The sequence below is a fragment of the Diadema setosum genome, chromosome 13 (assembly GCF_964275005.1).
Source record: "Diadema setosum chromosome 13, eeDiaSeto1, whole genome shotgun sequence".
Taxonomy (NCBI): Eukaryota; Metazoa; Echinodermata; class Echinoidea; order Diadematoida; family Diadematidae; genus Diadema; species Diadema setosum.
Window position 1 is genome coordinate 2,657,371 of NC_092697.1, and position 68,718 is coordinate 2,726,088.

Genomic DNA, 68,718 nt, shown 5'->3' on the forward strand with positions numbered 1-68,718 from the left:
TCCCCCATAGTAGATCGAAGATATGTCTTTACTCTTCTGAGTGCCGAAAAAGAACGTTCAGCCTCGCAGCTGGTGACTGGAGACGTGCAGCCCAGAATGATCAGCATCCTGATGTTAGGAGAAAAGTCCTCATCGGCATGTCTCAGGCAGTCAACCAAGTTCTCAGGAAGCTGAGCTTTGTCCATGTTTTGAAAAAATCTTGTCCAGCTCCCGATCTGTGCCTGAAACATAAATATATTAAATATCACAGTGCTGTCTTTTGGTGTCAAACAATTATTTATATTGAGTAAATTCAAGTGCCAACATAAGTAGACAACTGTTTTCTGCATGGGTGTCGATGATCCCGGGAGGATGGGGGATATATCCCCCCCCCCCCTTCATGACCCGTAAAATCATCCCCCACCCAATATTGAAGGTCATAAGAATAAGAAAACTGGGAGAAAATGGTACCTTTAGGTTTTCTGGTGAAGGAAGATCTGCTTCCCAGAACATCAGCTCCTGCATCTGTTCGTCAAGAGCCTCTGCGTTAGTCAGGAGTACGCTCGGAAGAAGTCCCATAATGGACCTCATGCATCGGTTTTCTGGGGAGAATTTTACTGTCAGACCTTGGCTGAAGCTATTCAGAAAGGGCACAGCTATCGCTCTCTTGAAATATGTGCTATAACCAAAGATAACAAATAACAATATATTGTCATCATTGGAATATACTATCTTTAAAGAACATATAATTGCATTTGAAACTGTACTGGAGATTGTTGAAGATAACTTTAATACTAAAGAAATACTAATTCCGTGTTACTCAAAAACTGGTAGAAACTATCCCTGCCCAAGGAGAATGGTAAGAATTCCGCATACTGAGGAAGGGGTAGATCCACCATTTCTTTAGTGACTGACATGGAGCTACTTGTTATATATCCTTTATTAACTAGAAAGTAATGACAAGCTGTACAAATAATAGAATTATAGAAAACAAAGATGGTTATTTTTAGCAAAAGATGATCCCTCCGAAAATTAGCCTCCCATCTTATTGGCTAGATTACTGATAATGAGTCATTAAAGTCAGTAGGGATTGTTCCTTAGTATTGCACATTGTCGTCAAGAATGCACAGAATTAAGAATGACAGAAAATATCAATGACATACTGGTATAGTATTCACCTTGGTGTATCAGCAGGAACATTAGCTCGATTTCTCTGCACCTTGGTCGTTCTTGGAGTTTCGATGCTACTCCCAACGTCCTCTGCAATTGCACAAGACTCAATGAACCATTCATCCCACACTTCATCGATGTTCACGCGCATGCTTTGGACTTCCTTGGTGACAAAGTCAATGTGACCATACGCCTTGAATATGTCACTGTCTCTCTTCTGAAGTTTGACACTTAGTGCCTTTACCGGTTGCAGTCCATTTTTGAGAACCACCAGTGCGCTGATATGAGTTCCACTGGTAAGGGAACATCTCAGGCCCTCTTCTTTTACCAGGGTTTCTCTGTCCCAGTCCCAGTCTTCATAGTTCCCATCTTCTCCACTTTCTTCAGGTGCAGTTGTCAGCAGTGGATAAAGACCTGGTGTCACCATGGAGTGCAAGCAGGTGACAATGTATTTGTACAGAAGCACCAGGGTTTCCAGGCAGTCATGGCGCTCCACACATCTCGTCTTACAAAGGCCCTTCAGCTTCTTTACCTTTTGTTCAGGTGCATAAACCTGGAGCACAAACTCCAAGTACCGTTGCCTCTTTGGGGAGAGTTGAAAGAAGAGGTACAGCTCGTTAATGACCCCAATCACATTGTGCAATGCCTGAACTTTGCAGGAGCCAGCTACGGCCAGATTCAAGACATGTGACTTGCAGTGGGTATAAAGAGCAAGTGGATTCTGGGCCTTGATCTGTGCCTGGGTACCAACATTGCTGCTAGACATTGCACTTGCCTTGCCCCATCATAAGCCTGACCTCTAATGTTTTTCACATCTAAACCATTCCTGCGGACATGATAGCCTTCCCCACCTTCTCTCCAGTGGCGTGTCTGAGGTGAATGAAGTCAATGAAGACTTCCTTGATCTGTGGGTGATCAGCTGTTGACAGATCAAGGAATATGACACAGACAGAAAGCACCTCTTGGTTGGCATGGGGATCAGTGACTTCGTCAGCTATGACGCTATGGAAAGTTGTTTTCTTGAGAGTGTGCAGGAGCTCCTCCTTCAGATATTCTGCTGCTGTTAGGATGATATCATTTTGAATAGTCTTAGAGATGTATTTCTGGTTCTTCTTGCCTCTTCGCAGATGTTCATCCAGCACTGGATCCCTGGCAGCTGTGTGTTCCAGTAAAACCAGAAAGTTCCCTCTGTTAATTAGGGGGTTGGCTGTGCTGTCATCTCTATGTCCTCTCAAGGACAAACCCTGTTTTGCCAGTAGTAGAATTGTTTCCACGATCTCGACCAGGATGTGACGATTGGTTTCAGATAGTCGCTGAGCCTCACAACTGAGTTTGATGTCAATTCTAGACTCAGGTTTCTGGTAAGTGCTGATGAAAGCCTTTGCTGTGTCAGTAGCCTGCTTGTGGTACATGTTGGCAGCATGGTTGGTGAGGATGCCATCTTTGCCCTTGGCACGAGCAAACTTGGTGAATGGGACTTTCACTAGAACTCCAAAAGTACTCTTGTTGCTCTCTGCATACAAGGTACATTATTTGCAGAAACCACCCTTTTGTGATTGTGAATATACCAGCCATGGGTACTCTTCAAGCCAGGAAATCTGGAAGCTAACTTTCCAATTGTTGCCGCCCTTTCTAATTTCTTGGAATGCCCGCATGCTGCTCTTGTCAGGCTTGAAATGGTTTGTCAGGAGCTGAAACTTTTTTGTGTCCGAGAGTTTTGATTTCTCATCTGGAGCAAGCAAATCGACATCAATGACATCAACATCCATGGCAGACTCCTCAAACTCTACATTGGCATCAGGACTATTACTACAGACTCCACCTGAAGTAGACCCATCCCCACCACCAGCCGAACTAGGACTTTCATCACTGCAAAGGACACTGTGTCACGTGAGTGACTTTTTTTTCCTCTGCTACTCTGACACCGAAAGAACGGAAATTCAAACTGTTTGCATGCAGTTATGTTCGAGTTTAATCTTCCAGATCTTTGTAGCTTTCTCGTTCACAGCATATAACAATACATTGGGCATAAAAGATAGTCGGAAACAAATCACAAATACATAACTGGATTATCTTGGGTGACTTGAACCGGTGATCCCCTCAGCTCGGCTCAGTCGTCATCGATGCCCGATGCCCTCGTCGTCGACCTCGGCACAGTCGCTTGGCTTGTCTCTTGGAAGCACCCCATTGACTTGGCCACTCAGCTAGACGCTACCCTATCGGCGGTCCTCTCAGCTCCTCGGCCTTCTCTAGTCCCTGCTACCACGCAGACTCCTGCCTTGACCCGCGTTGCCCGAACTTAAGCGACGGCGAGCATCAAATGGAGATTGAGCTCCATTCCAAAATTCGGATAATAACTGTCAACGTTCAGTTTATATCGGCACCTGGAGCTCGCATCTCACCGACGTGAAAAACCCCCAGAAAAACGACTGCTGCCTAAGCGGAGATCTATGCTGGATGTCTGATTAAAGTGTTTCTCCTCGATCCTCCACATTACCCAGCTTTTTAATAACTCCCCTAGCCATAGAGATTTACACTAAAGTCCCTTACACTCCCGTACACTTGCTTTTTCATGCCTTTCCTACACTACAGAAATCATCCAATCAGCATGCTTAAACACAACCCTGTTGAAACTCTACGCAATACGTCTAGCCATCGTCTAGACTGCTGTTACATAACATCTCTACTCATGAACTTGTGGACAATAATACTACAACCAGCACCCTAGTGACACTGACATAGCCGAGTCTCGACTGAGCTCGAGAACATTCCTAGCCACCACCTGGATGGGAGCTATTACATAACACCTCTATTCACTCAATTTCTATGGTCTGAATTAATATATAGTATCACAAACCGGGCATGCTGTTGCCATGCTATTTCTTTAACTTTTGCTTTGTCTCATTTCATGTGACTGCCCTGTCTGAATTTGACTGATCTAGACATGCTGTTGCTATGCCAGTTTATTCTTTTACTTTTACTTTGTCTCATTTAATGTGAATTTCCAGACAGTCACTTTCTCGCAGTTTGACCTAGTGGCTTTCTAGGACAGCTTTAAAACTCTAAATCTTTGCAAACTCAAACAAATTCGATTTTACTTCACTGGCAAAATCAAAGATAAATTTCTCTCCTGACACACTGTCACGACTGGTATTTGTATCACCCTGATCAGAAGCCACTTTGTGATCATCATTCTCAGACCTGTATAAAGGATGTGAAAACAGTAACTTCAATAGCTACTATTTACTAAACCTGTTCATTATCATGACCAATCCTGTAAATGATGAACTAATCCTGCAAACTACAATATTTGTTAGATGTTGTGTTTTTTTTAATGAGAAAATATAGTTTTTAATCATTGTTACAGCAAATAAGATTACTTAATTTTTGTGGCCCAAAAGGGCAACTGCCAAAAAAGTTCGTATGGAGCTCTGGGAAATGCAAACATAATTGATATTCTATTCTACTGGCCGAACGGACCATTAAAATTTTCCTACTCACATTCTAAAAAAAAAAAAAATGTTAATGGCAGTTTGATCACTTTCCTAAATATGCCCAAGTATAACTGATTCAATTTTAACTTAAACTAGTCAAAATTAATACAGTAGGTATCATACCCGGCAGGGGGGGGGGGGGGGGGCAGGAATACCTGGCCCAAAAAAGTGATAGGTAAGTGCCGCTGGCAAAAAAAAAAAAAGATAGGGGGCATCGCCATCGGCAAGGGGATACTATGAAAAATTAATAGGGGGCATTGGAACGACCGGAATGGCAGATTGGAAGGAAAACACAATGCTTTGGAACAGTTTTTCTTTTCTCTTTTTCATTGACAAGGAAAAACAGCATGCTTTGGAACGTTGGTTTTTTTTTTCGTATTTTTTCCTCTACAAGACAAAAAAGTGTGATGTACTGGAACGGCTTCGAGCGAAAAAAGGCGATGCAACTCAGCGGCACATACCCACTACCCGTTTTCTAAATGGCATTATACATTTTTTGTACTTACTACCCCCCCCCCCCTCCCCCGGGTTATCATTTAAACATGGGTATTATGAAGTATAGTTACTCGGATATGCTATCTACAGAAGATAAGAGACTACTCTGTTATACAGTTATAGAAGAAAAAATCAAAGCATAAGTATTAGAGTTGTATACTTTGTTATTTTGCCATTGGCTTAGCCTTAGATTACTCAGCGATTCATCAATCCTAAAACACGCCTGCGCTCTGGCAGAGAATTTGCACACACACACCGTACAATACACAGCAACTCAAATTGTAAGCTGACCAGTCGGGCGACTGAGCACCCTTTCCCCGCGAAGCGTGGGCGCGCAGCGCCCCGGGCCTGCGGGCCGGATGTGTTTTATTTACTCAAATTGTAGTATTACAACACGTCCGTAACACCCCCATGTATGGTAATTTACCCTGTATGCCAACTGTTTTGCATGATTCAAACATACCTTCCAGTAAAGAAAGATGCGAGACTGGATTGCCGCAACCTCTTTGCCCTATTTGCAGGTTCCATAATGCTTGTCACTCAGACTGATAAAAAAGTGAGCAACTTGAACAAGTAATCCAGGAAATGAGCAGCCCAGCTCAGCATTGCCGGGTCAAATCTACACAAAATTTCCACCCAAACGACACTTCAAAAATCCCTAAAGTTGCCAAATTTTGACAGAAAATCCCCAAATTCGTTTTACATAAAACTCAATATTATTTTCATTCCCAAATATTTATTTTTCATCCCCAAAGACTTCAAAACTCCCCATTTTTTTTTTTTATTTGGGGATTTCGGGGATGAGAATCCCCACATGGCAACGCTGGCTTCGTAATAGCTTGTCGCTTCGGCGGTGGCCCGTGTCCTCAAAAAAGCTGATGGGGGGGGGGGGGGCAAGGGACTCCATGACATTTGTTCGCCCACCCCCTCCTCCCTTCCCCCCCCCCCCCCCAAAAAAAAAAAAATAATAATAACAAATAAAATAAATACATAAATAGAAAAAAATAAAATTACAAGTTAAAAAAAAAAGATAAGATAAATATTTTTTTGGGGGGGGGGGGGTTGCCCCCTCTAGATCCGCTTCTGCTAACTACTGCAGAAACCAACAAATGCATCTACAATCAACGCTATTTTGATTAAGATTTATTTTTCCTTTGGAGGACAGAATAATGTCAAAACTCCCATTTCCTTATGTTTCTTCTTCTTCCTCCAGTATCACTTTCTGCACAGTTACAGCAAGTGGGTAAAACAAACAAACAAACAAGCTTGTCAGTGTGGAGTTTTCCACGCTTGCGTCAACATAATATCTTTATGGGCTGTGAAAGGGAAATTGAAAAAATGATAATAAAAACACACATGGACCTTCCTTTCTAAATATTTTTTCACTTTTCATTGTAATTTTGTTAAGTTTGTTTGTTTTAATACATGAGGTTTGGAGTGTACAGCATGAGATTCATGAACCCATCCTATCAGGGTATCCCTGCATTGGTTCCTGACCAGATTTGGCGGTCTTACGATGATTTCTGTGGCACGGAGGTGCTGCTAGCACAGCACACGAACCCCCCATTCTTACAATTGTTCTGCATTAGGTAACCCTTCTACAATTTGATTAAGTTTCACGAAAATGACATGGATTTAAATTTATCGCATGACATTCATGAACCCCACCTAATCAAGGCACCTAGGATAGGTTAATATAACCAGATTTTAGGATCCTAAGATCCCCGTCTACGGGGTCTTAGACCCCGTTTACAGTGCACAGCCGGGTCGAGCCGCGGCCGAGCCGTGGCCGAGCCCGGCCTCAATTGCGATACTCGGCCCCGCAATTTTGTCCGTTTACAGTGCCGGGCTCGACCAGGGCTTTTAATTCAAGTTTTCAATATTTTGTTGTAGTGGCGCTCTGCTTGTAAACAAACGACTATTATTGGCCCAGTTTGCGTTTACAGTGAAATAAAGGCCGAGACTACCTCCAGAGCTTGGCCAAATGCTCGGCCGATTTTGGTACCGCATTTGGCCTTTTGCGCGTCTACAGTGAAATGAAGGCCGGGCCCTGCCGCCCGGCCTTTTCACTCACTGTAAACGGGGTCTTAATCAATTAGTGTACTGCATGTTCTCTGCTTTGAATGTTTTGAACATTGTGCAAAATGCAACCTTTGGAAATGAATGATCATAGATTCCTAAGGTGAATTCAGACGTCATATGTCACTATTCGGTATTGTTTCTTCGTCTGTCCGTGAACAACTTTGAGTTAACTATCATTTAACTGAGTACGATATCGAGATTTTTTTTAAAAAGGAAATACTTCACATCTATTCTCTCACTCTGAATTATTTACTCTCTTTAACAGAAACCATGGAAACAAGGAATGCTTTAATAACTATTAACATCATGGATATTGAATCCAAGGGATGATGGGAAAAAGAGAGATATTGTGTGTTTGTGTGTGTGTGTGTGTGTGTGTGTGTGTGTGTGTGCAAGTGCGTGTGCGTGTTCATGTGTGTGTGCGTGTATGTGTCCAGCTGTTTGTGTGTGTAGGCCAATAATAGGCCTATAAATTCTTAGATTTGCCGGTTTGATCGGAAGTGCACCAAAAATTTTCCATTTATTCTGTGCAGCATTTTTTCCATCCTAATTGTTTTATTCAGTCATAAATTACGTTTATGCTAAATTCTTTATATTCATACAAAGAAAGTTGTTTTTGTCAATTCTATTGCCATTGATATTCGTATTATTCTTGTATTTATTTGATGTCTTTTGCTTTGATTTATTCACCGGATTCGCCGTTCCTAATTCAATCGAAACTTTGTCACTTGAAGTTTTTTTTTTTTTTTTTTTTTTTTTTTTTATATACTCGCGTTAAATGGTCAGCCTTATGTTAAGGCCAATCTGTATTAAACTGTGATTATTTTACCTGACCTTACCCAATCCTTCGTATATTAGGGCTTGTTATTCACGAAAGGTCGGGTAACGCGGTCACCCGATGGAACGAAGCCTCTTTAGTCCTGTGTGTTCTGTGTGATGTGGATGTGCGGATGTGTGGATGTGTGGATGTGTGTGTGTGTGTGTGTGTGTGTGTGTGTGTGTGTGTGTGTGTGTATGTTTTGCTATGGTCTTCATTTTCCATGACGAAGACCTTTTTCAGATAATGGTTTGTTCTGATTTACACGTGCCATGTTGATGTTTGGTGTGTGAACTTGCGTGGCAGTTCGCTCTGCAGTCGGTGGTCTCAGCGACTGATCCAATACATTGATTAATGCTATGACATATAGTGATCTTCTTGTCACTTGACATAATTGACTGTTGCCCATTGATGTGCCCCACTGAGTCCCAACTTACTTGTACATTGAATTGGGCCGCACTCACAATCTTTGCTTCTCTTATGAGGAGCCCGAAAACCATTCACGTTAAACTCCTGTACATTTTTGTATATTTGTTAATTCTTGTGATCTTGTTATTGTGTTATGTTTGATTTTGAATAAACTGAACGTGGAACATAAAACTTAAACCTTAACTCCATGCTATGCTCCGTAAAGCAAGCTCCTCTTAGCATGAAGTTTAGATTCAGAGGGACAAAGTGTCAACAATACCCTAAATAACTGCAGTCAAAATCAGTTTGGGGCAATAGTAGCAATAATTTCCCCGAAAAGCAGTCAATATCTGCATAATTATAACTAACACATGCTTCAAGACTGTGTTAAAAGCAGGGCGTGGGGCATATTTCTTCAGATGTTAAATACTAATCCTTAATCGAAAATGATTTCCTTCCAGGAAATAAGCTACTTATCGCCGATAACACTGCCAACGTTCTCAGGTCCTGCATTCTTAATGGCACAAGTCTTCACTGTGACGAGATCCTAGCCTCAGACGATACACACCAACTGCGTTCTGTGTCCTGGTACAAGGGACTACCTGTGTGGACAGACACAGTAGGAAATTGCTTCGGATATCTGGACGAACGAAGAGGTCTCTCAACAGCAATCACAGGGAGAAATTTGTTCAGCAATCCAAGAAGTTTACACATATACCCTGGTAAGATTAACAGCCTTATACATTTATATGTGCGTATAAGTGGCATATGTGTGCGTAAGTGCTAATGTTTGCAATAACTTTTCAATGTCCATGATAATTGTCATAAGTATCATCTTTCTGTAGTATAGTAAATGTGTATTACATATACTTGATGAATTAGTATCCCTTGCAGCTATACAACATGCTATACTGAAATGAACTATTGAGTCTTTTGGAGGTGTCTTGATAATGATCTCCTATCTACAATAAAAGAAAAAGAATAGAGAAAATATGGATACATCTTCCTCAAAAGAATGTTTTTAATATCCAATACAATTTATGAAAATTTATTGTCATCACTACTGCCGTTATTAAAAGGGCTGCAAGCGCATCAGGCCCTGTTATATGCCGTAGCCCTTTTCAGTGCATGGTGAATGCATGTTGCTCATATGCAATCCTGTTTCAGGCCACCGTGGAAAATAAAGGATTGACGTTAGACAACGCGAGGGAACGTGATGGGTAAACGTGACAGGCCATGATTGCCGTGGATGCCGTGTCAGATCATTAAACTGTCAAAAAATATGCCACGGCAGTCAAGGTGCTGTCGCGAAATCCAGTAAGCCGTAATAAAACGGGGTGACCGCGGCAAACCGTGACAGCTCGTAATACGCCCGTTACAAAACTTGGAGGCGCGGTCCATAGCGGTACGCCGACGAGGAAAAAAAAGAGTAATAGATTAGTTTGGCCAGACACCGTGAGAATGGTCCTGATTGCTAAAATGTTCACTGCAGCGAGGACTGGAATGAATAAGATTAGATTAAAGAGGGAGGGGAGGAGAATACCTCTCCTACCCACGGCGCACAACGTTTCGGGCAAACGGAGATGCGCTGGAACATGGCATAAACGTAGCATTATAAAAGACATCGGAATTTCCGTATTAGCATCGGCTCCATCCGGGATTGCAATTCCATGCATTTTGCCGTTACAGAGAGTAGTTGAGGGCGAATTGCCGTGCCCGTGGAGGATACAGATATGAGCATTATTTTGAAGCGAGGATTTTATGGAATATTCACTTTCATAATCTCCCTAAAATTACACACAACTTCCCACATCAAAATATCATTTGTTGCTCATTGTTGTTATTTGCAGAGGATCTGTATTGCAATTGATTACACGCACCCATACACAAAATGTATATGGAAATCAGTTTAAGATGATGAAGTGAAAACAATGTTCATCAAACTGTTTCTTTGTTTGTTTGTTTGTTTGTGTGTGTGTGTGTGTGCGCGTGCGTGCGTGTGATGCAGGTAAAGCATACAATCGTTCTACAGGAGAAGCATGTTTAGGGGACGAGTATCCGTGTCATAGCCATATCTGTCTCCCGTTGTCATGGAAATGTGATGGTGTTCAAGACTGTCCCTCAGGGGAAGACGAGGATGACTGTGACCTTGATAGGCCAGGTATAGTAAGAATGACAGCATACAATGTAGTCAACGGTAATGAATCTGCTATATATCACTTCATTGCCTGAAGTATTGCATCAGAGCATGGACCTAATATAACATGGACTATTCACGGCAGTCTTTCTTTGATGTAATGATCGTCACCGACACCTGATTATGTGCATCTTAATGAGTACATTCAGGTGTCTTGACAATAACGATTGTGTAATCATGTATCGTCACTAACAAAAGAATCGTTTCCCTCATTTCAGTCTTGTTTCGCTGAGGTGCCTTTTTTTCAGACGTAAATGTCTTTGAATAAACACATAAGGGAGCAGCAAACCTGAGATCATTACAAATTTTGTGTCAAAAGATGGGTAATTGCTGATTCGCACATTTTCGCACACGCACAAGACCTTGCCTAATGGCAAGATATATCTGTTCTCTACAATTACCGTCCCTTTTTGCTCTGGAATAAGCTGGAGAAAAGTGAAATATTGAGATCACAAATGACAATCATTCTGCCAAAATGTTAGCTTTCTTTGAAAAACTGCCTGCTTCTCCCAAGCGAAATTGTTTGAGGTATGATTTCCTAACATACACCACAACTGCACATTCACTTTACTTGATTTTGTGAGTTATTTTCTTCTGCGCATATAGTTTTAGATTTCTCGAATCTCCGTCTTGTTCTTCTCCCGGCTTGCTGGCGGTGACGATCATTGGATCAAAGCAGTGAAGCATGCTAAAAATGTCTTTGTGGCGCTTTTGAGATGTACGGGTGCATGAATTAATTAACGATACGATGAATGTCCATGTGTATTACGTCCATGATCAGAGATACATTGAATCAAAGCCTGTCTCGATCAGCACATACATCATAAATCATGATATCATGCATTACTAATGTGAACATAAGGCCGCGTTCGAGCACTCAAAAGCGATCCGCATCGAACCAAGGAGGTTTAAGAGATGGAGTTCCAACTGGCTGTAATTATTCAAACAGCTGAAATTTTTCTATTGATGCACAAAAGAATCCCACAGGTGCACTTGTGCCTTTGATGATCAGGGTTCAATGCCGGTGTCTTTTTGAGCAATCTGAAGATTCATTTTAACTCTAACATTATATCGTCTATATTCTGCTTGTTTATTTGTCAAATAGAATGAATGTTCTCTTAATGATAAAGCACATGAAACAAAAGTAAATCCCGTCCAAGATTATGTGCAAAAATGTAAACCTGAGCTGTATGTCGTGAAAATATTTGAAACTGTGCTCTCACCACAAAGCCGATTTTATCATCTTTCCGATCGCTTAGGACAAATGAAGCTGATATGGTATAATTTTCGAGTATAGTTCTTTATTCATTTATATGTTAGATTAGTGTAAAGTCAAGTAACAACGAGTAATTTTGATTTTCATTTCATCAATTTTTGTACAATTTTTATTCGCACATCCCCGTGCCTGTACTATTAATGTGCCGCTTGTTTTCTAAGAAGGGACGGCGAAAAGCAATTACCATCATAAAGACATATCTTCCTTTGAGAGTGACGAGTTATGATGCAATGCCACATGAATCAATATTGTCTTCCTATCTGTGAAGCAGCTCCAGTTTAGCACATACTTCAAATATTTCTGAGTGGCGGCATGAAACCTGGGATCAAAGGGAATGAGAAAGTTGTTACTCCATTTCTCAAACCTCCTTGATCGAACGAAACCATACCGTGCCAGACTGGGAGCGTTCGAGCACTCTGTGAAGCCCTAGAAAGCGTACCTCACCGAGTCAGAGGGATCACAAGTTTTGTGGCAATGTTCATGGCCATGTACCCGGCGCGCTTGTCTAAAGAGAATCAACTCTTTGCACTACGATGTAGTGGGTAGTATACACATTCCTCTATTCCAACTTGTGGTATAATGGTACGCATGTGGAACACAATCATGTGGAAGTGGTACGCTTTTGGCTCTGCATATGGTACGTATGATACAACAGATGATACGTTACACTAGGGGGATGTGCGAGCATTCCTCTGGCACGGGTATACAGTTAAATACTTTTTAGGGGAGCGCTCAAACGCACTCATAGAGATAAGTAGACCACGGTTCAATGTCCATAGTTCAAGATTTTATCGCTTTCATCAATTCGGACCACATATCTGAGATATGTGGTCAACGAACGCACCCCATGATATTGACATACACGAATACACAGTGGTAGACAATAACTTTTTATCTGTATTGAAGATTTTTGCATTTTGCATTTCGATGGACTAAAAAAAGAAATGTTGTGGCCTGACATAAAGGCAAATGTTAACATAAAATGAATTTCAGCTCACTGATCGGGCCACCGAAATACAAAGCTCGGTAAAGGTTTGATGGCCCGACATTATCCTAAGCGACCCCAAGCCAGAGATCCATGACTAATGTCCACCCTGCTTATACATACCCGGTACATGCATATAACACGTGTATAAGTGTATGTGTATTAGTTCACATATATATGAATAATGTACTTATTATGTATTTGCATAATGCATGCAAATTCATATCGTGCATTTCATCGACGAGCATGCACATAATTATGAATCGTAAATGACTTATAGTTTCTCTTGTTATCATTAACAGCCACCCAATCCCTCCCCTCCAAACAAAACAGCAAAATAACAATGTATATCAGAATAATGATATGACCCATTTTAGATTCGTTACTGCTCATTGCTGACCATGCTGCTGGTGCCTTATACATGGCAAACTTTGCCAACTTGACGTTCACGGAGCTACCTTTCGCTGGCGTGCAAAGTCCCCTAGCCGTTGGTTTCGATCCGGTGGAAGGTTTAGTCTACTGGTCCGACGTTCAGGCAGGTACTATCAGCGCAGGGTCAATAAACGGGACCAATCAACGCGTCATTGTGGATAATTTGGAAAGTAAGCATATAACACCACTATACGTTACCACTGTTTTCAAAAGAACGATCTTATATACTTAATATGATGATAACCTAAACTAGGAATATCAGACTTTCGCAGAAATCAGATACATGCTCCGTGTAAATTTCATTTACATAATGTTAAAACGCTGATGGCTCTGAAATCTATCAGACACTCCGAACCAGATATTTGGAACTCTCTCCCTTCTGAAATTCGAACTTTAAATTATATACTTACTCTTTTACGAGAGCTATGAAAAAAATGTTACTCTCTGGATATCAGTGATCTTATTATGACATTTTAATTGTATTAAATATGAAATTCCTTCGTGAAAATATCGCCGTAACCTGTCTTAAATTATTACGCAATATTATGTTATCGACCATGACCTGTAACTGTTCACCCGTCCTGCACTTCGTCGAGAAAATACTTCGCCATGCTTTATTGATCAGTGATCCAGGTGATCCAACTCTTCCTTTCCCATTCTATCCTATCTCTCTGCAAGTCATCCCTCCCTCCTATTTTTCTTACATGCTATGTATTATGTACGAGGGCTGCATGCAATTCAAGCTACGCTTAAGCTGTAGCCCTACTTTATTAGGTGATCCGAGTATCCTCTCGGATCACCTTCTATATCTGTACTGATTCTTTGTTCTTCTTTCTTTATTTCTCCTCAAAAGTTGTGCAGAGGTTAGCTCAGAAAGTCCTCCGCCTATCAATTTCAAAATTATACCATAAATGTATCATGTCCCAAAGACGACAGATCTAATAAAATCATAGTGATCAATCGACCGTGACGTCACTATGACGTCATTATAGGAAAACACATTTTCATTCATATCTCATTAATGGAATGAAATTTTTCAATGAAATTTACGTCACATATATTTCAAGTCAAGGGCATTTTACTCATATTCTCAAAATTCATCTTTACCCTTAAAACGAGCGCGTACGCACGCGTTGAAATATTTACATGCTCCAATCGAGCTCAAATTTTTTTCACACACGTTTCAGACCATTTGGAGCATTTTTTGAAAAATTGAAAAAATTGGACGGACGCGTACGCGCGCGCACATATACGCACGCACAGCTCATATGCAATAGAGATTTCCCGTTTTTTTACTTGCATCTTATGTCTGAAATGTCAGGGAATATTTCTACCAAGTTTCAAGTCAATTCAACTCAATATGACGTCATACGGCCCCGTCAAAGTTGAATTTTCGCGCGCGCGTCAATTGCGATATACAGTGCAACTATGCCAAAAAAAAAACAAAAAAAAAAAACGCCAATTTTAAATCCGATTTTACTCGCCAGGATGGATGGTGACCCCTCATTTTCTTTACGTATTCTGAAAGCTGATGAGTAGTACATATCATTTCATGGGTTGGCACTGCGGGAAAAATGATTAAAAGATATCGAATTGCTTAATAAAATAAAACAAGTAAATTTTCAAAATGACGTCATCAAATTTCAAGTTCATTCGAGCGTATCTCACTTATCCTTTGCCGATTTTCACCCAGATTTCAGTATGTTGTAGCTTATTAAATGCTCTTTCATTATTCTACAACAAAATTTTAGTTGGATGACGGCATCACCTCGTTAAAATGGATTGAAAGTAATCTTGTCAAATTTGACCAGTTTGCGTTTAATCTCTATGGGAGTGCATTTTTTCTGGAAATGAAAATTGACATGACTATCTTTATCGAGCACTAGCTCACTTATGCTTCGATGAATTTCTCCCAGATTTTAATATGTTGTAGCTGAGACTTGGGCTATCGTAAAATACCCTTGGTTCATGTCACGTATATTATTTCATAAAATAACAACTACTTGATCGGACACCATCTTGGGTATGTAAATGACCGTCAAAGGTCATAAATGTTTCATCCTGTATCTTGGTGAATACATGTCTTATCTTTCCCATATTTTGCACACGCAAAGACCATGTTACAAGAATCATTTCACAAAATAACCACTTTTTGCTCAGATGCCATCTTGTCTGTGCAAAATGGGGTCAAAGGTCAAATATACTTCATTCTGTATCTTCGTTAGTGTATACGGAATTCGGTACCAAAGATGGCAGGTCTGACTCCCTTTTCTAAATGAGACTCCAAACATCACATGGCCAATGTCCCCTCAACACAGATGAAACCTGTATGGTCATGCCTATTGGGATCAGGACTCAAGTCACTGATTTCCCAATAGATTGGATTACCTAATTTGTCAGTGTTGACAAATTCCGAGTCTAGTTTTTCATTGTATCGCTGATATGATATACTGTACATTGTAAAGGCAATGAAGAAAATTACATTGTTAACAACTAATGTTTATGTAAATATATGGCACCAACAACTATACATGTGTATGTATCTGCATGTGCAATGAAAATTCATGAACCAATAAATCAAATCAAATCAAATCAAATGCTCAGTATCAAAATTATATTACTTTCATTGGCGTCAACAGAGTTTGGGAAGCAAGCATATACATAATTTCGATAAGTTATTATTGTTTTCAAACGTACAATTCAATATAGTTAATAAATTATGATGATAACCTAAACTAAGGATGTCAAAAATTAGCGGAAATAAGATACATGCTCCTACATATGAGCGTCAAAATTCTATTACTGTTACTCTATTACAGGTAAATTATTACTTTCCAATGTATTCCGTAGCGCCAGATGGCTTGTTTGTCGACAGGGAATCTTTTACGTTATTCTGGACGGATAAAAATAGTGATGGGATTGGGGCCGTACATCTAAATGGGAGCAACAGAAGGATCATTGTGAACACGGCCTTGGATAAACCACGGACCATTATAGTTCTACCGCGAAGAAGGTAAAGATATAAATAATAGTGATGATTATTACAAGCAAAATCGTAGTCACAAGTAGATTTGATAGTAATTTGTACACATTGACCCACGGTTGCTCCTTCAGTGTAAGCACTGTTCTTACAGAGGGTCTTTGGAGTTCCACCTTGCGCATGAGCAGGAAAAGGTCATTGTACCAACAGGGCAAGTTGGTTTTGATATTCACCGCGATGAGCATCTATGACGTAATTATTCAAGTATCCTTCTACATGGTGCCATCACATCCACCTGACAGCAAAAGAGGTATTTGGCAATATCAATACCAAAAGATTGTTAATTCCTTCAATTTCTCTTTGAAAACAAGTGAAGTGCCTAACCAACTGAGAAAAAGGAAAGGTCATTCGTACTCATGTGCATATGAGGTAACTCCGAAGTGGCTTATTGACCAAGTACAAAGATGGGTTCTTTATCTACACTTTGGCCCACAGAAGGACCCCCCCCCCCCAACCCATATCTACTACAACTTGGTCAAGAAGGACCAAGTGGATAAAAATTCTGTCACAGAATATGTGCTGCTTAAAGGGGCATTCCGGACGATTTTCATAATTTCACATCATGAAGTACATAAATCAACAGCTCCATGTATAGATTCGTGGAATTTATTGTGGTCCTTGAGCAGAGAAACCAATAAATTGAAAATCTTAAACAAATTACACTGAACAGTGTTGATGACATATCAGAGCCTCATATATTTCATGAATGTAGCAGTGTAATTCCATTACAATACCACTTGCTCAACAAGTTCACCTTTGAAAAATCTATGCATGCCTTCTTCTTTTGTTCTGCTTCCTTGAGCCCCAACTCATGCATTCTTATCATGCTTATGGTGAGGCTGGCATGTCATCATCCTTGTTCATTGCAATTTGTTATAAATTTTGAAAACATTCTCATTCCTTATCCCAATCACTATAAATTCTGAAACTCTGTACTCAGTTTAACTGATTTATAGCTGTTCAAATGTAAAAGTCTGAAAATCATCCGGAGGTCCCCTTTAAAGGATTAAAATTTGGGACTTTGTGTAAGGCCGACGTAGGTCCAAATCCTTGACCCCTTTGCCACTGCGCACCCACCATCCGGATACAACAAAATATGAATTATGTGGTTGTTTTGTTCTGTATGCTTCTACCTCCGTCGCGAAATGTTGCCGGAGGCATAATGATTTCGAGTTGTCCGTCCTACCATCATTTCGTCAATCGACGACGTAACTTACGAGATTCTGAAATCCCCATAGATTTTGCACAGGGTCTACCAGGTTCCCGTACAGAACGGGTTAAGAACCGTTTGAAGTATCCAAACGAAACTTAGCATTGTATGTATGAATGGACGGAGCTGTGCCTGTAAACCTTTGCCAGTTTCATGGTTTTGTCATTCAATTTCATATTAGAAGCATTCATTTTCGTCAAATTTTCTCAGGCATCAAAATACAGTCAGTCAAAATCTTTTTTGTTTCGTTCAAATTGACAAATTTCACAACCGATTTCGCAATTGCGCATTCTAATTCATTTTCGACAATGGTTATTCAACTTCATCTCAACCTGTCGCCAGCTCTTTCCGAGTATGCAAGTTCGGATATGGGCAAAAAATTCATAAAAGGAGCATTCAAATTAAATTTGTACAATATCCATTAAAAAGTGTATTACTTGCACTGCATTTTAAATTGAATGTTGAAAATGTCTACAGCTGGATCACACATGACTATGCAAATAAGTATATAAGAAGAAGATCAGAAAGCTGTGTGCTGATCATAATTAAGATAAAGATGTCAAATGAAGATTGTAAACAATGGTTTGATAATCTCAGTGAAAATAGAAATGTAAATTAGAGATAAAGACAGCCATGAGATGACGAGATAAGGATTTTATATTGAAGTTTACATGTAACATGTTATAAGCAAAAGAAATCTGGATGTTCAAATAAACAAATGCTGATCATCATGATGAAATGTAAGATAAAAACCAAAGGCACATTCACTGACTAGCTGGACATAATCACTCTTGCTTATCTATACTTAAACGTGATTACAAAATTGAATGGCTAATTATGAATTTCGCTTGCTTAAATACGAAATTGAAAGTGCTTTTCAGTGTTTATCGAGCCAATCACACGAATTTGAATGAACAAACTTGGAATTCCATGGCCAGACACTAAATTGAATGCTCACATCCGAATTTGAATTAGTTACCACTAATCTTGGCGCCTAAAAACGCATTTGAAGGCATTAGACGTGAAATCCTTTGACCAAATTAAGTCACTGCACCGCTTCAAAAATACAAATTTGAATGCACGTAGAATGAAAATAAATGACATTTTTACGAAATTGACCTGGAAAGCCTATAATGAATAATAGGGATATAAGAATAGAATGTCGTATACTCACTGCACAAATATACACATTTATACCATTTTTTTAAATCTTGATCGAATTAATGCGAGTTAAAATAGCACTAAAGTATTAAGGAATATTGAGTACGCTGGAAAAAAAAAGCAAAGTTCCCTGTGTAAAAATGACAAGAAGGGAAAATGTTTGGATACGTGCGTAAATCTAAGGAAACGAAAGGGCACTCCGTTTCAGAAGAGATAAGAGGAACACGCATACACACACACAAACACAAACACCTACAGAAACATCCATGTAAAATAAGAAAAAAAAAACCTATGCAGGACATTATTTCATAATTTTTTTCTCAAGTTTTTGCAACACGATACCTTTCATATCTAAAGAGTTGGTTGAAGATAAGTTTTGAAAAATGTCATCGAAAGATGTAAAGGGCATGATGATTATGTATTCGTGGTTGTTTTGCATAGTGCTTAACGCATGCATGTATTGTTCTATGTACTTTCGTAAAATAAAGTTTTATGACTAATATGAAAGTCAAGTTCTAGTGAGATATTTTGATTTAATGGTTTGTATGAAATTAAAAGGTCATCAAATCCAAGTCATGGATTACATATGCATAACGACGACACGGAAATAGTCACAAAGAATGATTTGGGAATTCAGGTAATAGTCGGGTGTGAAAACATTTGATGTTTCAGATGATATCCCTTGTATGAAGAACATTGCATTGCAGTCTGTAACATCAATAAATCACTAAATTAAGAATCCTCTATAATACTTGTCTAAAAAAAAAAATGCATGAAATAGTAGAAAATCGAAATACGATTAGAATGGCATGTAATCTTTTTAAGATACTGCCAACCGGAAGGAGAATTGCAATGTAAAAAATATGGACTCCTCTCGTAGATGGCTGTATTGGACGGACTGGGGAGCGACGGCCAGAATCGAAATGTCAGATCTCTCGGGCAATGGTCGACAGACGATTGTAGAAACGGACCTCTTTTCGCCATCTGGTCTAACCAGCGACACAGACGGTAAGTATTGTCGCAATGTCACATCGGGTTGCTCTTACCTAGTCTTCAATTCCGACTATATGTACACACAGTAAATCATGACATGATCCATGTTATCGACGCGTTGAGGCAGGTTTAAGGTAGTACTATCTTCGTATAATAAATTCTGATAATGCAATATTATTGTATTTCACTGCTATCAAGCTATCACTCTACTGTCAAAGAGAGAGGGAAAAGAAATACATTTCTACTTACTTTTAGCTTAATGGAATCAAACGCTGAATGAATATTGAACATTATCTTAACCAAATTGGGTTTCTCTTGACGGTTTTCAGTGGCATCTGGCCCAAGATGACTGTCTTGTGTGTCCTTGCATCTAATCCGGAGCGAAGTTGTGTGTTGTGAGATAGATCTCACACCTAGATTTTACACTGCATCTGCAATATATACTATTCTAGCGCACTTCAAGATTTAATTACTATCTAGTCTAAAAGTCCTTTTATGTATTTTGCTATCTCTGCATTGTCGAATCGTAGGACACCGATTGTACTGGTGTGACGGCAGTCTCGGCAAAATCGAAAGTTCTGATCCATTTGGACTCGATCGCAGAACCCTTTTGGATAGCAGCCACTCCAGCATACATCCCTACGGACTCATATGGCATAGAGGCACTCTCATGTGGACCGACAGGGCACTTGGCGGCTTTGCATCCTTACAACTAGACGGGCAAGACTGGCCAAATGAATTTACCGTGATAAAAACGTTTGAAACACCTACTGGCTTCTACGTATTTGACGGTAAATGAGCATTTCAGGGCGTCTGTATTCTATGTATTCTCTCTTTTAAACGGAATATTGGAAAATTAGACATTGTTAGATATGTCATTCAACCCATATCATTTGCATTAGATTTGCATTCACAGTCACATTCACATCCACACTTTACTACTCAATTACATTTCACGTAAAATTTGGCACAAATGGTCAGATGTAAGTTCGGAAAGTAATGCTAAGTGAGTAATTCATGGATAGAAATTTGAAAAAAAAAATTATTTGAAGTAAAGTGTATACCACTGCAGCTGGCCTTAATTCATAGTCTCCCGAAGATATTCAATTCAATTCAATTCAAAGTTTATTTAATTTTTCGACAAAACATATGTTTCACTTCCTTTGATAACAGAGAATAAGGTAAATAGAACATAGTGAAATGAAAAGACTGTGCAACAAATGAGGACCTATAGTAATCATACATTGTATAGTGAAAAAGAAACAGAAGTGATCAAAGTGAAGTACATGTATACCGTTGCTTAAAGTGCGAAAAATGGAGGGAACCACGAAAAAGACAGAGCTTGTAGTATGTGGGCCCCTCTGGGGTCCCTTCGGAACTTTCCGAGCAAATCTGAAAACTTAATAGTCTCCGCCCACAACCATTTTGAATTGCTTTTGTATCATTTGGTAAGTTGAATTTCAGGCATGCTCTCACTAAGGTTTGTTAGTGCAGGACGTCCTTCTTCGTTGTGTGAGAAATCTCAGCTAAGGCCAAAAAAAAAATTGTTTGTTTGCCCTTAATTGTCAAAACCCAAGAGGGTCGGTAGGTCGTTTTTTTGTTTTTTTTTTTGTTTTCTTTTTTCTTTTTTTCAAATACAGGGTACCCTTTTTTCCATGTCAATGCACTCAAAACTCCAAGACATTCATTCAAATTTACGTCTTGCCAGGGCCCGGTACGCGAGGCAGAAACACTCACTGACAAACACTGACTTATAACGTTCATCTTTGTTAAATTTTGCAAACAGCTCCAAAAAAGTATCTTCCAGTGAGATGCTGGCAACTGAACTCCAAACAGTTTTGGTGCCATGGCAGCTGGTAACGGATGCTGCAAAAGTAGCCATCTTGTGAAGGGCTGCACACTAACCCATTTTTTCTGTCGGTCCGACCTGTCTCTGTCGGACCGGTAAATGACCCGTTTTACCATTTTTTACAGGTCCGAACAGAAAATTTACCGGTCAACAACGACAACATAAAAAACATTAAATGACTTGCAAACTTATTTTCTTGTTTTTTATGGATGTACCCCCCCCCCCCCCTCATGTACATTTTACAGATTAATGTTGTTGTTTTTTTTTTTACTTGCATTATTTATTGCACAAGAAATTTAAAAATAAAGACAGGAAAAAATTAGAATGTTTGTGAATTAGTGTAAAATGATAATGAACAAAATCAGATTGTATCAAATGCGTTTGTGACTTTTGCTAAACATCAGCGCACGAACTTGCTGCGTAACCTGCTCTTGGGGGTCAGTTGGATTGCGATGATTTAATGAATTATTTTAGCTGTGATATTTTCTGATGCACGCGATACAAGGGGTTCTTTATTTTTCTCCCGATAATCTCTTCGCATTTGTGCATGCGTTCTTGAAAGGTACACGACATGCAGGGCCGAATTCGCAATCCTTTTTGCGCCCATTTCCACCTCAAATATTAGCGGGATTGTGACGATTTCATAAATTACTTCGGCTGTAATATTTTACGATGCACGCGCCAAAAGGGGTTGAAAATGCGTCCTTTATTTTTTTCCCGATAAACTCTTCGAATTTCGTAAGTGCGTTCTTAAAAGATGTACCACACCGCCGAATTCATGATACTTTTTTGCGCCTATTTCTACCTCAACTGTCAGCGGGATTGTGACGATTTCATAAATTACTTCGGATGTAATCTTTTGTGATGCACGCACCAGCTAGAATGGTTGAAAATGCGTTCTTTATTTTTCTCCCCATAATCTCTTCGCATTCCGTAAATGCGTTCTTAAAAGATATACGACACGGCCAAAAATCATGATTCTTTTTGCGCCTATTGTTTCCTCAAACTTCAACGGGATTGCGATGATTTTATGAATTATTATTCGCCTGTAATCTTTATGATGCACGGGCCAAAAGGGGTTGAAAGTGTGTCCTGTATTTTTCTCCCTATAATCTCTTCGCATTTCGTGTACATGTGTATACGACACGGCCGAATTTACGATCCTCTTAGCGCCTATTTCTACATCAAATATCAGCGGGATTGCGATATTTCGTTAATTATTTCGGCTGTAATCTTTTGTGATACATGCACCAGAAGGGTTGAAAATGCGTTCTTTATTTTTCTCCCGATAATCTCTTCGCATTTGTGCATGCGTTTTCAAAACTATACACTGCATGCAGGGCCGGATTCGAGATTCTTTTTGCGCCTATTATTGTTTACTCAAATTTCAACGGGATTGCGAAATTTTCATGAATTACTACTCGGCTGTAATCTATATGATGCAAGCGCCAAAAGGGGATGAAAATGTGTCCTTTATTTTTCTCCCGCTAATCTCTTCCCATTTCGTACATGCGTTCTTAAAAGGTATACGACACGGCCGAATTCACGTTCCTTTTTGCGCCTATTTCTACCTCAAATATCAGCGGGTTTGTGGCGATTTCATTAATTACTTCGGATGTAATCTTTTGTAATGCGCGCACGAGAAGGGTATACCTTTTTTATAAAAATGTGTTTTTTATTTTTCTCCCGATAATCTCGTCGCATTTGTGCATGCGTTTTGATAACCAACACGGCATGCAGGACTGAATTCAAGATCTTTTTTGCGCCTATCATTTCCTCAAATTTCAACGGGATTGCGTTGATTTCATGAATTTTTATTCGGCTGTAATCTTTTATGATGCACGTACCAAATGTGTCCTTTATTTTTTTTTCTCTCCTCTATAATCTCTTCGCATTTCGTACATAAGCTTTTGAAAGGTGGACGCGGCCGGCCGAATTCATGATCCTTTTTGGGACGATTTCTACCTCAAAATAAGCGCGACTGCGATGATTTCATGATTTTTTTTTCTCCGTAGTATTATCTCTTCACATTTTGTGCATGCGTTCTTAAAAAGTTTTTTGCGCCTATCATTTCCTCAAATTTCAACGGGATTGCGTTGATTTCATGAATTTTTATTCGGCTGTAATCTTTTATGATGCACGTACCAAATGTGTCCTTTTTTTTTTTCTCCTCTATAATCTATTCGCATTTCGTACATGAGCTTTTGAAAGGTGGACGCGGCCGGCCGAATTCATGATCCTTTTTGGGACGATTTCTACCTCAAATATGTAAGCGGGACTGCGATGATTTCATGATATTTTTTTTCTCCCTAGTATTATCTCTTCACATTTTGTGCATGCGTTCTTAAAAAGTACACGGAAGGGCCGATTTCGTGATCCTTTTTGCGCCTATCTTCATTGTGAGATCATTCTGAACGAATGAAAATAGTCATTTGTGAAATGACTGTGTAAAATGAAACTGAACGCAATCCGATCCATTTACTGTATCGCTGAATATCGAATATGTTTTTACTTTTCTAAAAATCGACACAAGTAAATTAGTTCTAACATGTCAACTGCCACGCTGCTGCGAAGCCGGGATCGGATCGTGAGTAAAATGACCCAGAAATGCGTGCTCTGGCATGACCGCCGATCGCAAGCAAACGAAAAGCAGTTACACTGTACATGCTTTGCATGTATTGCATGGCATGGCAGTGCGTGAGCAGCGCCAATGCGCAAGCTAGCGCGAATAACTGGTCGCCAGTGTGCAGCCCTGTACTAAGTGCATATATACATGCATTGATTGGATTTCGTGCGCGTGCACGCATGTGAGCCAAAAAGGTAGCTACATTGTGCGTATATTGTAGCATGCAATGCATGCTATAAAACGTAGCCTGTGGACCCGCGCGGCCCGAACACAATTACGACGGGTCGATGAGATGAAAAAAAAATATATATATATATTTGTTAGACTTTGTTTTCTAGCTTAAAATGGCGTATTAGTCATAGGGTGACAGTAAAGATTAGGGTTAGGGTTAGGGTTAGATTAGACTTCAGGTTAGGATCAGGGGAAGGGTGTGTGGTTGTTGTCAAGGGGGTAATTTTCCTAAAACCGTTCTCGAAAATGTTACTTTATTTGTTAATTTACCAACTCTTGACTCCTGTTTTGCAACCGTTACCAACCGTTTTATTCGCTTTATCGCCATACCACTAATTTTGTAATTTAGCCAACAATGATTAGCTTTCGAATCAGAACGGGAGTAATCATCCGTTTCACATCTGCCTGTGTTTGTCCGCATGACCTTACAGCAGAAAGACTCTTACTGACCATAAGCAATTCACTCAAAAAGTAGGAAAATGACGTCATGAATTAACCTCACTCACAGTCACTTTCAGTTTTTCTATTCTAGCTGTTAATTTCAGCGAGTAGTAGCAGTGAACTTAAGAAAACCCCAACTTTACATATTTGAGTTTTGGGTTTTACAGCAAGATCACATCTTTGTAACAACAACGGGTTCCGACTTGGAGAACAATGCTTCTGTAACCCAGGATTCTTCGGCGACACATGCGAAATAGGTAAGCTATGTATTGTAAGCCATATCGTCAGCATTACGATCTCACTGTTTACTGATGGCCAGTGGTCGTTACACGAAACTTCATCATGAATTATCGGGTCGATATTCCGAATGTTTGTTAATCTGAAAATGAAATAAGGTTTGTTATTTCTGACGTTTCGTCATTCCAAAGTATTCAAATTGCATATTCTTGAACATTAGTAGATGTCCATTAATCCTAAATTAAACAGGGTTCCTTAATCCGAACAATTTTGTGGCAAGAATTCCGAAGGTTCACCATTCCGATGGTTTGTTATTCCAAATATTATGAAATAAGGCTCGCTATTCCGAAGGTTCGTTTATCCAAAAATGAAATCATGTTCGTTTCTCAAATAATGGAAAAAAAAATGTGCGTTGCTAACGGACCTTCGGAATTTTCCTCTAGATTGTAAACTCTTGCTGAAATCATCTTTACATTTTCTGTCTTTGTCCTATTGTACACATCGTAGAGCCGTGCAATCCTAATCCTTGTCTGAACAACGGGACGTGTACGAGAAATAGACAAACTAACTACGACTGTGTTTGCACCGACGAATGGGACGGCAAGAATTGTTCGTTTCGTAAGGACTTTTCGATCTTATTCTAATACATTTTTTTTTTATAAATCAGTATAACACCCTCGCTCGGATACAAAAGTATCCATTCACAATGTAAATTATATGATGCAGCGCTGAAATTAAGAATATTTAGGATTATAGAATATCATTAATTTTGTAAAAACTGGGTGGAAAATGTTAACACATAATAAACTCATAATCATTCTCTGGTGAAATCCATCTTGTGTTTATCAATTGTGCATCTTTGCATGACCTACATGCCACAAGATTATTCTTTTTACATTTTATATAAAATAATCATTTATTGTTATTAGAATTGCGTGTAGGGAACGGAAACCCGCACAAAGAATGAGATCCAGTGAACCCAGTTTTTGTGCCTTGTGTGTAAATGAACAAGCGCGTTGTGTTTTCAATTTTGTCATCTCACATTTCTAGAGCACCACAAAGTTTAATCTACAGATATATTGGTTTGTCGTGAAGTTAAAAGACAGCGAAATTAAAAAAGTAACGACATGATACCAAACTGGAAAATTAAATGACAAAATTCCTTTCACAGCTATATCTCGTCTAGTAAAGCCGAATCATTAGTTTTTGGATATTATCAAAAAAACAAACATTTCAAGATTAAAAGAAAAAGCATATAATCAATCACGAAGAAATCTTTTGGCACCACCTTGTGTGTGTGTATATATGTGTGAAATCTTACAGCATACGACCCATGCAGTTATCCAAACAACTGTCCCAAGATCAGTACGTGTGTTTCAATCTCGCATGACCAATACTCATGCGAGTGTCCTTCGGGGACTACACTGCAAGACGACGCATGCTCAAACATCAACGAATGCGAGGACGCTGCGCTGAATTCTTGTCATCGAAATGCCTGGTGTCGAGACACCTTCGGATCTTATTTCTGCGTGTGTGACGACGGTTACTCTGGTAACGGTACCCATTGTGAAGGTAGGGGAATATTGTGTTATTTTTACTTACAATGAATGCAGCATCTATTGAGTATACGGTCTACTCCTTTTGTCCTAGCATTCTGGAGTTAAATGTTACCAGAGCCTTGTTAACATGTTTTCAAGGGTTCTGATTAAATCATCGTTAGGCCTATGCTAGTGCAGCAAAACATAATAACATAATACATACCCTGATACAAAATTTCAACGAAAGTATGTATGATTTAATACCATATTTGACAGCACAGCGGAGTGTATTTTAGAGCAAATTCAGATACTTACGTTAGATCTATCCGTCTATCTGAATATGCATTAATATATTTACATAAGATATGAATTCATAATGTCATATTATCATACGATGTTTGTCAACTATACACTCAAATGATACATATCAATTCATTTCTAAACAGCTTTTCATGTATCCAATGGTTGTGAGAACAAAAATGGATGTTGCTTAGTGCAGTATACTAGGAATGCTAGAATAGAATAAATCCATTATTGACTTGACCTATTCCAATAAGCTAACCACAAATGTTGCGCACTCTGGTTTTCGGCTTATTACATTTTACAGTTTTTGTATGTTTGTTTTTTGTTTTCTTTATTAAGCGCTACCAAGCCCCTGCTCATCGCGCCCCTGTCTTAATGGAGGAACGTGTCTTGAATCCACTGGCTTAACATACATTTGTCAATGCCAGCCTCCTTACGAAGGCATAGACTGCAGTGACGTTAACCTACGTATGTATGCTGATTGATATTTGCTCGCATCAATCAACATTCATCGCAACAAAATGAATCATGTTTTATGGTATTATTGAGAAAAAAAAAATCCCGAATTTCAGTGAATCAAATTAGGCCAACATATCGTAGGACAATCTGCTTGGATCAACGCATAACGATCTTGCTTTTAAGAAAGATTAGATTGAAATTTTCATAAATTGACAACCATGCCCTACGTCATTTCCATTGTACAGTCAAACTGGATATTACATAATGTATCTTGAAATATGAAAATGAATTGAATTTGAAATGGAAATAGGTATATGACTTTTATGTGATGCTTTCATCGATTCCTATTATTGGGATATAACAGAGATAATCATTTTGTGTGCTTTTCTGATCGTTTTAAACTCAAAGTCCCTGTACAGGTCCGTCTGAGTCCCTTGAGCCAGGAAGTCAGTCAGTTCGAGAGAGTCGAATTGAAGTGTTCCTTTAACCATGTTTTAAGCTTTGACTGGCAGAAAGATAACGTCACAGTCGAGATGACGACAAACCGACAATCGTATATCATCCCCACCATGACGCCACAAGATATTGGTTATTACCGATGCGTTGGGCAAGGAAGAGAGGGACCAAGCGTGGCTACCACTCAAGCAGCCGTCACCATTGCAAGTGAATAAAAACGAGATTACTTTGAATTAAAGCAGACGTAGCGCAGTACGTTTTCTTGTGCAATCGCCTGTGATTTCTGATTAAAAAAAAATGTTTACCTCGTCATCTCTTCATCTACTTTGTCAGCAGATAGTTTTTTGTCCCCATTTCACGGGAATGGCATTATTAAAAGCTTCCTCGGGATCAGTAAAAGCCATCATGCCTTGAGTTTTCCTGAAATTTCCCCATTTCATCTTAGTATCATTAATTATTGTTGAGTACCATGTACATATTGGCTTCAGTAAAGAAATTGAAATCGCAAGGAAAGAACGACATACATCTCCCATGGCAATCGGTACTAAAATAATATAGTTATGAAATTTGCAGTGCCATATGACTTTTTGTGGCCTTTGAAATAACTGGACAATAAGAACTTCTAAGAGGAAGTTGTAGTTGCTAAATGAACAACCCAGGGAAATACATGAATACACGGAATCATCACGGCAGCGAATTTATGTATTTACTGGTGACCCATATCAGCTTTCCGTTAAAGTGTGTGGAACTTTAAAATCTAATATCTTCATGATTTCTGCAAGTCAGTTAATGATGAAACTTTATAGCTAGACTATCCGTTATCGGTGAATCTATTTTGTTTTGGATGTTGTTATTGTTACCGGTTGCTGTAAGACGTATCCGTTAAGAAAATAATGAAATTAGTAATGTTCAGAAATTAATACACTCGATCTCACCCCTTTTCCCCCCAGACTTAACCAACGTGGCCATCAGCAACCTCGTGTTCAACAAACAAATAGGGCGTCCTCAAGATCTCTCCGACCAATCTTCCGAGACCTATATGAATCACAGCCAGTTCATTAGCGACTTCGTAAGCCGCAATAACTATCTTTACTATTGGGCAAAGTGCAATGATTATTTATGTTTTGGTATGATATTGATACCTACACGAGAAGGATAAGAAGCTTAGAAATATACTTGCCCTGGACTACTTCACCTCCAGATTTCTTATTTTGATGGCGCTCTAATCTTTCACATTTTTGTTAACTGTACGATAAAACATGCATAAGGGCGTTCACACTCGCTCAACACAACTCATAAGATCACCAGCGACTATACAACACAATGCACTATCTTGTACTATACAGGTAATCAACGGCCTCGTGAACAGTGACGATTTCGACAACACTTCACCCTCCCTGGTCGTCTCTCGTCTGCGACCAGGCAGTGTCGTAGCCGACGTGGTGATTTACGCCAGCAGCGATGACGGCATGTCAGCCACAGAGCTTCAGCGGCAAGTCAGCAGCGCTCTCACAGAAATCGCCCAGTCCTCCGGAGGTCTCCTCGATGCATCACGAGTGACGGTTACTAGTACGGGTGAGTAGATTGTCCTTTTCTTATATTTTACTGACTGTCTATTGCCTATTGTGCTTGCGGAATCCTGTGTAAATCCTGTAGGTTACACTCTTGGGTTCGAGTTACTGTTAGAAGCAATGAATTAACCACTTCATCCATCAGACGTATTGATCCCTGATAGAGCTCAGTTGAGTAATAATAATAATAACATACTGTAGTGCAGTGGTAAAGTCCTCCCATCGTAGAGGCTGCTGTGAGTAGGTGGGGCAAACTTATTAAAACATCACTACACTTGAATCATCATTATTATTATTATCAAATAAGTAAATTTGGTCTTTTTTTCCGAATACAGCTAAAACATTAAAAATTGTATTCTTTTTTTAATTTATCGCCTGTGCTTTGAAATACAGTGATTTGTTACCCTTCAACCTGGCCGTCAGAGTATGGAGATGCGTCCTTCCCACAAGGAGAGCTTGGCGCTAAGACGTCATCCAACGAAACGTGCCCGTTCTACACAACTAATGGTTATAAATCTTTATCATTTTTACTGATAAGTCTTACTGTTGCGGACAGAATAATGAGATGAAAATAACTTGATTGATCACGAAACCTTTCATCGATTCTTTATCAAGAGCATATATGACAAACATGAACACGGATGCGTTATGACCGTAATTGTGTAGTAAAGCATGGAGGTAAGTACCTCCATGAGTAAAGTAATCTTTCTCTATTTTTCCTAATGATCCCGTGTATCTATACATTCTTGTCTCATCTTGTAATGGAACAGTAGCATCACTCAACTCATGCACTCTAGCTTGCAATTTGGATCTTCCTTTTTGTAAAGGCATTCGGCCCATCGACTCTATATTTAGATCAGTGGCGTAGACATGTTTTTTTTTTATTATTTGTTTGTCTTGCCTCTGTAGCACCTGTAGTATATTCATGGAAAATGAATGAAATACTGCCTTCACTGTAACAACAGTGATAACTGGGAATCTGTAAGGTATTTGGAACAACTTGTTAAACTTTGATTGTATTTTTTGCCTAAATTACTCCAATGGATCCATATTTTAGCTGATCAGCCAATAGCTACAGCTGTATGTACCGGAGACAAAATTTCTCAGGCGACATGGAAACCGACCGGAAACTGCGGAGACGTTAGGAATGTTACAGAAGTTCTGACGGAAATCCAACAGGTAGTGTCTCTATCTGACTTAAGCTCCATTTTAATGGAGCCTTTCTAACCAGAGTTACCGCGACAAGGTCCGGGCAATCTCTTCTTAAACGTCCCCGAAAATGTTGGTAGGACATTTTGGAGGAAATTCTATCCTAGGGAGCTAGGGTGATTACCCCGACACTTCTTAGGTATTACCGCGATATTACCCTAACAACCCTCTGTTAAAACGCTCTCGAGGTAACATTCCTTTGATACACTGAACACGCATGAGCAATAGTCCAAACAGAATGACATCCCGCTCGCCGTTTACGTGCAGGCATTGTAACCACACCCGCGTCGCTCATGAACTGATGGGTTGTTGTAGAAACCTAACCGGAGAAGGTTTTTCGGTCCCCCTCGCTCTCTCCTGCGGTTTTATTGCCTGAGGCGATGATTTTTGTTCTCAGCACGTTGTCGTGGTAAAGTTTGTTACACAGGGCTTTAATAGTCCTCTTCCCTTCCCCTCCCGTCCATTATACTATGGACTGAGGGCAATAAAATTATATGGGAAACAAGATCGGGCTTTTGTTCATGTTAGATAGTCACATTTGATTGGCAGTAATCATATGATGATATATGCATGATTTAACTCTTCACAGAAAATGATCAAAAGAATTTCTTCATGAATCATGTTTAAAAGAATAGCGGATTTACATCAAAAGAATGAAGTGTGACCTAGATGTGAAAGATATGAAAACGAAGCAAACTAACAAACAAGCAGCCTGGAAATTAAGGAAAAAAAAGCGAAATATTCAATTTTCAATTTTTATCCTATTTTTCTTTCGCCTTCTAACATTTTTGAATTAAACTTTAAGATTTATGTTAAATACCCTTCATGTTGTATCTGTTATCTTGTAAAACCGGAAGAATATGTTATGGATGAATTTTTACGATGTATTCTTAACATTATTATTATTCTTTCTGAGCTTTACGTAGAATGGCACCTAGGTATGTGGATTGAGTGAATGCAGAAATCTTAATAGAGCACATCAGTGAACTTTAATGTAAATATACAATCCATAACTTCAGTGATGTGTTTTACTACTATTTCTGCATTCACTTTATCCACATAAATGTTTTGGTTTCGATTGCTTTAAAATCTGCAAAACTTGAAATTTCTAGTATTTTACCTTAATAAAGCGAAATTCATTATTCAACCCTAGGAGGGTGTTACGAGAGACACAGCCAATGAAGTCAGCAGTCACGTGGCCATTGTAACAGCTGATTCGAGCACAATCACGGCCAAGGATGTGGCGGTGGTCGCAAATATCACCGCCGTCATCGCCAACTTGAATACTGGAGAACCTCAGGTATGGAATGACACGAAATCGAAGCAAATACATCAAACTCAAAACTTTGTCCGCCCCACCCTACCACCTCCGACCCCCCCCCCCCCAAAAAAAAAAAAAAAAATCAAATAAATGAATCAACTGCGGTATTTTCTCGGACGTCTCGCTATGCAAACTGCGTACTTATGAGGTGCAGTAGATATCTATCCAAAATCTCCAGGTGAAGTGGTCCCGCCTCACATCCGAGTGGACCCCATGGAAGACCAGCTTAGCATAGCTGAATATGGGCTATCCAGCCATCTTCTCAAATGAAAAATAAACAAACAAACAAACCATGACGACGGTCCTACACGCATTATGAAAGCTGTCAATGAGACAACGGTCAACTCGTTTTAAGATCATACTTATTATGATAAAGTGATGATGTATCATGAGTGATGATGACGTGTGTAATCAGCGCAACGCTCAAAGAAAAGTCGTGTTTCTCTCTCCACCTAATCAAAATTACACCAAGGTGACCAGGGAAGTGGTAAGAATAGTCAGCAACATCGCCGCCGTGGAAAGCTCTCAGCTACAGAGCGCAGAAGAAAACAACAACGCCATCTCCGACATCGCCACCGCCTTCGAACAGCAGCTTAGGAACACAGAGCTCGCTGAAGGAGAAGCTCTCAACGTCGCAGAAGAAAATGTCGTAGTTCAGGTATTTAAACAAAAATGTACACAGTTGGTAGCGCAAACGCAGAAATACAAAAACGCGGATACCTATAAACCGTTAGAAATACAAAATGAATGGACAGTAGAAAATATCAGGGCAATTACCTCAGAGGGCAGTCCCCCCCACCCACCCCCCCCCCCCCCCCGGCTAAATACTGGTTTGTGCAAAGATTAGGATTAGGGTTGAGGTTAGGGTTAATGTCTGGGTTCGGGTTAAGATTAGGTTTACGATTAGGGTTAGGGTCATGGGAAGGGTCTGGGTTTTTTTGCCCATCACACAGGGGTAATTGCCCTACACCCATTACACTCATCTGTATATACATTTCTGCGCCTTTCATGATTATAAAGAATAGAAACCATCATTATGCTATTCATGAAGTTTGTTGTTGAATTACAAAAAAAAGAGAGTCATGATTATGTCAATGAGTGTTGATACGATGTTACAGGGGTAAGCACCGGAGTACCCTGAACATAATATGTTGATTTTGATAGTTAAGCCAGAAAGACTGGTTTTTTGGTTTTCATGGCAAAAAAAGAATTCACTGAAATTAAAGAAAAGTCGTACCATCAGTCAAAAATTACGAATTATATTTGATGTAGTTTTATGTACTTATCTTTCTGTAAATGGTAACTCTTTCACGATAAGATCGAATAAAAAAAGAGCAATATTTTTTTTTTTTTATAAATATTCTCCTGACCTTTCACAAAGGTACACTGTGGTAAATGGTTATAGTCGAAAGTTTGCTTTCTTTGCTATACACGAACTCGGGTTTTTTTTTTTTTCTTTTGATGTCCATAGAATGATGACAGATTCCATTGTCTACATTATGCATAAGCAATTCCATATGAATGGAAGAGGATAACAATTATTTTAAAGCAGGTAAGATGTAGAAACGGAGTGACTTGTTTGCATACGTCATTTACCTTAATATCGTAAATGTGTATACCGTAAAATTTCTTGTTTCTTTTTTAACGTCTTATTAGTCTATTCATTTATTTGCTTATTTAAAATGATTTGTGTACACATGAAACACGTGTGTTTCCAGGTCGCTTCCGTTCGCTCTGATGCTTTGCAAGAGGGTGCTGTTTTGACAGTGACAGGGGACAGTGCGGCTGATTATAGCCAGTCTCGGATCATCTTGAACACTACAGCTGAAATTGACAATAACGATGAAGACATCGCTGACTTGATTGCACAGGTGATGTAGGCTACTGAGTGGTCGGGAAGCGAATAAGGCACAACTGTGATTAACTGAAAAGATCGAAACACGGTGAAGGTGAAATAAGGTTGTAAAGTTTATGTCTAGGTACAGTAGCCTCGATCTTCAGTTCTGAAGGACGTAAGGTTGAATATAGTATAGTTTTATTTGTTTTGTTATGCTTTGTAGGGGTAGGGGCAACGTACGTAGTATCTCCAGGTTTTGTAGTCAAAGTCCTTCTGTCATCGAAAACAATCTTGTCTCATATCTATCCCAGAGAATGTTCTGTAAATTTCTCAAGCAGCAGATGCCGCTATTAGTTGCCATCTACCTACTGGAAAAGCTATTGATAGGACCTGGTGTATGATGATGTCAGCGGTACTTAATTTCTGCTGTCTCCTATGCTTCGCCAAAATTCCCAGATGTCCTGAAGCTAGGGATTGGTTTCTTCATTGTGCTAAATTGTGTTACACTCAAGTACGTACGTTTCCATTAAAAAAAAACAAAAAAAAAAACAATATGTGTTATTATTATTTCATCTGCTCTCGTTGATTGGGAATTAAGTGGATGCAAATAAGACGAATCTGCAAATGAAACGAAGAGCATACGTTATACGTTCATACGTTAAATAGTAGGGAACATAATACTAAACTTGTTGGAAGATTATGCACGTTTATTATTTCCTTTGCAGGTGACCCTCCCTCCGGAAATTTCGAGTAGTGCAGCCTCCTCTTCATCTTATATCGGTCAAGGCAATTCGAGCAGAGAGAACATCAGGATAATCACGAACGTGTTCTCTACTCCCCGGCTGTTCATTTCCAATTCGATCGTTGCCTTCAGCGAGCAAAACGCCACGGTGAATCGTACTGCGAATACGCCCGTGATTTCATTGATTGTTGGGGACACCAAATTGGAGAACCTTGCCCAGCCCATAAATTTAACATTCATCGCTCTAGAGGTAGGAAAGCACATTCATGCTTGAGTATTAAATTCAAAAACTTGACTAAGTTTTTTCATAGATTGTTTACGATCTACACAATATGCAAGACCTGATTTCAGTGGACCACTCATTTTTTTTTTTAATCCCAGAACGTAAAATACATCTTTGTAATGCCAAATTTGGTTTGAAACCTTCTAAACGTGCATTTAAATCGTTAATTGCCACTTATTCTATAATTCCTCTCAAGGTCAACGAATGTACACCGAAGATCACTTTCAATTTCCCTCATTTATACTTTGTTGTAAAGTATGATTTTCGAGATTCTTGTTTTGTCGAGTGAAAAGATCACAATCAGATTATTACGTGACGTGAAATTGTTTCTTATTGATTCTGACTGCAGCCGGACTACGAGAACCAGACGTGCGTGTATTGGAATTTCACCATCAGTGACTGGTCATCCAAAGGCTGTGAGTATGTACAACAGACAACAGATTTTGACGTTGTGACCCAGCTAGGCCCATCTGCGGAACCCTCGACCGATCGCGAAAATTTGAGCAAGCCGGAGTTCCACACCTGTTCCTGCAACCATCTCACAAATTTCGCAATTTTGATGGTGAGTTTCTGGATGATGAGATGTAGTCAAGCATATTAGCTTCATGTGCATTCACACGCACACACACGCACATACACACACATACGCACACACATAAACACACACACACGAGTGGAATGCTTTCTCTCATATTATCTGGAATTTGATATTAAATAATAATTGTAAGCGAACTGTAGGTCGAGTGCTTCGACGCCTCGTACGAAGTGGAAAACAATAAAGAGACGGGGTGATAAAAATTTATCTAGGTTGAATGGTGTTTTCAAGCATGAAGATTTAACTATGATTTAACTAAATATCATAATATATATGATAGATTTTATAAATTTTTGAATAATCATACAGTTTTGAATTTACATCAATATGGCTTTCAAAAGAATTATTCCACAGATTTAGCTTTCATCCAGTTGTATGATCAAATTACATGACTCTTGTATTGTAATCTAGTGTAGGCTGCAGGTGCAAAGACTAAACTGAACTCTATTTATTACAAAAGAAAGCCATTCGCATCTGTACTGGCTCACAATACTTAGTCCACACCAATCTGCTTTTTTATGAGTTAAAAACACTGAATATATTTGATATAAATACATTTCACTCTTTGCTTTTTATGTTTAAATATTTGAACAACTTCCAAACAATTTTCACGATTTCTTTCAACCGAATTATACTATCCATTCGTATCCCACTTAATTCGCAGAATTTTCATTTAGTAAATCCCAAATTATTAATTGCACAGAAATCTATAAGTCATAACGGACCAAATCTTTGGAACACACTCCCAGATTATGTTTAATCATGTACAACGATATATTCTTTTAAGGCTAGATTGAAAACTACGTTACTGTCAGATTACAGTCTATGAACATACCATCTGAATATAGATTTTGTGTTGTTCGATAACATTTCTTTTCCTGTAAATTGGATTTAGAACTACAACAAATGTACGCAATGTTTCTGTGTCTGTCATTTCATTTCATTCCCATTAACTTCATCATCACCACCATCATTTTCATCTTCATTATCACATTTTTTTCTTCTCATCATTACCTTGTCATCATCATCATCATCATCATCATCATCATCAAAATGCACTTTATTTCTATTCGTATCTATGCACTATAAACAGATAGAATATAAGACGTAATACATTTACAGTGTATTATATTTTGTGGTATTTCCTCATTCCGCAAACAATATATGTATTATGTAGATAGGTCCCTGGGCTGCCACGTGTTCAAGCTTTTGCTTATAGTGGCAGTCCTTCTTCTGCATAATTTATCAGGTAATTATTTGGAAATTTGGTAATACGAGTTATATTTTGTTAATGGAATTAATATACACATCAATTTTCCTTTGAATCATGTACATTGTAATTTGCTTACTGATATTTTATGTGATATTACTGAAAAGAATCTTGATTTATGTATGCAATTTAGTTGGAAGAAAAATAAATAAATAAAACAAACAAACTACGAATATTTTGCCTTCTTCCATTTTGAGATGAAGATGTTTAATCATCTGAATTCTAATGTATTTTTTGTCTGGTTCTTCAAATCGTAGGACACCCGAGAGTCGTCGGGGCACCCAGCACTTCGCGCACTGAGTTACATTGGCTGTGTAGTGTCCATCATATGTCTGGTTGTGGCCTTGGCTACGTATCTTTGCAACAAGTAAGAATCAAGTATAAAACTTTAAGCCTTTCAGATGACAGAACTTGTACCACTTATATCGCTTGTTAACTCTTTTTTTTTTCATATCGGGTTGTCGTCAAATTGAGGAGAGCCGTGTCGTACAAATTGTGATCGGTCAACATAAGGTTCGAGTAAGAGGCTGTTAAAGATGTCAAACTTTGATAAACTCATAAATACCAGTATCCCTTATTTTGCAGCCAATCCACATTTTTCTTCTACACTTTCTTTATCTCTGGTGTCCATTTGAAACCCTTTTCAATAGCCTTAAATGATTTAACTGTATGATATTATTCTGTCTCTTTTTTCCCCCTTCTCATTACAGGGATAGGCATATAACAGGAGCCGCTGAATGTTTTTTCCTTTTTATACCCCCGCCAAACGAAGTTTGAAGGGGGTATATAGGAATCAGCGGACGGTCGGGCGGTCGGGCGGTCGGTCCGTTGCAAATCTTGCGTCGCGAACTACTTCCTCAGTTTTCAACCGATTCCCATAAAACTTGGCACAGATGTGTGCCTTGGGTTGTAGATGTGCAAGACGTATTTTTTGACAGTACCCAAAAGTACGTTGCCATGGTAACGGCATATTATGGGCAAAAATGGGTACAAATCTTGCGTCGCGAACTCCTCCCACAGTTTTTGATCAATTTTTATGAAATTAGGTACAGATGTTCATCTGAATATGTTAATGTGCAAGACACATATTTCCGCAGTGGCGAAAAGTGCGTTGCCATGGTAACGGCATGTTATTGGTAAAATATAGGGCAAAATGCTTCATGGCAAAGCTGCTTCATCAGTGTTCTTCCAATTCTCATGGAATTCATATTGAATGTTTGTCTTAGGATATAGGTCAGCATGACACATTTCTTGACAGTGACAAAAAGTATGTTGCCATGGTAACAGCTCACATATTATGAGCCAAAATGATGGAAAATTTTGTGTTGCAAACTACTTCCTCAGTTTTTGCCCAATTTCCATGAAACTTGGTACAGATGTGTGCCTTTGGTTGTAGATGTGCAAGACGCATTTTTCGACAGTACCCGAAAGTACGTTGCCATGGTAACGGCATATTAATGGCAGAAGATCAAGGAAAGATCTTGCGGATTTAACTACTTCCTCAGTTTTTTGACCAAAGCTTATGAAATGTTGTTTTGACCAAAGCTTATGAAATGTTGTTTGGCGGGGGTATAACCAGTCGCTGTAGCGACATTTCTAGTTTCTCTTTGCCTAGAACCGGTATGATTGCTTCATATCTATCAGAGATGTAAAACTATATGAACAGTACAATACACATCCCCTCCCACCTCCCGTAATTATGACACTTCTCAGTTTTACTTGTTCTAAGTGTGTGTTGGGGGGGGGGGCGATTGGGAATCAAGTGTCAATGGTACCACCCCACCCCCATAAAATGTTGTTAAAAATTTTATGATTTTTTTTTAATAATCATTTATTGTTCCGTTCCCCCCTTTTTGTGGGGAGGGTTGGGATACAGAGCTCCTCGCCCCCCCCCCCCCCCCCGCCTTCACGACTCCTGTGTAACACTGCAATTATGATATATTGTGTTAATGTGTGCGGGTGTGTGGGTGTGTATGTGCGTATTAACGGAGATGTGAAGTTAATTGGTTACAAACATTTTAGTTGAAATCATGATGGATTTTTTCTTTCCTCAATGGTACATTTGTTTAGGTATTCACATTACATAGCTTTCTAGGCTAAAACCTTCTTTTTTTAAACTATTTTTTCTCATTCCCAGAGATCTTCGAGGAAGACAGTCCCATCGTGTGTTCATGTGCCTATGCGGCACTTTGATTGGACTTTACGTCACTTACCTCATCATGAGCTCTCTAGACTCTGAACAGAGCAGGGCAAATCCTGCCGCCTGTGGCGCCCTAGCCGGACTGGTCCAATTCTTCATGTTGTCATCCATTGCTTGGATGGGCGTTGAGGGCTACAACACTTACCTTATCATTGTCCAAGTCTTCAACACCTACGTGCCGAATTTCCTGCAGAAGGCGGCTCTAGCAGCATGGGGTACGGCATTAACATACGATCATGAAGAATTTTCCCTCTCAATCTTCTTTCTTAATTTTCCCTTTTAATCTTATTTCAGCACATAAGGATTTCCTTGGTGTTATTTTCTGCTTCATTCAGTAAAATTCGTATACAAATTTTACCAAAATGTGAAACAGAATCGATTATAAGTTTGTCGATCGGATTAAAACCTTTGGGACTTTGATGGGAGAAAACAACGAGTGTGTACCTAGGCCCCGTTTTATACAGAGTTGATATGATAGCAACTCTTGCTGGAATGGCAATTGTCATGACAACGACAAGAATCCAGCTTCCTGATTGGCTGCTGCTATTGGAAGTTGCCATTCCAGCAAAAGTTGCCATCTTAACATCTTTTATGAAATGTGACCCTTAATGTGTTAAATGGTTTTCATTCCACTAAATTGCATTAACCTTTTCTCGTATATTGCTATGCCTCCACCACGAAGTGTCGCCTGTGCAGTAGGTTTTCGGGTTTGTCGGTCCCTACGTCCGTCCTTTCCGCCCGTAATTGATTTTGTGAACAGCGTTGAGGAATCTAAATGAAACTTGGCGCATGTATGCATGAGTGGACGAAACTGCGTATTATATATATACGCAGCTTCGTCCACTAATATAATATAATATTATTATCATCAACTTTTATGCGCACACGCTCAAGGTCAATGGTCACTAAGGTCAAATTCTATTAACATTTATTTCCCTCTACTTCTACAATGCCTGAAGTTTTTTAATGAAATTTTGCGTATGTATGAATTACCAAGTAAAAATTCTCTAGAGAAAGTTTTAAGCATTGGAGTTAGATGTCAAAGGTCAAGTGAAAATGCGACAATTTCATTGTTGTTGTTTTTTTTTCCAAATCTTTGAAATGGCTAGATGTATCTTCATGTAGCAAACTCAGTTTATGTATTGACTCTCTTGGGAAATTCTGGGCGATGAGATCAAAGGTCAATGGTCAAAGGTTGTTCTAAAGTACTAAAAATTCGCTACTTACTGGTGACCTTACAGTATTTTTGCAATACAGCTTACCTTATAACAATATTCACTGTGTACGCCTAATTAAATTTGGTATGTATATAAACATGCATTAGTCGTGACAATGCATTTTAGGGAAATATTTGTGTCATGGGATCTATTAAGTTTAAACGAAAATACTAGAATGTCACTCAAATTACATTTAAAGGAAAATGCTAAAAATGAGAAAATGCCAAAATGTCACATTTTTTGTCCATATTTTGAAGATAGCTCAAAGTATTTGTCAATCATGTAAAACCATTATCTCATCCATTTGCATATTAGGAAATTAATGCGCTATAGCGGAGGCAAACCATTCGCATAGTGACAATTTTTTTTTCGTTTTCTATTCCATCACATTTTCACAGGGATTCCAGCGTTGGTAGTCATCGTAAATGGGGCAATTGCAAGAGACAAATATACCAGGCATACAGTGTAAGTATACAAAAGATGTTGATATTTTCGTGTTTTGCTTTATTATTTCATGGTTGTGTGCCCGAGAGTTCTTAATAGGTAATAGAAGTTCTCTATAATTCCGCCACTCAGTTTAAAAGGCCATGACATGTTTGATACAGAAGACACGTGTAATGGAAAACGACTCAGATAATGACCTCGTTATATATTTTCTTTACGTCGTTTGTGCCCTATTCCAGTGGAAGTTGGTGGCAAGGCGTGTAAGGGAGGCAATTTGGCAATACTTTGGCTAAAGGGAATAAGAGCGAAATTTTCCAAACCTTTGTAAAGAATCCCGCGGTTTTAGCAAACAATATTGTAAGTGAGACATAGCTTAGAGCATTCTTTTTTTTTTCTTATTTTTCTTTTGCTTTAGTGGAAGCTGCAGTATTAGACGTTCACCAGTACAGAGGCTAGATTTGCAGATGGTCGGCATAAGAAAAATCACGACTAACATATCGCCCGTTGACGCACGGTTCGAAAACATAGCAATATGAAAAATGCCTTCTTTATTCTGGTCATTCAGTTGCTTTCCAGACCTGTGGTCGCAAGTCGGCGGCCTTCTCATCCCAGTGGCTGTCATCTTGCTAGCAAACGTCATCATCTTCATCCTGGTCATCCGCCAGTTGGCGCTCTCCACCAAGGTGGGCGGAAAGGTCAAGAAAGACAAACAGGCCGAGCGTCGCGAGACCATCGAACGCGTTCAGAACGCAATCACCATTTTGGTGCTGCTCGGTCTCACCTGGGTAACTGGATACCTTCTTCTGATCGACATTATCAGTGACGTCGTCCAACCCTTGTTCATCGTGTTCAACTCTTTCCAGGGCCTGATCATCTTCCTGCTCTACTGCGTGCGCAAGCCGGTCGTGCGCAAACAGTGGGGATTGGCTTGCGGCATTGGCAGGCACGCTTCTGAGGACGGAAGTAGTTCCGGGTCACCCAAAGTCAGCACGGCTTCTGCTTTGAGTTCTTCTCTCGCATCCAGGCTTTTTAAAACTCACAAAAATAATGGCAAATATAAGGGAGACGACAGTGCTCTTTCAGATTCTAGTCACAAAGAAGGTATGACACAGTCAACCAGCGAAAATGAGTTACAATGGTATAAGAATCCCGCTGTTATGCACGAAGGAAAAGACCAAGAAGTAGAAAATGTTTATGTTTAGCATGTTTAGTGTGTCTGTACTTCTTAAAGACCACCTGTTGAAGCCATTAAGATCCATAAATGAGTCTATGCCGTATTTGTCTTGAAGGATTTCCTTGCGTAGCTGTACTCCTGTAGGTCTGGGTCCTTTAGTATTAATAGAGACCTCTTTCTACTTTCAAGAATTGTTTTGATGGGGGGGGGGGGGTGGAGGAGGAAATTATTATACATTGTACTGCATTTCCATGACATGTGGAGATAGGACATACTTTGACGACGAATAACCTGACTGGAAAGGTCTTAGATCGAGGTGAATTCTGGAACCTTCAAAAATTGATTTTCTTTTGTGTTCTAGATCATTTTCTTTTTTCTGATTTCTATTCAATTGACATTTATTTCCATTTATTCAAAAAAAAATTGAAACAAAATAAAAAGTATGTATCACTCAATTAGCATGTAATCATTTAATAAGAAATACATTAAGACAGAATTCAATAAAACAGAATTCATTGTGCAACAACTGTACTTACATGTACTTTCTCTAGCCTGGCCTAGGTAATAGAGCTTGCCTCTAGGAGTTTTGAAAGTTCATAATGGGAAAAAAAGTACAAAGAAAAGAAAATGCATATATTTATTCGATAACATTAATATGATTATAACTTTTTAGGAACATACTTAAAAGTAGATCTTGTGTAGTATACTAAGCTTCTAGGATGATGACAGAAAAGATGAGTGAAGAGAGATGATTATAATATGAATTTTCAATCGATATCGTTATCACATGAAGTCATGAATTATAACACTTCTCCGTAGATCATACTGGGTGTTTGTAAATTAATACAATGTATTACTGATTAGATCGTTTTTGAAAGACTCAAAGAGGACTAAATTACTGCAGAATTGATGTTCTTCTGGTCTTCCATTGAAAATATTTTCAACTGTGGCGTTTGTGTATGATTTCAGTGCCACCTGTACATAATGATATGATTGTATTGTATTATATTCTCTGCTGGAAAGAACACAGTGTCCCACAATGTGTTCACAGTGTGTTTACAGTGGGTTCTCGACTATGTGCAAACGCTCGAATTTAACAGTGTGAAAATGATTTCACACTGTGTTGTGATTTTTCACAGGAAGTTCACATAAAAATGTTCTATTTCACACTCACTGTGAATTAATGATTCATAATTTGTTCACATTGTTAAAAACGCTCGAATTTAACAGTATGAAGAGTTTGCACACTGTGTTTACAATGTTTTCCCACCGTGTTTCACATTGTGTTTGACATCGTGGAACACTGTGTTCTTTCCAGCAGGATTATATCCAGAGAATATGTATAGATGTCTCTTGTGCAGTAGACTTGCGGACTCAGCGTCGTGTACTGGAGATTAAAGTTTCATAATTTAATTCAATGAGTGTTTTTATCGGTGTGTATAATAAATGTTCTCGTTTTGCTTTTTACTGTTTTAATATCTAAAGCGTATTGGCTGCTGTGTTGCTGCTGCCATGGTAACTACATGTAGTTTACAGTTGCTGTAAGATATAATCCACGATGGTCAAAGTACGATGTAATCATTGAAGCCTACAGAAATAAAGAAAACCTAGCGTATGAACTCAGAATTTACCACTACAGTAATTTCTTGTTGCCGCAAAGAATATGAGCTGATATGCACGCATATATCTCAATGTTGCTGTTTACCACCAGTGCTATATCGAATCGCATTGCGTATTCACATCAAAGCTTTCATGAAGCTGCTATAGCCCTTCTGTTTGTATCTTTCAGTTCAGCGAATCTTATATTGTAATCATACATAGTAGTATTCTGTATTCTTTGAAGTCATATGATAATGTACAATCAATAAATGCAAATGAATGCACAGGTGAGAGTGCGTTAGTGGAGATGCAGCGCACTTGAGGGTTTTTACAATACTACTAGGCGTTTTCACATCAGCCCGATGTTTCGAAATAGCGCGCTATTTTATGACTTGGGAAATTAACGCGATCACGAAATAGCGCGCTATTTGATAATGTGAACACAAATTAGCGCGCTAGTTGTATCGCTCTGATCGAGAAAATTTCTCGGGTCCAACTAGGGAAATTTCTGAAATAGCGGGATAATTGGCGAACTAGCGCGCTATTTGATACTGTGAAATCGCCTCAAGAAATTAGCGCGATGCATCCCATCATGTCTAGCGTGTGTGACTCGAAAGCGTGTGCTCTACTGGTATACCCTATTATGTACATTATTTGCGCATGCTCAGCTGTCGAATTAGCTCGAAAAAAAAAATCGGGCTAATTCTCTTCGGGCTGATGTGAATATGAAATGAAAAAGCGTGCTAATTTGTGATTTCGAAAAATATCTCGAGCTTTAATTTTTATCGGGCTGATGTGAAAATGCCTATGGAAACATGCGCGAGGTCAGCCGACTGCATGTTTCATGACATTGTGAATACTCGAGAGCGAGCTGCATCTCCACATGGTGTCACAGACTTAAGTTTGCCAGCTATTTGTTTTGTGAAATGTTTTGTTTTGTTTAAGTTTTTGTTTTTGTTTTGTTGTTGTTGTTATTTGCTGCCTAATACCTAAATGTGATTGGCTGCTGCCATGGTAACTGCATTTGCTTCACAATTATTGTAAGAAATGGTCTAGGAGGGTGGAAAGTATAATGTAATCAATTTAGCTGTACAGAGAAAAGGGAACCTTATCTAATCACACTAATGTACCCAGAATTTACAATTACTGTGTTTTCTTAATGTTTTACAGTGTTTTACAGAGTTTTTTTTTTTTTTTTTTTTTTTTTTTTTTGCCGTAAAGAATATGGGATGATCGGTATGCACGTATATATCTCAATGTGATGTTTGTTTACAGTTTATTAATAGGGTGCTTTAGATTTTGACGCGCGGACGTTTGAGACGACGAGTGCGCTGGACGTTCTCCTCTCCCCTGCGTCACGTTGAAAAGTAGCTTTAATACGCTGGGACGCAACGTATAAAAAATAATGATAATTATAATGATCAGTGCATGAAGAAGCTCTCTACGTTGCAAACTGTGCGGACGTAAAAATAGCCCAGTACGCGTAGTGAAAAACTCAGGCGACGCAAGCTAAAAATAAATCGACTTGACTCGCGGTACTGCGCACGCTCAGAACATGTTTTTTTTTTTTTTTTTCCTTTGAACGTCCGCGCGTCTAAAATCTAAAGCTCCCTACTATACAATTATTAGGGAGCTTTAGATTTTAAACGCGCGGACGTTCAGAGGGAAAAAAAAAAATGTTCTGAGCGTGCGCAGAAGCGCGCGTCAAGTCGATCTATTTAGAACTTCTTCTTCTTCTTCTTCTGATTAAGTCTGCCTCCTTCAATAGACTGAAGATTCTTGCAGACTGGTGCTATTTACATTATAATACAATTTATTTACAGATATTTACAAGCACATAGTAAATTTGACGAAAAAACTAGCCACTGTGATCAACCGTTAGACGGTTTCGAAATGATCCCACAGATGGCGCTGAAACAATTTCTGACGACAGGGAATTCCAGTTCCTTACAGTTCTTGGGAAGAACGAATGGCGATGCGATTCAGTTCTCGAATATGGTACCTGATAGGAGTGTGGTTGCGAGGCTCTCGTTAACTGAGTAGCCTGTTTGTAGTCCTGTGCTGAAAGAGGAGTGAGATTGTGTATTTTGTACATCATAATTAGCCTGTCATTTTCTCTGCGCTGTTCCAGAGTGGTCCAATTAAGTTCTTATAGCATTCTTCATGCATGATCATACGGGGGCGCGATTTATTTTTATACGTTGCGTCCCAGCGTAATCTAAAGTTACTTTTGTACTTTTCTACACGACACAGGGAGAGGAGAACGTCCAGCGCACTTGTCGTCTCAAACGTCCGCGCGTCAAAATCTAAAGCTCCCTATTACCTCCGCCAAGGGAGGAGGTTATGTTTTCGTTACCGTTGGTTTATTCGTTAGTTAGTTAGTTAGTTTGTCTGTGTGCAAAATAATTCAAAAAGCAGTGAACGGATTGGGATGAAACTTGCAGGAAAGGTTGAGAATGACACAAGTACCAAATGATTAACTTTTGGCAGTGATCCGAGAATTTTTGGGGAATTTATGAAGGATTTTTGACATTTTGGCAGGTAGGGTCAATGAACTTGGGAGTTCAGGCTGCGCGTATTTGAGGTTTGCCTGCGCGCACTAAAGCGTGTGCTCTAATTTCTGCTGGGGTGAGGCGCGCCGTGCAGCTGAGGGTTTCTGACGTAACAAAGGCTTCTATATTGGGAAATCTGGCAACTTTCAGCACGCAATCTTCTTCTTCTTCTGATTAAAGTGAAAACAAAGTTCTGGTAAGGGCCTGAGAACCCGTCTGGCACCATTTCATATTTGCTTGCAATATATCGAAAGAGTCTACAAAGAAACTTACCTGGCTGACGCGGTTTGCCGGGATGATGAGTCGTTTTGGAGTATTTTGAGAAAAATAATAAAAGTCGTCCAGAAGGCTCCAGACTAACTCGGTCTCATGGAAAACTCGACCCTATTTCAGAAAATTTACAGACAGACAGTTCGTGGTCGCCATGTTCATCAGTACTCTATACTACGGGTACCAAACGAGGCCTTGATGAGCAGACAGGAAAGTGCGTGCTAATCCTGTACAAAACAAATGGACAGCACGCGGTCCTCAAGCCTACTAGTATACGCACATCGATCACCTCAGTTGCTGAGACGCGCGGTCTTTGAAGTTTTTGTTGTTTATCAAGCGTCTATTGTTTTTAGAGGTGCTTGAGAGGCGCACACTAATTTTGCATGCGCGCCAAAGAGGTTTTTGATGCGCGTTGTAACAACTCGGACCATTACTGCGAGTAGCCAGAACGCTACAATGTAGTTTATACAGGCCGCTCCCATATGCATAGTACAACGCTGTACAATCCAGAGGAACAACCAATACAACTCATCCCGCCGTCAAGCAAAGCGAGGCCGAGTTATCCCCGAGTCCGAGTCTAGCCTGACCCCGTTCGGGTAAGTTCTGAGACTGAACGCTTTTGGTTAATATTTCCCATTTTCGTTGTTACCCATCGAATATCTTGTTATTACAGCGTTATTCCGCACATTTCACAGGCATACGTTCACATTTTGGAGCAAAATTTGACAACTTTTGCAGGCGTACCAGAACTTTCTTTGGGCTTTAAGTCTGCCTCCTTCAATAGACTGAAGATTCTTGCAGACTGGTGCTATTTACATTATAATACAATATATTTACAGATATTTACAAGCACATAGAAAATTTGACGAAAAAACTAGCCACTGTGATCAACCGTTAGACGGTTTCGAAATGATCCCACAGATGGCGCTGAAACAATTTCTGACGACAGGGAATTCCAGTTTCTTACAGTTCTTGGGAAGAACGAATGGCGATGCGATTCAGTTCTCGAATATGGTACCTGATAGGAGTGTGGTTGTCATACTCTCAAATTCAAATTCAAATTCAAATCTCTTCATACTCTCAAATTCATACTCTCAAATTCAATGCAGTACGTATGGGTGGAAATCACTGATATCTCTACGGAAGAACAAGATTAGTGGTGAAAATGATTTGCATGCTTGGCGGAGGTCTGCGCTCTCAGAGTGCTTCTCTAGTTACCTCTGCCAAGGGAAGAGGTTATGTTTTCGTTACCGTTGATTTGTGTGTTCGTTCGTTCGTTACTTAGTTAGTTTGTCCGTGTGCAAAATAACTCAAAAAGTAGTTAACGGATTGGGCTGAAACTTGCAGGAAAGGTTGAGAATGACACAAGTACCAAACGATTAACTTTTGGTAGTGATCCGAGAATTTTGGGGGAATTTATGAAGGATTTTTGATATTTTGGCAGGTAGGGTCAATGAACTTGGGAGTTCAGGCTGCGCGTATTTGAGGTTTGCATGCGCGCACTAAAGTGCGTGCTCTAGTTTTTGCTAGGGCGAGGCGCGCCGTGCAGCTGAGGGTTTATGACGTAACAAAGGCTTCTATATTGGGAAATCGGGCGGCTTTCAGCACAATACTCAGTAAACACTTTCAGCACACATGAAAATCACTGATATCTCTATGGAAGACCAAGGTCAGTGGTGGAAATGAGCTGCATGCTTGGCGGAGGTCTGCGCTCTCAGAGTGCTCTCTAATTACTATAATCTCTACATGGCATTACATTATTCACATCAAGCTTTGGTAAAGCTGTAGCCCTTCTGTTGTATCTATATTGCTGCCATGTTTTCTGCTATTTGAAATTGCTATCGTATATAAAAACACTGTATTCCTTGCGATTAAATCATCTTTTCTTTCTTTTATTTTTTCATGTGTATATGTATGCTAATTCAGAAGAAACCAACCAATAAAAGGTAATGTTGAAAACCCGGTAGCGTCAGGAGAGTATATTGCCCAATTGAAGCAATGATCCTTATTCCTTGCCCACAGGAATACATGTGAAAACCATGGAGATAGCAGACCTACTTATAGAACAGAATAAGCCAGTTCGGAGATAGCTCATGTGCATATGGGTACAGATGACCTTTCATTTTTCTCAGTTGGTTAGGCACTTCACTCAATTCAAAGCGACATAATGCAGCAGATTGCCCAACATAGCAATTATGGAACTCGTATTCTAACAAAGAATGAACCTGTGTAGATGAATTGCCCAGAATGGTTCGTCAGTAGGCGTTTTCCATCAGCCCGATGTTTAGAAATAGCGCGTTATTTTCTGACTTGAGAAATTATCCCGATAGCGAAATAGCGCGCTATTGTATAATTTGAACACAAATTAGCGCGCTAATTGTATCGCTCTGATCGAGAAAATTTCTCGAGTCCAACTCGAGAAATTTCTGAAATAGCGGGATAGTAGCGCGCTATTTGATAATGTGAAAACAACTCGAGAAATTAGCGCGATGAATCCCATCATTCCTAGCGTGTGTGACCCGATCGATCGAGGCAAACTGCACACAAACCATGAGGAATTTTTGAGAGGGCACACACATTACTGATGCTGTTTGCACATACTCAGCTGTCGAATTAGCTCGAAAAAAATTCGGGCTAATTCTCTTCGCGCTGATGCGAATAAGAAATGAAATAGCGCGCTAATTTGCAATCGCGAAAAATATCTCGAGCTTGGATTTTTATCGGGCTGATGTGAAAACGCCTACGCAACACTTTGTGAAGCATCTATTTCATTGTGCTGTTTTGAATACATAAAGAAACTTTTTTCTGTTAGCATTGCCAAATACCAGGCTTGCTGTCAGGTGGATGTACTGGCAGGCACCATTTATAAGGATTCCATGAATAATCATAACATTACAGATGCTTATCTCAGTGAAATCAAAAACCAACCAGTCTCTCGGTACAAATGACCTTTTTCTGCTCATGTTCAAACTGAAACCCCGAACTGGCTTATTGCCCGTTAGCGAATAATAATGCGCACCTAAGCGTATACCCTCTTCGACATCGTTCGATTCCAGTCGGGATTCTTCGGCTGCGAGTGTGCTGCTCATAAAGCTGTACACGATTCGTTGCGGGGATTCCCGAATCTATCCGAGTCGTGCCAACCTTTGCGATACAACTAGCGCTATAGACCGGGTCTCTAACGTTGCACAGAATGCAGCCATTCCTCATATACATGGTCACTGAAATAATATTTGCACAATTATTTGCAATTTGTGGATTTGCTTATGCCTAAGTTGATATTGTTCAGAAGAGATGTGAAACTGTAAAAAAGTGATCATGTTTATATCAGAAGGAATAAAACATTGCTACCGTGGAATTACTTCCCTTCCTGTATTCTTTGTAAACCAGAAATTGTCATTGTCTAGTTTCGAGTCTTGTTTTTGAGGATGTGATGATGCGGCAAATGCTGAGAAGCAACCTATCACGTGCAGCATGATCTTAAATAAATATAATTGTGTGCGGTGGGAACCCACATAAAAGCAGACGCTTGAGAGAGATGGCGCCCGTGGATGCTTAGGATGTGCGGGATGACAACTGAGTGCATCTGCAGATATGAAATGGATCGACCATGGATGCATATAGGACATATGCAAAGTCAAAATCAATTCCTTTGCTGAACAAAATTCATATCCGTTCGTGGGGGATCCCGGAGGAACAATGATTAAGTAATAGAATGCTAGGAAAGAGGAAACAGACTGCAATCAAGCTGCCTCTCTCATGACGCCGATTTGAAAGGTCTCAAAGATATTGCCCCCTTCTGGCCTCACGCTCCTTTTCTGGGCTCCCATAGAAACCTGTGTTAAATGCAGCATATTCCGTAAATCATAAAAAATCAATCGAATCATATAATTTTTTTTAAATTGAAGCAGATGAAGGAAAATTTTCTCTGCTTTCAAGCAAACAACATATTTTGGGATGTTTTTCAGCTCTAAAAAAGTTAAGAGCCTCCATACGAGACTAGTCATCCAGTCACTCTCAAAAACGATAAGAATAGCAAATTACCTCATCTATATCAATAAAAATTCATTAAAAATACAAAAGCCCTGATTCATTCAACTTCTTCATAGCCTGCAGAAGCTCCTGTCCTCAAGCAGTGTCAAACACTACCAAAGGTGGCAATTTTCCACTTGACTGATTTCTTATGATTTTTTTTTTTTTTTGGGGGGGGGGTAAAAAATAGCATCACCTCATCTGCCTTCCCTGTAGGCAATGCGCGAGTTGAATTAGGAGCGTGAGGCCTCCTACGCATCAATTGCCAAACTCAACTTACCTTGGTAGACAGCCTACTCCCAAACAGCCACACGATGGCGCACTTCCAGCAGTATGGATCACCCTGACCAATACAATGCTGAAATTCATCGGGCTTTTGGGGGCGAAGCTACCCATCTACTTAGCTTGTCTGCATGACCACATTATATACTTGCCAGCAATTCAAATCAGTGTAATGAAAATGGATAAATTGGTGTACTACACAAACATGCAGTCAGTTATCACCATATTTTGCTAACGTTATCATTAGGGTGGGGTTTTTTTTCGGCTCACCAGCACTCCAAACACAAGGCTTGTTCTACCAGTTGGTCCTAGCGACAGGACAGATATCGGCCATATAATCGGAAGTATCATCGACCGTATATTATCGGCCACCCCTATAACTGACTGTCGTCTCCTGAGCTCTGACGCCCAATTATCGTACGATTAATGAAGGGTGCATTATGCTTCAAATATGACACCTGAATATCTATTCTACGTGGGAAGTTTCACCTAGATAAGCCATCTTAATTTCACCCATGGGGACGAAAACTCGTCTCTGACACCAGTTAATATCAAGACCAAAAACCCTGTATTGAATATAGTTTTTAATAGTTACACCTTACAGATTCTGATTTCAATACAGGTTAAGCGCCAGTTTAAAAGGTTTTAAAGTGAGTCCAAAATAGGATACAGCAAAACAAAACTTTTCTAATGATACCTCACTCATTTTCGCTTGTTGCATAACAAGGAATATCTTTGAAGTTATGAAGAAAAATATCCAATGTTTTTTTTTTCTTATAATTTTCTTTTTCCTTTTTTTTCCCTGGCAGATTTAATTGCAATGGTCTTACATTAAAAAAAAAATGGAGTTATTTTTCTTTCTTTCTTTTTTTTTTTTGGGGGGGGGGGATCAAATTCCTCATTTGTCTTTGGTAGCTCAGGTTTCGTAACAAAAGTCACAAACATCCGGTGCCTCGACATGTTTCCTTTGTGCTACAACGGAAGACAAACATGTTCAGTGCATTATTTTAGATTTGTTTAAGAATCTAAAAAAAAAAGACCCTGATGAGTAAAAAGGGCCAATTATATCCTATACTTCCTAAGACTTTGCGTTTTAATGACAACCTTAAAGGAACAAGTCAAGCGCATCGCTCCTCTTCGCAAGACAAAGAAAGAAATTAGACTGTTTATTTGCATACATGATCTCTGGCTAGACGTATTGAAAAACATTATTTTGCTTGGCAGGACAAGATCTATTGAGACATGTGATTGTCGCAGTTCGTACCTGTCTCTTCCGCTTATGAGCGAGGTGCAGAATAATGTCAAAAATTGAATTTGGGAATTTTATTAATGTCATACTACGTCGCCTTCGCATTGTTTCATTCAGTTCCGCGAGTCCTTGATGATTGAAAATATTTGTTGGGTTTTTTTTTTTTCATGAGGATAAGTCTCTAATCCGAATGTATACCTATCAAAGAATGATTCATGTTGATCGACAATGGAGTCTAAAGGCATTGTCAATGAAAGTTACGCGAAGGAATGTAACAGCTTTTCATAGTTTCCGCGCAACTTTAGAAATCGGCTTTGTCGCAAGTGATTAAAAGTGGAGGTATCATTTGTCTAAAGTCAGTTATATACCGCACCGCATCGACAATTTATTTTTTGTTCATGCATGATATACTGAATTGTACCTCCTATTGATTCCACTCGGTTGTATATTTGCCTCCTTTAACATTTGGTGCTCTCTTATTGCCATTTGTTTCCTTTGTTTGCGAGTGTCTTGTCGTGTATCAGTCATTTCCTGTCATTTTTCAAACTTATATCTGTGTCAAGTTCGCGTCATGCGTTATGTGAAAAGGGGACTCTTAAAGGTATAGTATAGCATTGGTTGAGATGGGGCTTCAGGTTTTCAACTTTTTTTATGACATACAATGTAATAAGATTCCCTTTATAAGATATGAAAACATAATTTTAAGAGGAATTCAAAGTTTATTCAATAAAAATCGGCTTTGAAATGATTGAGATATCCAAAAACAAGAGGTCCTAATAAAAGATGGGACCAACCTTTAAGTAGGACCAATTTGTTTACTGTTTTCATATCTCAGCTCTTTCAATACGGATTTTCATCAAATAAACTTTGAACAACATATCCCTCTTTTTATGCTCTTTAACATAAAGTGCCTTCTAAATATCGCGGGAGAAAAATGTAAATCAAGATCCCCTATATCTCAACCAGAACTATACCATTCCTATAAGGGAAAATCACCAGAGTATAGCTTTTATGCCTGTATGCCTGACCATTTTTTTTTCTATCCTTAATTTCTCCTGTCAGTCTGGATGTTTGGGAGCAATTATACCAGACTACGTCTGAACTAGCAATTATACTACTTGTTCTAGTATGCGTACTAGATAAGATTTAAGCATTGTCAATAACTATAAAGATTTCCCAGTTTTAGATCCCACACGTTCCAAGTTTGACATGTGTTTTTGTAAAGGCCGTGTCACACCAGCCTTGCGTGCGACTTCCGAAGAACATTTTTGCTATCCTGAGGTCCCCGCAGATGACTCGCACATGACAGTACCTAGCATGTATCTCAAAAGTAGTTACCCGGAGGTGCGCACGCTGGCTCTATTTACCCACTGCCAAAAAAGGCCCTGTCACACCAGCTAAGCGGGCTTAAATTGCGTATGGGGATTTTTCAGCACGCAGAATAATTTCTGCGGCCGGACAAGGTTTACGTCGAGTTTGGCGTGGGTATTACATGATAAATGCGTGATACCTAAGTCCTTCTTGCGTGTATTCCGTTGAACTGCATGTTAGGCGCGTGGGTGTCACGTGATAGCTTCGTGATAGCTTCTTTTATGTCAGTTAAGGGCGACATACGGGCTCTGCGATCTGCGCCACAACTGCGTGTTATCTGCGTACTAGTCGCCTGCGAGTGAGTGCTAGCCTGAACAATAGGCTGGTTCGAGTGGATGGGCAAACAATCATTTGTCAACTAGCTTTCAAGAAGTGAAGATGCCCCGTAGACGGAAAGTGCACAAGGGCAGAGAACGTCCAGTGGATGGACAGCCACAAAGCCCGGAAGATTCACAGCAAATTCATCAAATTGCTGCTGAAGCCCATTCGGCGGATGAAGTCCTGTCCGAAAGGGACCAGGTAGTCCTCGACGCCACAGAGGACAGAGGACAAAGAAGAGAATGAGCCCACAAATGGCACGCACTCCCTTCACATAGGCATAGATCAGCGGGCAACTTACCTATACTTCAAGTGGGTCAAATGCCTGTGAATTGCGGCGGCTACGGCCCTCCTACGGGTGTTCTGCGTGGAACTCTTCGGGCATTCCTCGCGACTCATCCGGAAATAGTTTTGGTCATGCTCAAAACTTTGCTGCGGGAATATTGGACTAGCGTGCGCACCTTCGGGCAACTAAGGACGAGATAAGTGCTAGGTACTGTCAAGTTCGGGCCAACTGCGGAGAGCTCCGGGTAGCAAATTTGTTTCCCCGCAAGTCAAGCCGCAAAACTTCCCCAGATACGGTATGACAAGGCCTTGAGCATGCTCAAAACTTGTTCCGGAAGAGTCACGGGAGTTGCCCGTAGAGGTACGCGCAGAACACAAGTAGGAAACCCTTACCGGTAGCACCTCACAGGCAACTCCAAAGCAGGTACTTCGCAATCCCCGTAAGTCGCTCGTAACAGAAAATGGATCGGTTTCAAAGCTCTCACGCGAGTCACACGGAACGCACGCAAGTAGAAGCTAAGTAGCACGCGTCTAGTAAGTTAGAAACAAGTGCGAAAATTGCAAACATTCTTGTCCGCCCGCGGAAAATCTTCTACGTGCTTTAAACTACCTCCTCGCCACAAGCCCGCGTAGCTTGCCCGGACAGGTGTGACACCGCCTTAACCCTCTCAGAGATCTGAATGCTGGAATCACATCGCACCTATACGCTCAGTTATCCAGAAGGAGAAGAAACAATCATGGGCGAATCGAGAAATATAATATATCATAATAATATAGACTCAATTTTTAGTAGCAACCAGTTTGCATAGTTTATGATGGACCTACTAGATGAAGAACTGTGCTTAAACGAAGTGAGCATACATTCCTTGTTTAAATGAATTCATTCATTGCTTCTGGCGTGTACAGTGACCCTAACTATCCTTTTTGGACCTCATGAAACCAGGAGAAACAACTTAACGCCGGTGTGTAATCCTTACAGAGAATTGTGGACTGAGATCTTTAATAGCCAGATTACTCCCAATACCATAGAAATATACTAAGCGAATAAACTGTATCTGAAACAATCTGTTTACAGTCAGAGCCAAACGTGGCAGATGTCTGACGTTATGAAATGTGAACGAAGCAAAAGCTAAAAGGAAAGAATATTTAGATTTACAACATATTATACAAGAGAATGATTATTTATTTGAAGACAAGAGATCCATCAGCGGCATGGTAATAAAGAATCAGAGATTCAGCACCCACGGACAACCACGAGACAATTCTCATTGTAAGATTCCACTCTTTGAATCTGATATTGATGTATTCATGACTAAGCACATTTCAGACTGACTTTTATCAGCCATTACATTTTTTAAATCTCCTTCCCCTTACCCCCCCCCCAATGCACCGCCACACTTGACGTCCAAAGAACAATTGCAAACAAACAAAGATACAAGTAACAATCAAATACCAGCTTTCCTATAGATACATACAAAGGAAGATGCCAGTTATTTAATTCCTTATGAGACAAAGTGTGGAGTGCAGAGAATTTTCAAGGCTATTTACATAACATCATTGGATAAATTAGGTTGAATTAATGTTCTTGTAAACCCATCTAATCCGATAGTCCGTGGGCCAGGCCAGATATTGGTACCACCTGAGGTGGCAAAACCTTTTTGGTGTCATTTTGTTTGTCGGACATAGATATGCTTGTCAAGCTATGATAGCATTTCCAAATGAGTAGCTTAGTCAAAATAAATGAATTTTTAACAATTTGGTCTTGTTGTTATATCTCTATACTTCTGAATCGAAACTTTATTCAAGGCAGCGAAGGGAATATCCAAAGGTTATGACGTCCACAGCGCTTAGTCTTTATTCTAGACGGCGAAGGGAATATCCAAAGCTTGTGATACAGTGTATATCCTTTTATCTAAAAACAACAACAAAACAAAAGCAATTTCTCGTGAATTTTACCGTATTTATCAATTATTTATCATCTTCCGGCAAAAACGCTACGGTGAAAACACTAACATGACGCCAATGTCGCTTTATTTTCATCCAACAATAAATGATAATGCAAAAACAATGTACCGGTACACTACAATACATTATAATGAATAATATTGTAAATAAACAGAGTGCTAAAACTGATGTATTTGTTGAGAGGGTAGTATACGTATAGATAATCCCTTTTATGAGGAACTGTAGATATGATAACGGTACATTGGTCTAAATAAAGACTAAGCGGACCGCGTGACAGCTGTGGACATCATAACCCTTTGGATATTCCCTTCGCTGCCTTGAATAAAGACTAAGCGCACCGCGTTTACAACAGAACGAAACCTGTGGACATACGGAAGACAGTGCTCTTCTTTGTATAGCGGTTAGTTTCGATTCAGAAGTATAGGGATATAAAAACGAGACCAAATTGGTTAAAAAATCATTTATTATGACTAAGCTACTCATTTGGAAATGCTATCATTGCTTGATAAGCATATCTATGCCCGATAAACAAACTGACACCAAAAAGGTTTTGCCACTTCAGGTGGTACCAACAACCCATTTTTCTGGTCTTGGCCCATGGACTACGAAGTGTAAATCACAAATTTTGCCAAACTTTTTCGCTGAAGCAATATAGTTGCCATATCACACATGGAGAGGAGAAGGCATGGCAAAACACACTCCGATTAAAATAGGAAAGGGTCCTCAAATAATTAACTTACCTCGCTATTTTTCAATGAATCGGTTATGTAATATGATGCTGTCCTACATGCCTACAAAATGGCATAGTGGGCAGTAAGTAAGTAGGTATTCATTTATGATGTGTGATAGGAATGACAGTACATCTTAACTCTCGTCATATTGATCGCAACATTTCAATCATAAACTGTCTACTGTATGGATGTGGACCTCGTCTACATCCGTGAATCATGATTATCTGTGGATAGGGTGTGTAGTGTGTGAGGGTCTGAGGAAAGTCGTTCGAATGGAGTGCCACTGTTGATGGTGCACATCAAGGTACCAAACTTTGTCTGATTTCATCTTTGGTAACTTACCTTTATTAAGATAACAGACTTTCATTAAAGGGATGGTACAGTATCGGTTGAGATGGAGTTTGAGATTTCCACCCTTTTTCGATGACTATCCTATCCTTTGAGATAATGAGAAACCTCTCACAAAATATGAAAGATCATTTTATTACAAGCGGGATTCAGTGTTGATTTGGTGAACATTAGTTTTGAAATGGCTGAGATAGCCAAAGTAAAGCCATCCTAAAGATGTAACCCACCTTTTGGGAGGATCAATTTGTTTTACTTTGTTTTTGGATACCTCAGCCATTTCAAAACCGATTTTCATCAAACAAATGTGGAATTTCTCTTAGAGTTTGAGGCTTCTTAACATTTTATAAAGTGGTTTCTGAATATCTCGCAAAAAGATAAAAGCTGCAATTCTGACCTCAACCAATACAATACCATCCCTTTAATCGTACTGTTGGTAAAGATATTATGTTTGCTCAGTCCAATGACTGAGATTCACCGATGATTATACCTTAGAACTGAAAACTATAGACGCTTCTTCAACAAATTGCATCCAGTCTGCACTGGATGATTATGATAAAGTACAAAATACACAAACAAGGATAATTAATAAAAACTGAGCCATTTGCATGGGTGCTACTCTAACGAATGTGATGCCTGTAGTGCGACGTACACCACTAAAACGGGGTGCACGTCACGAGTCTGACACCCACGAGTCATACTACCCACTTGTTTGACACCATAATCATATTAGGTAAACAAAAACCATGGGTCCGACATTTAGCAAACGAGCAAACTTTATACCTATCCTGAGAACAGGTAAGTTGTAATTTGACATGGATAGTTTTGTCAGGAAAGAAATCTAAAGCTTAATCTTGTGAGACCCCAGAAGATACAGTTAACTTTACTTACTGACGTCACAATCAGTCATGTCATCAAGATGCATCACCGGAAGGATGCTTTGTAGTTGACTATGTCGGGTGGCCATCATATAAGGTGAATGTTAAACCTACCGAGGCTGAAAATGTAGCTTCATATTAAAGGGACTGTACAGTACTGGTTGAGGTGAGGATTCAGGTTTATATACATTTTTTTGTGAGATAATGAGAAACCCTTTACAAAATATGAAAGATCATGTAATTTCAAGAAGGATTCAATGTTTATTTGATGAAAATTGGCCATGGGATGGCTGAGATATCCAAAAAAGCGATCCTAATAAAATTGGCTGGCCATGACTTTTGTTGGGATCTCTTTGTTTTTCATTGTTTTTAGATATTTCAATCATTTCAAAACCGATTTTCATCAAATAAACTTTTGATTCCCCTTGGAATTGTATGCTCTTTTACATTTCATAGAGCCGTTTTTAAGTATCTCGCAAAACGCTGAATCCTCATCTCAACCAGTGATGTACAGTCCCTTCAAACTTGTGAAGATCCAAGTAGAAAACAACGTGACACGTTTGGCATAATCATGGGTGGGTCCAGGAATTCCGTAAAGGGGAGGCACCTTTACAAAATTAAAGGGGGGGGGGGGGGGAGGTGCACGCAATCCCCCCCCCCCCCATTGTTTTGTTTTTATTTATTTTGTTTTAACAAAAAAAAAAAAAGAGGGGGCGCGCGCCCGGTGCACCCCTCCGGATGCCCCATTGATAGCATGGACAATGAAAGGAATGCACTTTGCAAACCCCTTAGATTGCGTGACTTCACGTACTTTAACATTTCGACGAATTATGCTGTCTAGATTTAACAAGGTTATGCTTTCAGTCGTTATAAATAAGCACACTTTGATGAAAAAAGGCATAATTATTCATTCAATCCCTTATACAAGACAGGAAGGCCAAAGTTCACGTTGCTGTAAACAATACAATTCTGGGAGTTGCAGTCTGCGGAACAAAAATTGTAAGCCGCTATTGATATTCAAATGACACGACTTAAAAGACGAGGCACATGAAAGTCTTTCTACTGATAGAAGAGTCATGAATTCCATTTACATTGTCAGCTATACAATAGTGACAGTCTCGGCCAGGGTCTAATGTTGCATACAAATATATCAATAGCAAAAAAAAAAGTGCCATAATTTTTTAATACTTTTCAGACAGTTCTTCATCTTCAGTAATTCATTCAAAGAGGAAGTAACTCAGCAAGTGTGCTCTATACTTCACATTCAATTCAACTTTTATTTCCATCTACCAAAATAATGCATGATACATAGTATGAATTTGTCAAATTGTTATGGAGCAACTGGAAAGAAAAAAGAAATACAGATCTTGTAATATGATACAAAATATATATGTACAAAGAATGATATATCGGGAAAACAATGCACAATATGCAATAGGAACAAAGAATAAATAAAACAACGGAAAAGAGTCATCTGCTTGAACTAAAGCTTGGAAAACGTAGACCACTCCAAAATAAAAACAACAATGTTCAAATGACATGCATATCAAACATTGATGTTCCATTAAAATATTTGGAATTGAGATATCTGATGCTAATAATGTATTTGATCATAAACAGCACAAAAATATGAACATACGCTAACATAATAATGCATAATGGTACGGACACTTCATTACACCATGTGTACCACGAAAAATGTACGGTGACATAAGAATACATGTGTTGTAGCCTCTCATCGAAGAAAAAGAAAATTAAGAAAACGTCAGGAAACGTATGCACTATAAACAAGACGTTGGCTTTGATTACACCATGATATTGAGAATTGAATGTTGAAAGCTGGTAACTATAACAAAACAAGTCAGGAGGACTATAATATTTAATTGAATTTAGTTGAATTTGATTTACTATCATCCGCAAATATGAATGTGGAAATGCGTTCCACCAGCGTTACATACAAGAGATATACACGATTATTCAATTCAGAACAGCATAAGCGTATTATAACACACTGCAAAGGACGTAGATAAACAATACTCGTTTTACTATTGGTTGTTCCAGAAACTTGTAATATTATTGTAATATTCAGAATACATCTTACATGAATAATGTTACTCAATTGGGTATATCAAATAAGTCTTTTATGCGTAAATATTGTTTCCCATCTTATGCAGGCTTTCAATTGCAGTTACAGAGAGAGATGGGGAGAGAGAGAGGGAGATCCGGGAAGGTTTTTTGAGGATTTTTGTGCTGCTCAGTGTTGTTGTTGTTGTTGTTGTTGTTGTTGTTGTTGTTGTTTTTTTTTTTTTTTTTTTTTTTTTTTTTTTTTTTTATAGGTCAGGCGTCATTTACTCGGAAGGTGTATTAGGTCATCCGTAACGGGGATTTCCGTGAGCGTTTGTTTCCCAAGATTCGTTCCACTCCACCACGTCCACCTCAGGCACTGAGGGTTTCATTGTCCACACTCCCAAGCACACACACACACCTAAACTTAACACACAAAGAGGGTGGGGAGGGAGAAAGGATGTAAACTCCCTTATACCAAAGTTCGATTACATTCTGAGTATAGGCCTACTTATAGAGGAATTAAAGGGATGGTACAGCATTGGTGGAGATGAGAATTGGGCTTTTAACTTTTTGCAAGACACCAAGAAAACACTTATATGAAATAGAACAGAGCATACCATTAAAGAGGAATTCAAAGTTTATTTGATGAAAATCAGGCTTGGAATGACTGAAACATAAAAAACGAAGTAAAAAAAAAGCAATTGTAATAAAAGGTGGGTCCCACATTTTATTAGAATCGCTCTGTTTTGGATATGTCAGCCATTTCAAAACCAATTCTCATCAAATAAACCTTCAATTCCTCATGAAATTACACTCTCTTAGAGGTTTCTCATTATCTCACACACACACAAAAAAAAATCCGGGAATCCGAGAATCAGGATGGTTCTATGGGTGTTCTGTTTAGATTTGAACTATCTCGTTTGGAAGATTGGAGTCAGCAGTCAGCTCGTTACGAGCGAGTAAATACGTTGCGTTTAGGTGCATTGTATTTCGGTTTGAATAAACATGAGATACTACATTAATCGAAGCTGTATGTCACGTGATAAGTAAGGCGTACAAACCGTCGTGAAAATGTTCTGCAACTCACACATTGACCGAGAGGCTGATGCGGACTGATCTGGGTACAGGAACGGCTGCGTTGTCTTTTTCTGAACGGTCATACAACATCCGCTTGTGGTACCCCGAGTCTGTTTTAACCAAAAGGAGGTAAGCACGTTCCTCGCTCAAGTCTTCTTCTTCTTCTTCTTCTGTCGTATGATGCAATATAACAAGATTGGTGAGGGGTTTTAGCCTAATAGCTTGATATCTAAAGCTGCGGATCGTGTGCAGGGCAGCACCACTTCCTTGAACAAGTTCTTCAAGACCGCCTCGAGAACTTAGCCCCCCCCCCCCCCCATTCTCAAAAATAGCATATGAATGCAGATAAATCACAATCTTTGTAATAGATAAATAGAAGGTAAATTTCCAGGTATTGATCGAACAAATGTATTCGACATGCTTAGGTATAGGAGATCCTCGAATACACCCTATGTGAATAATGCCTGCATGAAAGACGATTTTATCATTTTGTGTTCTTAGTCAGAACGTCACACTTTCATTATTATTTTTCATTTCAAGAAAAGAATTAATATACATGTTTCATTATCTTGCAAAATGACATTCTTGGTTAATTCATGTGCATGATTGATTACCCCACTTGAAATACGATGTTGCACTGTTTTTGACCTGAATCAATGAACTTCATAAAACATGTCCATGATCATGTTCATAGGGGATGTTGATCAAAGGGAGTTGTGGGTTTGTTTTCAGATAATCCTTATAGTCAGGATTGAATTCATCACAGTAACAGTTTGTCTTATCGCCATTCATTTTTTTTTTAATATCAGCAACCACTTTATTATCAGGAGAGCAGATTTCCGTCAAAACAGAGCAAAACTGTAAAGATTCAATTACTTGAATTCTAATGACATTGATGAATACAAATTGTGGAAAAAAAAACATCTCGTACTGATTATTTCTAGGAATGTCTAGGTATACATACTCTTAACAATCTTTCATTGCAACTGTAAAATTTATGTTCAAAAATTATGCCTAATTTCAACATTTTAACATTTTGGTTAACTGCTGAAGAAGGAACAGATTGTGTCACGGGGAAATAAGGAATAACAACATCCTAATGTCCAACTATTAATTTGAACAGTTTATATTATTTCATACACATTCAATTACTTGAATTTTAACAACATTGTGGAATACAAATTGTGGAAAAACATATAGTATACATTATTTTTTGGAATGTCTATCGATTTCTATGTTCTTTATTAAAAATTGTGTAACCATACCAACACAATGTTGGACATTAAGAAAAAAATGAAGTTAGCACAACAATACATAGCCATCACATGTGCCAAATTTCAAGCCAAATGCTAAAAGGATAAGGGGCTTTGTTGAATTCACCATATAAGTGTATCAATTTCATTCAAAATACAGTTACCATGGCAACACCTTTTCCACACTGACAAAAGTTTTTTTTTTTTTGTGCAAATCTAGGTAATGTAGAGGTAACATTTCATTTTCATTTCATTTCATTTCATTTATTTCATTTCCAACAACATTTTCATACACAAAATAACACAACATCAATGCAATGTAGTAACAAAGAAAAATACGTGAAGTTGACAATACTACGCATCACAAAAGCAAAGTAAACAATGAAAATTGAATTGAAACTAAAGTTGCAGGAAATGGAGGAGACATGCTAAAAAGCAAAGCTTGTATTTTGCAGTCTCCTCGTGGACAAAAAGACTAAATAACATCAAAAAGCAATTAGCTAGACATATTATATCGGTGTACAACACAACAGACCTATACATATAAACAAACAAACAAACAAACAGACGGACAAGCAAACACAAGCAACCTCTCTTGTAAAGAGAAAGATAAGAGAGAAAAAAACAAAACACAGTAAAGGAAAAAGAGGAAAAGAGGAAATTATTTTGAAAGAAGAAACAGAAAGAGACAAGAGGACAAGGAAAGGCGAGAAAGGAGAAGAGATGAAGGGTCTATACCAGCACACGCGAGGCACATGATGCGGTGGATCACCGAGGTATATGTACATAATGTAGGAAAGGAATAGATAAAAGAAAAGAGTGAATATAACGAATATAAAAGAGAGCTCAGAATAAAGGCTAATTAAAATATAACTCATTCAACTATATAAGAATTTATGAACAACTTCTTCAGTTTAAATGTGAATGTGTTTAAACTTAGAACTTGCTTCATACTATTATCGAGAGTGTTCCAAAATTTGGGGCCAGTAAAAGAAAACATGGATTTAGCAAACATAGTCCTAGTTAATGGCAAATGAAATGAGTTGGATTGCCGGGTAGGATAAAAATGAACAGATCTATTTTTAGTGAACATGGACTCAAACACAAATGGGAGAGAATTATTGGTAAGTTTGTACATGAATTGTCCTAGGTGTAACAAATACAAATCCTTAACTTTTAAGATTTTGTTTTCATGGAATAACACATCAGTATGACTTCTCCACGATTCATTGCAAATAATGCGAAGAGCTTTTTTCTGTAACAAAAGTAGTCTTTCCAAATGAGAAGAATGTGTGTTTCCCCAGGCGAGTATACCATAATTCAAATAAGGTAAAATCAGAGATGAATATAACATTAAAAGAACATTTTTGGGTAAACAAAATTTAACTTTGTTTATAACACCTATATTTCTTGAGATGATACGGCTTATGGAATGAATATGTAAATTCCAAGTAAGTTTACGGTCAATAATCAAACCTAGGAATTTGATTGAAGAAACTTCTTCAATAACTGTATCATTCAGATATACATTTCTAGGTACATTTTCTAAAGAGTTACTAAAAATCATACATTTAGTTTTTTTAATATTTATGGACAATTTATTTGCTCTTATCCATTGAAGTAATTTATCCAATTCAACATTTAAAACATCAATTAGCATATTAGGATCAGAATGTGACAAAAAAACATTAGAATCATCAGCAAATAATAGAAAGGAAAGAATACTTGATGAATTCGGCATGTCGTTAATGTAAAGGATGAATAAAAGAGGTCCAAGCAGACTACCTTGAGGCACTCCACAATTAACATTTTGCATGACAGATGTATGCCCATTAACATAAACAAATTGCTTACGGTTAGAAAGGTAACTTCTAAACCACTCCAAGGCCTTTCCTCGGATACCATAATATGATAATTTATAAAAAAGTATATTGTGGTCAATGGTATCAAAGGCCTTGGAGTAGTCCAGGAAAACGCCGATTGTATGATGAAATTGATCAATAGCTTTTGAAACTTTATCTAAAAAGGTAAGTATTTCATTCGATTCAAGATAACATGCTATCTGACGACCAAGCATGAAGTTCAAGTTGTTCAAGTTGATTTTATTTCACTTACAACAAACAAATAAGAAATGCAAAGAAACGCTCATATACACAGACGTCATGAAATCAGTACCACAATGCGCTGAACAGAATAATATTGTAAGAAAAATATAGGTAAATTATCAACAGAGATACAAATATCTGTTACGTCACTGTGGTAAATGCATAAACGATATTGCTGGAAATGGAGGGGACTGCTAAAAAGCAGAGCTTGTAGAATGCAGTGCTTCGAACTGTTCTTAAGTTTGAGAATGTGGAATATGAAGGATTCTCTCCTGCCCTACACATAAAAGCTTCTCGATATCTGACTCTGATGATGTTAATTATCTGTTTTCCAAGTACAACACAATGATTTTGTCGAAAGTGCATGAATAAGTTTCCAAACTATGCACCTGTTCAAACAAAATTCATATCCCATGCATTTTACTCAGCTCTTTTTTTGAATGAAAAAGACAAGCAGGAAGAAAGGGATCGAACACTCACTCTGATACTAGTACCATCTTCAAGCTTACAAAGATGCCATGTAGTCCTCATGAAGATTTTAAGTGTTAAGAAGACATTACTTTCTGCATGTTTTGTATCATACTAATGCCAAACGCGTGTTTTAAACTTTAAGGAATTTGTTAAATATTACCACAATATGAACTATTAGTTCTCCTTCATCACGGATGTTCAGTGATACTCAGTGACATGTTTGCAACTAATTTTTGTTGATGAGGTATGTACGATTTGAGATGCGATATACAGAAGAAACCTACATTGATCAAGCAGTCGTAACTCTTTCTGAATTTAAGTTCACTGCATGGAATTATCGCCCGCAATAAATAGTTCTGGACGAGTTTGCAGAAGTGTGGGAGGACCACGTGAGGGAAATCGTCTCCCATCACTTTTCATGTCGGCTAGATGCTTGAACCAGACTAGTGGCTCCATACAAGTCGTGCTGCTGCTCACCTTCTTGTATTGACCAAGATGGTTAACTCTTCACTGTGCTCTGGTGCCTTTCCAGAAATGTCTCACCAGGCACTTATCACGCCAGTTATTAAAGGAGTTTTCACCTAAATAACCAGGACCTCAATGCTTTAGACCAATTAGTTACTTGAGTTATTTTCCTAAGATCAATCTAAAAGCATATATAAGCGCGGGGCAAAATGAACAACTCGACACCATCAGCAAAGGGGTTTAAAAAAAATCACTCGAACGTATAAGGTAAACAGCTATAATCTATGATATGAAAGTTCCGTTTATGTATCCAACATTTTCATGAGACCCTTGTTATCCCCATGTAGTGTGTGTGTGTGTGTGTCATGCATTGTGGTGTGTGTGTGTGTGTGTGTGTGTGTATGTATGTATGTGTGTCTCTACAGGATCTGAATAAAAAAGGTTGCACATTACAACCCTGCAGCCAAATAAGGGAACATAACTTCTTCAATAGGTGTGCATTTCTTGTTCAGTTGCACTTTTTAGCTTGAGTAATTACTCTTCAGTTTAGGTGAAATCGGATATTTTCAAACCTAGCTCCATCATTTATGTGATTCTTTCCACCATCCGCTATTAAAGGTTGTCCTTCCTGCTAATACACGGCAAGCAGAACATTGGAATGCAACTTATTGTACAGCTGACTCACGCATGATTAACAGTCCTAATGTGTTCAGTGCAGTCATGGTATACAATGGCAATGCCTCAAGGACAATAGTGTCTCATGTCCCACGGGTTTGGGGTTCTTTGAGTTGACCTTTTTCATGCTCGCGCGCCACCGTACGCCCAAATCAGTCGACGGCGTGTCAACTTCGTGTATTCTGCTCAAACGCACAAAGCCGTTGTGCGCCCAAACTGATCAATAAATCGCCAAATGCCGCAGTACAATGAAAGCTTTTCTCATGATTCTATTCCTGTTACATGCAGCTTGCAGTTTATGTGGTGATTGACTATCAGGGGGTGTTTCTCTTGGAGTTTCGAGTAAATTCTGAGTTTCTGTCACTGTTTTTTGTGCATAAGTCATGCTTCTACAATAATGTAGCTACTGGTCAATAATTGAAAGAAAAACATAAATTCATCATAAAATCAAAACATCAAGAATAAGCTTTGCATTTCAGGCCCGTAGCCAGGATTTTTCAAGGGGGGGGGGGTGCGGTCACTAAAAAAAACGGACCTTCGGTACCAATACCAATGATCACACACACACACACACACACACACACAATATATATATATATATATATATATATATATATATATATATATATATATTCTTTGGACGACCGAACTACAAAAGTTGTATAAGAATTTGCGCGCGAAGCGCGCCGCAAATTGTGAATTTTGACTGTTTTAATGACGTTTTAAAGTCTCGAGGAAATTTGTATTTTTGTCTGTTGCATGGAATCGCGTTACGGTATTTCATCTAGGAAATAGTAAAAACTCATTTTGCCAGGAAGTTACAAAATTTAATTGTGTTCGAGACTCTGCGCGCCGCAAAATTGAGAATAGTGATTTTCCTGGTGTTGTTTTAACTTTTATTTTTTCTATTGTATATCCGCGTTAGCAGGCCTGAAGCCAGGATTTTTTAAGGAAGGGGGGATTGCGTTAATTAACAAAACGGTCCTTTGATACTGTCCCGGGAGGGGTAGCGACAATTAAAAGGTGGACACCATGCTCATACATGGACTTTCAAAATGGCCCCATAACGAGTAATGATCATATGATTTTTTCGGGCCTTAAAAACAAGTATTCCTTAAATGTTTCCTGCACCCTAAAGAAGTACTTCATCATGATTGAACAATATACCATTTTCCCAAATTTCGGCCTTTTTGATACCCTTTGATTATATACGCTCGTACATCACACTTTCCATCTAATCCGTGAGAAAAAAACGACCCCTATTACGTGTTTTCTTTAGCGAGTATGGTCATGGTGTCCACCTTTCAGTTGGAGTTTTCCATCCCATTGGATGCTGTTTGGAAGATGAAACATTCACTCTACTATACAGTATATCAGCCGTTGGTATGCGAGTTTGTCAAAAACAAAAAATAAATAAGAAAATTTTTAAAACAAAATGAATTGTAAATGTGAACCATTTATATTTTGCCTCCTTGTGGTAGGATATTTCCAGCATTTCCGAACTTTCAAATAATCATTTTAGATTTAATAATATTAAAGGTAGTAGATCCGATTCGCAAACATCTCCAATATCAGTCAAATGTCATATTAACCATCATGCTAAGAAGGTTTTCTTTGTGAAATTTGGAGGTCAGTGAAATACAAAAATTAAACATCCGTTAGCCATTGGAAGAAGTTGAGTGCAAATTCAGACCTCAGGCTTAGTGCTCAGATGTTTTCCTATTTGATTTGATCTGTCTATACTGTGCACACTAAGATACATACTGGAATGGTTATTTCTTATTTATTAAATTATAGTAGCATATTTGGTTACTAGCTGTCTCTAGGCATTTTCGAATTTGGGCTGCAAAGAGATCCACTACCTTTAAGTTAGAAGAGAGATAAGTAAATAATGATAAAATAAACAAACAAAAAAGAATGAGTTTCTTTTGTAATACTATCTGACAAACTTTTTACTTTACCATTTTACTTCATAGCTCAGCACTTTCCATTCTCTCTCATATCCTCTTACCCATTACATTTAAATGAAATACAACTAAAATGAGTTTGCGTGCCTGCATAATACTCTTTGGAAATTATAAGTGAAAATGTTCTTAGGTTTTGGCTCACTTTAAAATGAGAACCAATAGAACTGTCACAACATGAGAAAATGTATAAGTAATAATCAACACTACATTTCCGAATTTGGCCTGCAAAGAAATCCGCTACCTTTAAGTTAGAAAAGAGATTAGTAAATAATGATAAAATAAACAACAAAAAAGAATGAGTTTCTACCGCCGTATCCAGAACAGAGCCTGAAACGGTGCAGGCTCAAGAAATCGTTTGTACTATAATACGTCTTGAAGTACTGTGTGATACTGTTGACTCAGACTTCTACAAAGCTGTAAGTGAGAATTGTAATCCAATCCGACTCATTACCTGAGATATTTATGAAAATATATCAATAAAGAATGTAAATTAAATAACGATGCGTCACAATGCAGTCTAACGCTCTCACAATGATATCATACATATGGTTTTTCACTGACTGTAGATGTGTAGACGTAGATATAAAATGTCTCAGGTTTTCGATTATAGTAATTTCGAGGAAATTTCTTTAATTTTTATCATATATGTAAACTTGAGGCTATTAGATTTTCATCCACTTACCTCTGTTCCTGTGAAAAAATGCAAGTGTCAACCTCAATGTCATCCACGAATCGCACGTACTCGGGCGGCCAGTGGAAAAAAAAAAAACACCGGTCACACGCGCCAAGGGCCATGGCATGCAGTGCCAATATAATAATAGCTCGCACAAATTGATACATAACATTTGTGTTTGTGTGCATGGGGACGATCCGATGGTTCATACAACAAAAGGGTTTCGTACAATTATTTTTAACATTGTTAAACGTACTCTTCCACATTTACGTAGCATATAATGTGTCTTTATATTTATTTGGATTGTTATCTTGAGAATTGCTAAAAACCGTTATTATGAAAAAGT

General features: G+C 38.8%; 2 protein-coding genes and 1 long non-coding RNA gene across 4 annotated transcripts in view; 2 read left to right on the forward strand and 1 right to left on the reverse strand.

Moving 5' to 3' along the window:
• Positions 1-1,915, reverse strand: part of LOC140237073 (52 kDa repressor of the inhibitor of the protein kinase-like) — a 2,051-nt gene extending 136 nt beyond the window's left edge. Inside the window, exons 1-3 of the mRNA XM_072317013.1 lie at positions 1,158-1,915; positions 451-658; positions 1-221 (exon numbers count right to left, since the gene is read on the reverse strand). The exon at positions 1-221 is cut by the window's left edge and continues 136 nt beyond it. Coding sequence (XP_072173114.1) covers positions 1-221; positions 451-658; positions 1,158-1,915 — 1,187 coding nt within the window. The remainder of the gene's footprint in view (positions 222-450; positions 659-1,157) is intronic.
• Positions 1,916-8,991: 7,076 nt separating this feature from the next.
• On the forward strand, positions 8,992-20,404 carry LOC140236680 (uncharacterized). Of its 2 annotated transcripts, XR_011901780.1 has the most exons (5): positions 8,992-9,167; positions 10,454-10,606; positions 13,281-13,505; positions 19,627-19,754; positions 20,270-20,404. It is a non-coding gene; the product is annotated as an uncharacterized lncRNA (long non-coding RNA). The 2 variants fall into 2 exon arrangements; XR_011901781.1 differs by lacking the exons at positions 19,627-19,754; positions 20,270-20,404 and adding an exon at positions 16,186-16,254.
• A 7,552-nt stretch (positions 20,405-27,956) lies between these two features.
• Positions 27,957-41,887, forward strand: LOC140237074 (adhesion G-protein coupled receptor G7-like). The gene is made up of 14 exons (XM_072317014.1): positions 27,957-28,086; positions 28,830-28,948; positions 29,226-29,454; positions 29,844-29,957; positions 30,508-30,629; positions 31,813-31,959; positions 32,453-32,638; positions 33,699-33,851; positions 34,543-34,809; positions 35,192-35,404; positions 36,965-37,074; positions 38,845-39,122; positions 40,523-40,589; positions 41,134-41,887. Exons 1-14 carry the CDS (start codon positions 27,957-27,959, stop codon positions 41,768-41,770), a joined length of 2,772 nt encoding a protein of 923 aa, XP_072173115.1. The 3' UTR covers positions 41,771-41,887.
• Positions 41,888-68,718: the final 26,831 nt, after the last annotated feature.

What these genes read in the sequence shown, in the direction of transcription:
- LOC140237074 (XM_072317014.1), top strand. Translation starts at nt 27,957, where the DNA reads ATGACGACAAACCGACAATCGTATATCATCCCCACCATGACGCCACAA. An exon ending in TTCTGACGGAAATCCAACAG is followed by an intron (nt 30,630 to 31,812) that starts GTAGTGTCTCTA and finishes ATTCAACCCTAG; the next exon opens with GAGGGTGTTACGAGAGACAC. An exon ending in GCTACGTATCTTTGCAACAA is followed by an intron (nt 37,075 to 38,844) that starts GTAAGAATCAAG and finishes TCTCATTCCCAG; the next exon opens with AGATCTTCGAGGAAGACAGT.